The sequence below is a fragment of the Salvia splendens genome, chromosome 21, assembly GCF_004379255.2.
Source record: "Salvia splendens isolate huo1 chromosome 21, SspV2, whole genome shotgun sequence".
Lineage (NCBI taxonomy): Eukaryota > Viridiplantae > Streptophyta > Magnoliopsida > Lamiales > Lamiaceae > Salvia > Salvia splendens.
Window position 1 is genome coordinate 6,600,156 of NC_056052.1, and position 71,724 is coordinate 6,671,879.

A 71,724-nucleotide genomic window follows, 5' to 3' on the forward strand; every position below is an offset into this window, starting at 1 on the left:
TTTTTCATGAAAAGGAAACAATTTTAATGACAGATGATTGAATAAACTTTTGCAAGTTGCAACACTACAAAACTAATAAATTTTGTTAGGATAATAATGTAAAAGACAAGCCCTCAGCATCTAGTTAAATTTAATGTACATTAATAAATACACACACCGGTGGATTTAGAGGAGGCTAATCCCAGAGTCGAGCTATAAAATACAATAAGGCTATCCACTAAGCGGCGCGCCACCGTCCCGCGTTCTGTCTCTCCGCAACGGAACGCTCGCGCGACGCGTTGCGGCACACCGGCCCGTCCCGCGCCTGTCACGATCACGTCCCGCGACCCGTCCCTGCGAGACAAGAGACGGGTTGTCTCGCCACGTGCCATGGCGACGTGGCTCGCCCCTGCGCCATGCGTGACGCCCACTCGCCGGCCCGCGAGTGGGCGTCGTCACGCGCTGACGCAATAAATCTTTTTTTAAAAAAATCAAATTTAAAAAAAATTAAAAAAATTGTAAACGGTAATATATTGGCCGGCGAGTGGGCGTCGTCACGCGCTGATGCAATAGATCTTTTTTTTTAAATCGAATTTTAAAAAAAAAATTGTAAACGGTAATATATATCCTTTTTTTTCTTTTTTAATTAAATTTTGTACTCTATAAATACGCATAATTCATCTTCATTTCACACACAACTACACATCTATTCTTCCTAAATCATCTCAATTTCCTCTCCAATTTTCATCTAACATCTCATCACAAAATGTCTGGTGACGGCAACTCCGGCGGGTGGGATCTCAACGCGTTCGGTGATTGGGAGACCATGTACAACACACTGGGTGGTTCCGGTTCGTCGACGCCGGGCACCCAGGGTTCGGCGACGCCGGGGGGTACCAACCACCCAATTTTGACGTGGATGCATATGCCCATCCCTCCACCCCGCGGTATTCGCAGGGATTATCCTAGATTCGGGAGGATTTTCCCGTTGAACCCACGCCTGGAGTAGGCCGAGCAGGGGAGGAGGCCGAGGCGGTGGAAGCTCCAGGGCGGAAGCCCAGGCGGGCGAGGAGGAGGAAGAAGAGGAAGAGGATGAGGATGAGGATCTAGGCCGGCATCCGTACAGCAACAACGAAACGATGGCGGTGTACAATGCCTGGATTTCCGTCTCGTACGATCCCATCGTCGGGAATCAACAACCCCGGAAGTGCTTCTGGGAAAAGGTCGTCGAGGCCTACCACCAGATCAAGTCGAAAGGGTCTCGCAAGCGCACATATAAAATGTTCCGCTCTCACTTTGATAACAGGTCAAAAAATTCTGCGGCATCTACTCGACCGAAGCGGCGCACTACCAAAGCGGCGCCACGGGAGCCGGCATTCTGAGGGCGGCTTTGCGCGTCTACAACCAGGACACCGACAAACAATTCAAATTTGTTGATGTTTGGCAGGTCGTCAAGGACGAGGAACAGTGGGCCGGCGGTGTCCGCTCCAGCTCGGGCTCAACCTCGAAGCGCACGAAGCACACGGCGAGTGGCCAATACTCGTCTGGTGACACCGGTGAGGGCAGCGACGCACAAGAGGCTGCCTCGCATGAGTTTGCGGGTACGGCCGGCGATGATGGAGGATCCAACCGTGGGCGCCGTCGGACGCAAGGGACAAAGGCGGCAAAAGCGGCTAGAGCGAGGAAGGGCCAAGGCGAATCAAGTCAGGCGGCCTCGGGATCGGGCTCGGGGGGAGGCTCGAACTCCCTTATGGCCATGTACATGACTGCCACAATGGCGGACACTTCCCGCTTCTCGTCCGCCCAATACCAAGCCTGGTGGAACAGAATTGTGTATATGGCAGCACAACTTGGCCTTCAGCCTCCTATTGCACCTCCACCGCCTTCGGGGGATGATTCGCCGGCTGAGTAGTTTTTTATTTTCTTTAAATCTGTATTTTAAATTATGCAACGTTTAATTTTTTAGGATTTTAATTGTGTGTTTTTTATTTTTTTAAATTTTAAGTTGTAATTTTTTTTATGTTGTGTGTTTTTTAATGAAGTGTGTTTGTTTTAATTGAATTGGATTGGAAATAAAAATAAAAAATAAAATTGAATGAATAGTAATTTAAGGGACGGTTTAAGGGACGGAGGGTTGCAGGTTCCGTCCCTTAGTTAAGGGATGGAGTAAAAAGTACAATGGGGCCCTCAAATAGTAGTTTAAGGGACGGTTAAGGGACGGTATAGAGACAACGTAGTGGATGGCCTAACTGTTTTTTCTAATCTAAAAGTATATTTATTTGTAATATATGTCGTATAAGATTCTATAGTGTAGAGAAACTATTATTCATACATTAATCTTTCTTACGTTACTTTCTATCGATTTTAATTACTCCCACCTTCCCGATTTATCATTTTTGAGTGTCATACTTTAGGAGTCCCGGTTGGAATATTCCATAAATATTAATAGGCCACACATCTACTAACCTTTTTTCTACTCACATTTTATTATAAAACTAATATACTCCCTCTGTCCACCACTAGGAGTCTCATTTCTTGGCGGCACAGGTTTTGAGAAATGTTAAGAAAAGTGGGTGAAAAAAGTTAGTGAAATAGAGGTCTCACTTGTATATATTAGTTCTAAATGGAAATGTGAGTAGAATAAGTTTGTGTAAGGTGAGACCCTATCACCATTTATGGTAAAAGTGAATCGGGACTCCTATTACTGGACGGACTAAAATGGAAAAACGGGACTCCTATTCGCGGACTGGGGGAGTATAAAAGAAGTACCAACATTCCACTATCTTTTTTCACCAACTTTTTTTACATGTCTTAAAACTCGTGTCGAACTCAAATGAAACTCCTAAAGTACGACAAAGGAAGTATTTATTATTATATTCGTTCCATAAGAATATACACTTTTAGTTGGGCATGGATTTTAATACGCAATTGGTAAAATAAGAGAGAAGTATTTTGGTTTGTTTGAGATTCGTACTCTCGTCTCTCGACCTTACAAAGGTGAGGAATACCACTGAGCTATTGTGTCGTGGTATAAATAAATCGAAAGTAAGAGAGAATTAGAAAAAAAAATAATTTAAGTATTGTTAGTAAAGAATGAGTCTCAACTCATTAGAGAAATTTTTTTTCCAAATTTAGAAAGTACATATTCTTGTGTGACAAACTAAAAAGGAAATAGTACATATTCTTGTGGGATGGAGGCAAAAAAAAGGAAACGACTCAACTACCTTGCAACGGAGGGAGTACTTTTTAGGGATGGGAAGAATAATTAGGTTGGTTCTATAAGATATGTAAGCTTAGTGGTTGTGAATATGTAAGGTGTTTCATATCGTATCACTATATGTATGGTGTCAGGATGACTATTGGTATACATGAGTTTCCAAAAATGCCCTTCACGGGCTAGGTGCGTTTCATTTTACAATTTTCATTTGCGAATAACTTAAATACCATGATTAGTCATGCTAAAGTATTTTGCTAAGCGTCTGTGATGTGAGATCACAAAATGCTAAATTTTTAATAGAAATGGTGGGTTGATAAGCTTGGATTTTGCAGTGTTGAATTCACTGATTTTTGTATACATTGAGCCGTTAAAAGGGCCTCTATAATTTGATATTTTGATAATTTTCTAGAGAGGTCCGCTAGGACGACGCCAGAATCTGGAACGGGCTAGCGAGTCACCGAGTTGCAACCCAGTGACTCGCGGCGGACGAGTTCGACTTGTTTTCAGATTTCTACCTATAAAAGGGCCCCAAACACAACTCCAAACAAACACTTTCAAGCCCAAGCATCATATCTTCATCCCTGAGTAAGAGGAATGCGTCTCGGAAGGCTGGTCACCGAGTTGAAGATGTTCACCCGTCCAACTCTTCTCCGTGACCTTCATTCTTCTTGTAAACACATGAAAAACAAAATAGTTAATAGGTTTAGTTAATTGAATCAAGACAAAGATTTGTACGTGAATCCAAAAGCTCAACTTTTCTCCATATTTTATCAAAACCCAATTTGTCTTTCGCTTGTTTACTACATTGCAAAAGATCTTTACCAATTTGCTTATATTACATAAATGAACAAAAGATCAATGCAACAAAATTATTTTTTCTCATAAAAGGTTCAAAGTGAACATGAAGTTTTTACATATATTCCCTCTGTCCAAAAAAATAGACAAGTTTTACCATTTTGAGTCATCCACCAAAATTAGACTAAATCTGAAAATGGAAAACCATGCACATCATTCTAAATTTGGACCCCATAGTCAACTAACACTACTTCCGCCACATTTTCCCTCCCTCTCTCTTACTTTACCAATTGCGCATTAAAACTCGTGTTATTTACAACTTTGTCTATTTTTTTATGGACGGTGGGTGTATAAACACTCGAAATATACTTTTTAGTATACTAACTCCAACAATCTCCAACTTTATACCTAAAACATGCTTTCAAGTATATAGAGCTGCAAAAATCTGTCACTTATACTCAAAGCATGTTTTCGCATATACACAACTGCTAAAGTCTCACAATTATACATAAAGGATGTCTTGGTCCTTAATGCATGACTCAACTTATTTTTTAACAAAAGTGTACCCGCAAGTGTACGGGGCTAATGTAGCAAATAGTAAGCAAAGAGTATCGTATCCACAGAGACAATGAGTGTCAACCTAAGTACCACGAACCAACCTCAACTACTATTTAGATGAATCAGTGGGTTTTGTTTTTCTAAATCTACTTAAAAGCAAAGTAAAAAAAATTAAAAACAACTAGAGAATTAAAAGCAAATAAAAGAGAACGAATGTAGATCAAGGATGAGGAAGGTAGAATTCCACGGGATCAATAACAACTATCCTATGCTCAACTAATTTCCAAATTATGCCAACAAGGGTCTCATCTTAAGGGTTATTAAGCTATCACTAAGGTAAAACTATATCTTCTCCCGAAGCATACAATTTGTAGGTTGCTACCAATAACCGAAGTGTCCTTCCTAGAACTAAGGCAACAACTCCTAAAAGCTCCTAAGATACTTAGCTTTATTCAAAGGCTCAAATCTCCCGATTATATTGGCAAAGACGTCAACTTCTCTTCTTTTAAATTAAACTACTCATCTCCCGAGTATTATAGTAAAATCCACATGCATTTATAAGGTGATCAGTCAAATAAATGTATAAGCACAAGAGAAGTCAAAATAACCACATGAGCCAAGGCATAGAAAAGGGAAATCAATTAAACATAAGAATCATTGTATCTCTCCCGTAGAACTGTACGGAGGATTTAGATACTCATGTTCACAAAAGTCAAAGAAATATTCAAAAACATTGTTTGAACAAAGCAAAACTAAAGGTAGAAACTCTTAGAATTGGATTGGGCGGATTGGAGGCCTCGTCTTCAATCTTGCGATGAATACTCGTCATCTGCTCGTTCTTCTCTTCTTCCTAGGTTAAAAACCGGTATTTTTGGGGTAGGAGCCGTGTAAGTTGTGTTGGGAGGCGTTTTCTAGGCATATATCTACCTATGGTTGACTTTGGGCGCGAAATAAGTTGTCCGACTGCCTACGGTGTTTTTCCTGTGCGATACTGGCGGGTCGCCAGGTTCGTTTGCACGCGAACCTGGCTGGTGGCCTTCTATGTCACTGCTCCACGCAGTCTCTATAAAACGACCATAACTTCTTCTACCGAACTCCGTTTGAGATGTTTAAGATATCCACGTGAAGCTATTTCAAAGATGAATAGAATAGTATGCATTATAGGCTAATCGGACCTCAAAATCTCTAGAAAAACTATCTCGAATCAAAGTTGCTGCATATCCACATATTTTGTACATTTTTCTACACATTCTTCACAAAATGGTCAAAATACCAACATAATAAAGAAGTAGCTATAACCATACCTCAAATTACACAATATATGATCAAAACCAAGTAAAAATACTCTCTAGAACCATGCAAAAACCAAGTGAATCAATGCATCTAACGCTCAATCCTTGCACGTGACGTTCAAACGCGTTGTTGGGTAGACTCTTTGCGAAAGGATTTGTCAAGATGTCTTCTTATGAAAATTTTTGATCACTTGGATCCCTCCCCTAAGCAAAATATCCCTTATATTTATAACATATTCCCTCCGTCCCATAAAAATATGGGCAATGAGTATGACACGAGAATTAAGATAAGATTGGTAAAGTAAGAGGGAGAAGGAGAATGATAGTTAAAGTAGTGTTAGCAGATAGTAGGACCTACGTTACTAAATTGATATAACTTTCCAAAAATGAAATGCATATATTTTTGTGGGACGAACGAAAGTGGAAAGTTCACATATTTTTATGGGACGGAGGGAGTAGTATACTTCATCTCTATCAGTCTGCTGCTCATGGTTCCATTGAGTTTGCCACAACACTTGAATTGTCACAATATGCAGTACTAATGCTCTTGGGAATATCAAAATCATGTTCAAAGGCATTATAAAGATCCGGAGCTAAACAACTTCCTTTGTAGCAAAAGAATCCACATGTTCAACTTACATGGTGGAGTTCGCGATACAATCAACTTACATGGTGGAGTTCGCGATACAATTCTACTGCACAGTCCTTTGTGTCACAGTTCATTCTCCTAATGTAACACACATAGATAAAGGTAGAGTTTCTTTAAGTCCCAGTAAGTTTTGAAATTTGAATCGGTATGTAACGGCCGCCCTTTTTATTTTCAAGGCCTTTAAAAAACAACTTATTAGTATATTAGTCTCGCGCATAGTTTCTTTTACCACACGTTGTGATCGAGCGTTATGTATGAGTACGTTTCAAGTAGTGAATGAAAATAGTTCGGTTAGGGTTCATAGACATTTTCTTATAGTCCGTTTGTGAAGTCCGAATTACAAATGGGAGTACATAGACGTTTTACATCGAGGTCAATACTAGAATAAAAATAGCAACACAACTTCTAACATCACAAGGACCGTGCCATGATGCGCTCACACCGGGCAGCCGCGCATGCTTGTCCCGGGCAGCCCCATTAACGCCCTCCGGATCATGCTCGATAATCATGTCTTGCACTTCCGCTACCTACACGAAAGAATAGAACACATTTTAAATACACTTTTTGACATCAAATCAAGACGAGACGTTTGACGAAATCACATCACATTAAGCACGGTTCCCAAACGATGGCACACGGTTTTCAAACGACAGTCGCACTTATTAGCCGTCATTCTAAGTGACAAGATGTAAGATTCTTGCCTTTTATGGTATAGTGAATTATTGAGGTGACAACTTGCCTCATTTGGTATCCAAGCCTCCTAGCTCAACTGGTTGGGAAGGGAGGCAAGGATATGGCGCCATCCAGGAGGTCCTGAGTTCGAATCCTGGATGGTGCAACTTGGGATTAATTTCCCTGTGGGCCCAAGGCTTGTTGCCTTGGGACTTTGCAAGCATATGGGCCTGGACCAGCCTGAGGGTGGTCTACTTTCAGGCCTGGACCCGCCTGAGGGTGGTCCGCTTACTCTCACGAGACCCGTCTTAGGGTGGTGCAGCAGCTAGTTCGTGGGACCACGAGGGAAAGGGAGAGGCCGGTGCTTGGCCTGGACCCGTCTGAGGGTGGTGCAGCAACTAGTTCGTGGGACCACGAGGGACAGGATGAGGCTAGTTGTTCGAGGGACCACGAGGGGAAGGGAGAGGCTAGTTCGTGGGACCACGAGGGGCTGGAAAAAGCTGGTTCGCTTGCCAATGTATCTCGAACTCCAATGTGTGTGTGTTGGTGTGTGTGTCCGATGTGTGTGTGTAAAAAAAAAAAAAAAACTTGCCTCATTTGGCAAAAATGTCCATAACCTTTGGACAATGCATTTCCTTAATAGATGAAGGTTCTAACCATGTAAATCCATGTATCTTTTTCCCTATAAATACTTCACCACTTCATCCTTTACTTCTTTTGTTCCACCAGAACAACACTTCCATCAAATTGTTTCAAAGTAAGGATTCTAAATGAGTGCGTGAAGAAGGAGAGTCAAGTCTCTACACACTACCTTTCTTTCCTTTTTTCCTCGAGGTAAATTCTTTAATATGTATATTTCATTTCATAAAATCCCAACAATCATTCCACGTAAACATCTCCAACAATTTTGTTATTTAGTCACTCATTCTTCAATAAACCACGTATGATAGATTTTTGTTAGCATGATAAATCTATAGACTTTATCCAACACCATCACATACTTTTTATGCCAAGTACATAGAAATCACATCCTTATCAACCAATAATGCTTAGCAACCAACCTACGGTAGAAACAAAAACATAAATTTTGTTTACTTTAGCTATTTTGTGCAAGAACCATAGTAGGTTTGTGATAGTCAAGGCAAACATAAAGCAAGAACAAAGACTTAGCTTTTAAGGTACAACGATAGGCACTGGGCTGCCAGAACGGTACCGCTGCCGCTGCCACCACTGCTATTGTTGTCACTTCGCAGCCACCGCTGCTGCCGCACACACCGAACCCCTGCCGCCACTGCCCAACAGCCGTCGTGTCAACGTCGGTTGGTCTTGCGCACGCCGGCACCCCGACACCTGGTTTTGACCAAGAAAGAAGAGAGATGTGAGTTGTGTGTGCATTTGTGTTCGTGAATTTATATACATGTGTGTGTGCTGAGCGTGAAGTAGTACGTTGTGAGTGATGAGAAGAGAGAAAAGAACATACCTGGAGTCGACGGAGTTGAGGATGAAAGGGGGCCACTCTTTCTCAAAATTTTGAATATGTGATTAGGGTTCCAATTTTAGTTTTGGGTATTGGGCTCCTCTTTGGGCCACATGTTATTTACTTAGCTGGAATAAATTTGAGGGAAGGAAATAAGAATTTTGGGCTCATAATGAAAATGATATAGGTTTTTTGGTTTGCGGAGTTTGATTTCCAAGGTCGAGCTTGTGTAGAGTTTTATTTGGAAGCTTTGAGGTGAGATTTATATCCAACACATTTAGTGTTGATAAAATTATCAAGTATATATGAAATTATTTTTGTTTGATTAATCGCACTTACTTATTTTTTTTAAATGTTGTCGTGCCATAAATGATTTGTTTTATGATGCCTATCGGTTTTATTGAACATATCGGTAGAAGAGATTGTATTATTCATTATGTCTTCATTGTACATTAGGGCACTATTACATAGGAATTAGGAAGACTATACAAAGTAAACCTAATTTATATTAATTACAATAAATCAAATCTCCTATGATATTGGTAAGATATAATCTCGCATATCTTTCTCCGGATATGGCGTGATCTCTTTCCAACACTCCCCCTCAAGTTAAGTAACGGGGTTTCCGATACTCAACTTGCACAATACTTCCCGAAATGACTTCGAGTTCACGGCCTTTGTCAGGATGTCAGCCAATTGATCTTCGGACTTGACATACGACATTTCAACAATCTTCGCTTCATTGTTGTCCTTTATGAAGTGTCTATCCACCTCCACATGTTTGGTTCGATCATGTTGAATTGAATTTTCCGAAATACTGATAGCTGTCTTGTTATCACAAAATAACTTGCATGTCTGGGATGAATAAAGATCCAATTCCCTCATAAGCATTCTTAACCACAGGATCTCCTTCAGTCCACTCTTAATCCCACGAAACTCAGCCTATGCGCTAGACAATGCCACCACTTCTGTTTCTTACGTCTCCATGTCACAAGATTCTCACCTATAAAGGTGAAGTACCATGCTGTTGACTTTCTATCATTCGGGTTCCCAGCCCAATCAGCATCAGTGAATCCATGTATTTGCAAGTGCCCGTGCTTCTCAAATAGAAGACCATGTTCAGCAGTTCCCTTCAAATACCGAACGATCAGTAGAGCTGCCTCCCAGTGTTCTTCTTGGGGTGCATGCATAAACTAGCATACAACTCCCACAACATAAGAAATATCTGGTCTTGTGTGTGACAGATAAATCAATTTTCCAACCAACCTTTGATATTTTCCCCTGTCAGCATGCTTCGCCTCCTTCTTCATTTGTAGCCCGTGGTTTTGAACCATTGGAGTATCTGCCTGTTTACACTCTAGCATCCTGACTTTAGCCAACAAATCCAACACATACTTCCTCTGATTGATGAATATCCCCTTCTTCGATCTCAATACCTTTATCCCCAAGAAGTACTTAAGAAGTCCCAAATCCTTCATTTCGAACTCGCTGAACAAGTTCTTCCTTAGCTCGGCCATTTATTCCTCATCATCCCCAGTGATGATCATGTTATCCACATATATAATCAAACATGTAATTTTGCCGTTTCTTTTCTTGATAAATAGTGTATGATCCGAGTTGCTCTGCTTATATCCATATTTCTTCATCACTTCTGTGAATCTCCCAAACTATGTCCTTGGAGATTGTTTCAGCCCGTATAATGTCATCTGTAGCCGACATACCTCTCCATCTTGAAACTCATTAGTGAACCCAGGTGGGGGTTCCATGAAGATTGGTTTCAGTAACTCTTCATGTAGGAAGGCATTCGTCACATCGAATTGGTGAAGTGGCCAGTCCTTGTTGGCAGCAATTGAGAACAACACTCTTACAGTGTTAATTTTTGCCACGGGTGAAAAAGTTTTAGCATAATCTACACCAGTCTGGGTGTATCCCTTTGCTACAAGTATGGCCTTGTATCTGTCTATCGTGCCGTCTGGCCTGTGTTTTATTGTGAATACCCATCTACACCTGACAACTTTTACTCCTTCAGACAGCTTGCCTTTCACCAACGTATTGTTTCTCATCAGTGCCTTCATTTCAGTAAACATAGCTTCCCTCTAGTGTTTGTGTTTAATTGCTTCCTCAGCTGACTGTGGAATCTCCTCTACTTGGTAGAGGGCAGCCTCGAATGCCTGTGCCATCTTTGTCAAATTTCCTTATACAAAGTTGGCTACTCCGTACCGACTTTTCTTTCCAACTCTTTCTGGAGAGTATCTCTTTGGCGGGATCCCCCTTGTACTCCGGGGAGGAAGAATATACCTCATAGTGTCACTGTCAATCGTGTTATCTTCTTCGAGTGTCTCTGTACTAAAAGAGTCAGCAGAAACCGTATCGGAACTCAGTTCATGAATTATCTTGGATACCGTCGGAGGAGGATCCTGTGGTTGCGGATGAGATGACTCTGGTGGAGAGACTTGCTCGGCGGCAGTGACAACTGGTTCTGTTAGATCCTCAATCGAAGAGTTTGGAAGTGGCACAACCCAACTTAGGTAGTCCGCAGAATTACGTAGATCACTCTCCCCCTGACTACTAAGGTGGGTGTGGTAGAAAAACTCGGTTTCTAAGAAATTACAGTTCATGGTAGTGGTGATTTTCTTAGTGTGGAGGTTGAAACAGTGGTAGCCCTTTTGGTTTGCTCCATACCCGACGAAAACACTTTTAGTAGCACAAGGGGATAGCTTGGTTCTTTCGTATTTTGGAATATGGATGACACAGTGCATCCAAAGACTTTGGGTTCAAGGTTCAGGTGTTGGGGAATTTTGGATAGTTTTGACAAGATGTCGAGAGGGGTTTTTTTGTTAAGGATTTTTATGGGTAATCGGTTCATGAGGTAGACGGATGTGGCTATAGCTTCTGGCCAGAAATGTTTAGGGACTTTGGATTCGATCATTAGGGCCCGGGTGATCTCTAGGATGGTCCTATTCTTCCTTTCAGCTACCCCAATTTGTTCAGGTGTGTAAGCACAAGATGTTTGGTGAACCATTCTCTTTTCTTGACAAAATTGGGCCATAGAACTATTAACAAATTCCCTCCCATTATCAGATCGAAGAGTTTTGATGGTGGTATGAAATTGGGTTTGGATCATTTTAAAGAACAAGATAAATTTACTCACGACCTCAGACTTGTGTTTCTAGTGCAATCATCAATAAATATCACAAAATATCCAAAACCCACCCACCAACAATTGGTGCAGGACCCCACACATCAGCATAAACTAAGGAAAAAATAGAATTCATACGAGTGTTTGAGAATTTAAAAGACTGTCGGTTGCTCTTATCCAAAACACAAATCTCACAAGACAAATCAGTAGGAATAGGTAGGTTCGGAAAAAGAAGTTTAAAGTAACCAGGAGAAGGATGCCCTAGTCTTCGGTGCCACAACCAAATTTCTTGTTTCGTGGACCCGTGAGCCAGCACCGCACTGCCATGTTGAGCTATCTCGTCCACGTAGTAGAGTCCATGCTTCTCAGTGCCACGCTCAAGAATCCTCCTCGTCCGAATATCCTGTAAAATGTAAAAATTAGGATGCATTAGAATAGTGCAATTCAACTCCTTCATCACATGACTTATAGACATCAACCGCTGAGACAAAGTCAGAACATATAAACAAATTCTGAGTCGGAGAGTAGGTGAGATTTCAATAGTGCCAGACCCCTCAACAGTAATCAGTTCCTCACTTGCAGTTTTAATATAGGATTTAGTAACCTCACTCATGCTACTAAAATCATTTCTATCCGGGGTCATAGTATCAGTTGCCCCACAATAAAAAATCCATCCTTTCGCTGTATCAATCTCTTTATTCACATGAAATGCAGCGGATAATTTTCTAAGGGAGCAAATGGGTTTTTAGACACTTAATCACAAAGACTGGGGCATATTTCACGATTTCCCTTAGTTTGTGGCGTATATCAGATTTCTGGACATGTGGGGGGTCAATATTTAATTTTCGGAAGTCAGGGGGTTTTCTTTTAAGAGGATGGGGTTTGCTTTCTAAATTAGCATAATTCTGGGGTAAAGAACATCGTCGAGCCGGTGGCATGATTCATCGTCGAGCCGCCTCCGTCTTCACCCACCCGTAGGCAGCCTCTACTGATGGGTATGGATCCTCCTTCAAAATGTCTCTACGAATCGAGTCGTACTCTTGGTTCAGTCCGGCAAGGAATTTGATTAAGCGTTTCTCGTTCGAATGGACCCTGTATTGATTGACCCCTTTGTCGCAACAAGTAACCAGCTACTTTTGGTAGCGATCGATGTTGATCCACAGCCCGTGAATCCTCCGGTAATATGTCTCTAAGTCGAGATTTCCCTGTCTGATTGTGATTGCTTTTTCCTCCAGATCGTAGATGAGATATTTGTCCGCCTTAATTTCGAACGTTACAACAAGACTATCCCATAGTGCTTTCGACGTCTGATGGTGGGAGAAATCAACGATAATCTCGTTCTCGATGTTATCGACGATCCAAGAGAACACCACCAAATCGTCCTCTTCCCAGTCGTCGTATCCTTTGCTTCCTGGTTCGGGGGGTTCATTCCTAATATGTGAGTAGGTGCCTCAGCCTCCTATCTTGACTTTCATAAGTCTCGACCATAGTGGGTTGTTCTTTCCACTGAGATTGAATGCCACAGTGACATTTTTGATGTTCTTCAATTTCATCGGCTGTTCCAGATCGGTTTTGGTGTCTTTCTGTATCTGACATGTTTATGATTTTGTAGGATCGGTTTTCTGGTATTGTTCTGGGCTGAAAAAGGTTCGAGAAATGAATTCTTTGGCTATGATGAAGCTTTTTTGAGCCAACATTGTTCCTGCTCTAACGCTATATTGAACAGATCGGTAGAAGAGATTTTATTATTCATTTTGTCTTCATTGTACATTAGGGCACTATTATATAGGAATTAGGAAGACTATACAAGGTAAATCTAATTTATATTAATTACAATAAATCAAATCTCCTATGATATTGGTAAGATATAATCCCGCATATCTTCCTCCGGATATGGCGTGATCTCTTTCCAACAGGTTTAGTGATGCCAAATGAATGAATGAATCGAATTTGGACTCCAATAGGATCAAGATCCTGTCCGAGTTAGTGTACACAAAGGAATGGACTGTGTGTCATCGTAAAGGTTGTCCGGTCAATGTGATTGTGGAAGGTGGCCACCTTCCCGACGCACAATGAACTATCAGATATGGCGGATTACTAGAATAAACTTAGTCTGATTAGACGAACTTTATGAAAATGAACTTATTAAGCTCGGGCCTTTAAGAAAAACCTCTGTGTGTTATTGTGATGACATGATAATGATAACTTTTCTTATTATGTATCTTTGGGCAATGTATCCACTGAGTACCTTGTACTCTGCCATGCATGTATTTCTAAATGTGCAGGTTTAGAAGTGAAAAAATGGTGGCTGAGTGGAGTTGGTGGTAGTCTCATCTCTTTGATATTTCTTTCATCCCCTTTTCTTATTCCCCTCCCCTAGCCATGATTTACCGAGCAATGCTATACTTAGCAAGGCGCATGCGTGACACGGTATAACCCAAAGGACATAGTTCAGATGCATATTAAACTAGAGTGTGCCATTTAGTCTTCTTTACTTTAGTTATGTTCTTTACTGCTGTCAAGTTCTTGGCATGAGTTCGATGATATTTTGCTACAATGCCTACAACGCTTTCGAAACTGATCAAGATGATATCATTCTACCATACCGTTTATATTTTGTATTATTAAAAGACATTGATTTATCTGAAACATGTGATTTTGCATATTTTGTGTTGATTAAAAGACATTGATTTATATGAAACATGCTATTTTGTATCACAATATTTTGGAATATGCTTACAACTTGTCTTTAGTTTAGCATTACTTATTTTATTTCTCAAAATAAATAAAATAAGCTAAACATTCGTCTCATAAAGTTTGTCCTAGTTCGACCTGATGCAAATTTTTAAAAATTGTTTGAATTTGTATTAAATGGAGGTGTTTACTGGAATAAAGGTCCCACATTGAGGAAATGGAAGGGTATATTTAATGTCTATTTTTGGAATGATTCCGATTGAGACAAACTTTGTGAGAGAGACGAAAATTGTAAAATAGAACAAACTTCGTAGGACGGAAGGAGTATATTTTAACTACAGTATTTAATACTCCCTCCGTCCCTGAAATTTTGTTATATTTTTTCATTTTCGTCCGTCCCACAAAATTTGTCGCATTTTACTTTTTACCATTTTTTGTAGTAGACCCTATATTCCACTAACTTATTGTCGCTTACATTTTATCATATAAAACTAATACTTTAAAAATAAGACTTACACTCTATTAGCTTTTTCAACCCACTTTCCATTACATTTTTTAAAATCTGTGCCCGATTAAACTGTGACAAAATTTGAGGGACGAAGGAAGTAGTATTATTTTTCTTTCCTAAAACAAGTGAAAAAATAGAAATAAGCTCATTAAATGCGCCAAAAATTATCGAAATCGAAAATATCTAAAACCCTAACCCTCAAAACACTCAACCGCCATTCATATTTCAATACTCTCTCACTCCTCTCCGATCTCTGAGTCCTCGATAAACCCTAACAAAAACCCTAGGGTTTAATCTCCGTCCCCCTCTTCACCACAACCCAAATTTCTACAGAAACAGTAGGAGAAAATGGGCAGCCTTCTTCTAATTAGGAGATCGTCTCAATCTTCGTTGAGGACGCTCGCTCTCACCGCCGCCAGCCGTTTCATTTCCGTCCATCCGCAACCAGCTACGTCGAATGCGGTTTCTGATGCACGGATTCACACCTCTACAGCTGGTTCGAGGCTTCCTACGGCTTATCCATGCGTAGGATTAGGGAGGGGTTTCCATTCGGGGCAACCTCTGCGGGCAGGCTTTGCTATGGCGGATTATTCTGATACGGAAAAGGCCTCGAGCGGGCCCACGGATGAAGGGCTCGAGATCGCCAAGCTTGATATTTCTCCGCAGATTGTATCGGCTTTGAAGAATAGGGGAATCGAGAAGCTTTTCCCGATTCAGGTATCTGTTTAGAATGCAAACATCGTTAAATGTTTTGAATATTGTGTGTTAGTGTTTAATTACTTAATAGCTTGTTGAAGCTGATTAGGGATTGACGCTGTTATATAAAATTAGGTGAATTATTTATCATTTCAAGAGCTAACAATTATGTGACTTGAATCGAGTTCTAATTGAAGTTCTAAATGAAACAATGAATTGAATGTTGAGCTGATAAATTGGCTGTATGATTATGATGCTATCAATGCGCTGAAGGGAATATGAGGACATTCGGGAATTGTGTTATCACCTATTGAAATTATTTGCGTTTTTTGTTTCTATATTCCCCCTTTTTGATAATTTTATTCTTCTAACTTTAGAGGGCAGTGTTGGAGCCTGCCATGATGGGTCGTGATATGATAGGGCGGGCACGAACTGGAACAGGGAAGACCCTGGCTTTTGGGATTCCCATCATGGATAAAATTATTAAGTTCAACAAGAAGCATGGGTACATATATAACTTACTTCTTAAGTAATCAATTGGGGTTGTTTTATTAGGCTAATAATTTTCTTCTTGCTTTTATTGTTCAGACAGGGCAGGAATCCGTTGGCCCTTGTCATGGCTCCAACAAGAGAACTTGCTCGACAGGTAGACAGAGAATTTGCAGAGTCTGCCACAGAGTTAGACACACTTTGTGTCTATGGGGGTGTTCCGATATCCCGCCAGATGAGCACTCTTGACCGTGGTGTTGATGTGGTGGTTGGAACTCCTGGCCGCATCATTGATTTGATTAAGCGTGGTTCCTTGAACCTGTCAGAAGTGCAGTTTGTTGTCCTTGATGAAGCAGATCAGATGCTTAATGTTGGATTCGCAGAAGATGTTGAGATGATCCTGAGCTTCATAAAGCAGAAACATCAGACAATGATGTTTTCAGCTACAATGCCAAATTGGATACTGAAACTTACCCAGAAGTTTCTGAAAAGCCCTGTTACTGTTGACCTTGTAAGAGTCCAGATTCTGTGTTTATTGACTTTTAATCTTTTATGCGATGTTATTTATTTAGCTGTTTCTTTGCAACAAGTATCGTTGTGAGTTGCTCATCTAATATGAAATCTGTTGTCAACTATGTTCTACAGGTTGGAGAATCTGATCAGAAATTAGCTGATGGGATTTCCTTATATTCCATTGTTTCAGATATGCGGCAGAAACCAGCTATACTCGGACCTCTGATAACTGTATGAATCTTCCATTTTAAGTCTTCTTTACATGTTTATTGTACACCAGTCTTGATACTAGATTAATTCGTCATATGTAACATTATCTTATCATAATGTTCAATGCTCTGAGCTAAGCAGTACAACCATTTTTTTATCAGGAACATGCAAAAGGTGGTAAATGTATTGTGTTTACTCAGACGAAGCGTGATGCTGATAGATTGGCATATGCCATGCAAAGAAACTTTAAATGTGAACCTTTGCATGGGGATATAACACAGAACCAGAGGGAAAGAACTCTGTCTGCTTTCCGTGAGGGAAGGATCAATATTTTAGTGGCCACCGATGTAGCTGCCCGTGGACTTGATGTGCCAAATGTGGATCTTGTATGTTCTTAAATTATCTTGATTTGTGCTAAGTGGATTATTATTTCTTGAGTAAGTTCAACCAGTGTTGTCAAAATGTCGCTCGGGTCGCTCGGGTCGCCTGGGTCGAGACCATCACCGCCCCAACATGGGTGGGTTGATCGAGATACAGGGTCGCCGCTGGGTCGGCTGGGTCGCTTGGGTCGAGTGGGTCGCCTGGGTTGCCCTAAACACATGCCATCTCTGATTTTCTCAAATCTCTCACATGTTTTCTGACTCTCTCAATCACAATTCTCTATATATATGCATGCACCACATCAAACTTTTCAAACCTACTTTCTACACTTTAGAATTCGGCCTCTTCACTCCTAAACAAATAAACAATTCAAAGATCTTTTGCTGCCACCCTTCATATATTCCTTTGTTTTGATTTTCAGACAATGGTTTTAATTATTTATTGTGTTATGACTTATGAATTGTTTTGATATTTTGATCATTTCTATTTTCCATTTTATCTCTATTCACATGAATTGCGTCTACATTTATATTATTTGATATATTATAAACATTAGAGCAGTATATTTATTTTATTTAATATTAAAAGGCAAAAAAAATAACCTAGCTTTGTGGGTCTCTCGACCCCATCGACTCGTTGACCCGCGACCCGAATTTTCACCTCATCGACCCGGTGCGCCCCGCGACCCTAACAACACTGAGTTCAACTCATACACTCAATTCTAAGTCTAAACTCAATAATCATTAAATTTATCATAATAACTATTGTTTTTTATATAACTAGGATCTGTGCATACTTCTATTATATTTTCTTGACATTATCTGACGTGCTTTGTTCTGCTTAGGTGGTGCATTATGAACTTCCTAACTCTTCTGAGATTTTTGTTCATCGGTCTGGACGAACTGGCCGTGCTGGGAAGAAAGGTAGTGCGATTCTTATTTATTCAGACCACCAGTATAGGGAAATTAAATCTATTGAGCGTGAAGTTGGATGTCGTTTTATAGAGGTAAGCTCTCAATCGATGTTTTTCTTAAGCGTTTCCATAATGTTCATGTGTGTGCACTGATATTTTTGCCATTTTGCCTTCCTAGTTTGTTCTTATAAATGCTATATATTGTGTATGTATCATACAACCATGTCTATTTGAAAGAACTGTAAATCAGTTTAAGTATGTGACTGCCGGCTGCATATTCTGTCAAGTTTTCATGCTCTTCAAATATTTTAGCTAAATCTATTGAAACTTTCCTGATTTTATAGCTCCCGAAGATAGCTGTTGGAGATGATGCTTTGAGCATGTATAGTGCCATGGATCAGGGTGGTCGTTCTGGTTTTGGTGGAGGCAGCAGGGGAAATGGTCGATTTGGGGATTCAGGTTTTGGCCGTTCTGGTGGTTTTGGAGATTCAAGGGGTGGTCGATCTGGTGGATATTTTTCTGGTTCTTCTGGTGGATATGAGGGTTCAGGAGGCGGTCGTTTTGGTTCGGGTGGTGGATTTGGGGGACAGGGTTCAGGAAAATCCAGTGGTTTTGGTTCTAGCCGGTCAGGTGGTTTTGGGGACTTCAGGAGCTCTGGCCGCTCGGATGGTTTTGGTGGCCTCGGTGGTCCAGTTAGAAACAATGATTCGCGTCGCTCGGGTGGTTTTGGTTTTGGTTCTGATCGATCCAGTGGATCTGGAAAGAGTTCTGGGCGCTTTGGTGGTGGTTATAGCAATGATGATGAATTCTAAAGTTATCAAAGGTAATTCCCCTTTACTTATGTGGTGCTCCGTGATGAGTTATAGGTAATATTTGGCTCTGCAACATACAAATTTTCCCTGAACGCTTTCATATGCCAAAAGATTGTTTCACTCTCACATATATGTTGCACTTATATGAATATCCTAAGGCTACATCCTTGATGTTTCACATAAGGTTTTCACTATTGACTACTTGGCATTTGTCAGTTCGCATGCAGCAATCATCTTGTATCAAATCTACACAAGATCAGGAGGTTCAATTACTTGTGCATACTTATATATTGTGTTGTAAGTGAGTTGAGTCGAGCTGAATACTCAACCGATTTGAAATGCTATCTCGACTATCTAAAGTTACTTATGCCTTTTGCATTGCTACTGATAATTTTTGTCTACTCTACCCAACTCTCGGTTTTGACAGCATTATCGTAGCAACAAAGGCAAGGATGGCAAAAGAATACCTTCCGGGAGCCAAGCTTGTTTGTCGTCTAGGATCCTTCACCTTTCGGAGGAAGATGCAGGGATTATCTTTGTCGTGCTGCTGCTGCTTAAGGACTTGTAATATGCCATAAGTTACACATCTGTCTTGTTAGTTGCTAGTGTTCATAGTTGCTGATGTCAAAGCTTTAGATCGACAATTTTGCTATGGAGGAATGGCTTATTGAATATCTTCCGACATAATAATGGTCAGAATTATCTGTATAAATCGGCAATAGGACTCATGCTGCCTCAACTCACAAACATTTCTGCAATTCTATATTTAATAGGAGTATTTACTGTCATGATCTTTTCTCAATAATGATGCAGAGATCAATCTTGCAGTGCCCTTTTTCCCCCTAAGATGCAGTTGTTGTCTCTTTGGAAATATGCAAGTCACACATTTGTGTCTAATTGCTTTTGCTTAGTAAAAGAAGTGGATTAATTTTAAGAGATTGGTTTAAAATTACAAAAATGGACTATTTTCTTAACCATAATATTCAAATTTTGGGAAGAAGCAAACAAAAATTGAAAATTCCAAAACATATGCAATAGTGAGAAGATGAAGTATAATAAACATGGGCCCCACATGCATCCTAGGTGGAGATATGAAGAAGAGTTGGCATCAAGAAGACCACCACAACCTTATCCCTCCATCACAAAATCTCATCCAAAAAATCAACACTCCACCACTCACACATCACACACTCAACTCATCAAAATCTTTCTCAACCTATCAATAGTCAAGAAGAGGAGGTTGTGTGTCTTTGATCAGAAAGAAAGAAAAAAAAGTAAATAGCAAATGGCATCAACTGCATGCTTCTTGCACCACCATGCAGCTCTCTCCACCTCAGCAAGAACCACTTCTAACCGCTACTCTCCCTCTCTGAAGCCAGCCCAGCAGCTGCTCTGCAGAGCCCAGAAGCAGGCTGAGAATCAAGAATCCGACTCCGGCGCCGCCGTCTCGAGGAGGTTGGCCCTCACCGTCCTCATTGGGGCTGCTGCTGTTGCCACCAAGGTCTCACCTGCTGAGGCTGTTTATGGAGAAGCTGGTATCACTTTTGTTCTATCTACATTAGTACTATTCCTTTTTGTTTCGTATCAATTTGGTAATGATTCTGTCTCATCTATATATTCTTGAATAACCCTCCCCTTATAAGGCCTTTTAAGAGAGGGAGTGGTTCATTTCTACACAGTATCAGAACAGATCTAAGTCGATATAGGTCTCATTCTTGTCCCACATCAAACTTGGTAATGATCACGTTAAGGGAGTGTGTGACTCATTTCTACCGTTTTTGTCATATAATTAAAGTTTGTCCAAAACTTGTGTGATCAATAATATGTGACCTTTGGCCTCGGACATTAATCAGACTTTGTAGTGGTACGAGAGATCTTTCGAGTTGTGTTCAGAAAATTTCGAGTTTGATATTGAAAAGTTATCGTAGTTATGAATAAAACGAAGAAATGATGGAAATTTGGTGCAGCGAACGTGTTTGGCAAGGTGAAGTCAAACACAGATTTCAAACCCTACACCGGAAATGGATTCAAGGTGTTAGTCCCTGCAAAGTGGAACCCTAGCAGCGAGATCGAGTTCCCGGGCACAGTCCTCCGATACGAGGACAACTTCGACATCAGCAGCAATCTCACCGTCACCGTCAACCCGACTGACAAGAAAACCATCACCGACTACGGCTCCCCTGAGGATTTCCTATCTCAAGTAAATATCTTGACCCGACCACCTTCATTCGTTCCCGGCCAGCAACCCTAGTTTCTTTCACACAAATGTAAATTTCTTGCAGGTTGACTACTTGTTGGGGAAGCAGGCCTACTTTGGCAAAACTGACTCTGAGGTAATCACAACTTTCTAATTAATGTAATGTATTCCTAAAAATTAAAATGTTGATGATGAATTCACTTGGGGATTTGTAGGGTGGATTCGACTCTGGGGCTGTGGCGACCGCCAACTTGCTGGAGACTGCGACTCCGGTGGTGGATGGAACCAAATACTACTTCTTGTCTGTGCTGACTAGGACTGCTGACGGAGACGAGGGGGGGAAGCACCAGCTGATCACGGCCACTGTCAAGGGCGGGAAGCTCTACATCTGCAAGGCTCAAGCTGGGGACAAGAGATGGTTCAAGGGTGCAAAGAAGTTTGTGGAGAGTGCAGCAACTTCTTTCAGTGTTGCTTGATTGATTCTATATTTTGTATCTAATGCCACACTTGATAAACTGTATGATAGTTTGATCTCCATCAAGTATTTTGATTAAGGTTTCTTGCAATGGAATTTTTCAATCATGATCAAACAGAAATGCAGAAAAATCAAGTCTTGATTTGATAAATGACAAACTGAATTCTTGAAATTAATACTGGTTGAGAACACTGAAAATCTCAAGCAGAAAACTGCTGGATGTTTCAAGTCACAAATCAAGAATTCTAGGAAGTGAATAAAATCCTAGCACAGTTATTTATTGGGACACATTTGATGACTGTGTAATACTCTCACATCTTCTACTGCAAAAAAAAAGGAAAAAGACTCAAAAATCAAGGGCATGATCCGCTCTTCGGCTTGTCTACTTGTCAACGACCTCGATGAGGGTGGTCTCATAGTCACTAGGGGCCTCAAAGCCGTGCAAGTTCATGACAGTAGCAGCTACGTTAGCCAGTCCGCCATTGGGCATGTCAGTGCGGAATCTGACACCGGGTGCAAGCCCAGGGCCACCAATTGCAACAGGAACCTATAGCAGAATTAGGCAATTATGTATGTATTAGGAAATGGCGTACTCAAAAACAAGGATAAGTAATACTTACAGGTTCGAGTGTGTGAGAAGTAAGGATTTGAATGTTGCCATTCTTGTCGAGTAGAGGTTCGCCTTTCTTGTTTCTCTTCACCATATCCTCGGCATTGCCATGGTCAGCAGTAACGACGTAGATTCCACCAACTTGCTCAATCGCATCAAGAATCATCTAAACAAAATTAACAGATCAGAAAATTATCCCAGCTGATGCATGATGTGGTAAAAAACGGTTATGAGCTGGTCGATTGTAGGCGTAATTATGCTGAACATTGATCAGCTTTGTAATTATTTTGGACTTGTTTTGGTTCATATGACAAATTTCATGTGCTGGAAACTCAGATTAACAGCATACGAATCAGTATTTACCTTGACGGCTTGATCAGCAGCCTTACAAGCCACGATTGTTGCATTGATATCACCAGTGTGACCCACCATATCGCTGTTAGGTAGGTTGACACGTACCTTTTAGAGAAGGAAAATGAAAATCATCAAAAACTAAGATTCTTATACAAAGATATGCTCTTGTGCTGAGGAGGGGATGGCAAGAACGAGGTTTTGTTGGATTACCTGGTCCCATTTGCGGCTAAGAATGGCATCTCTCGCCTTCTCACCAATTTCCAAGGCTTTCATCTTGGGCTGGACGTTGAATGTGATACCACTATCACTTGGGATTTCAACGTATTCTTCCAGTTTGTTGTCGAAATATCCTGAGCGGTTTCCGTTCCAGAAGAAGGTGACATGACCAAACTTAACCGTTTCACTGCAGAACAGCATGGAAAACATTTATCCCAGCTAAGCCCAGGCATACAAGTCTTAGAAACGTGAAAGCTTCATTTTTTCACTCAAATTGTGACCAAGTGTTGATATGGAAATAAAAAAGTAACTGATATGTCTGTAAAATAAATTCGCTTGACTTACCTGCAAGCGAAAGTACGGATGCTGTTTTTCACCAAATATTCTCCAGAGGTTCTGTCGATTTCTGGAGGAGAAACAAGGTAATTGTTTGGAAGTTTGAGTTCACCATCATACTGGAGCATTCCAGCGTAGCGGATTTTAGGGAAACGAACTCTGTCAAATTTGTCAAACTTCTCATACTCAAGTGCCGAAGCAAGCATGACCATGCGATCAGCCCGGAAGTTCAGGGTAACAACAGCATCACCATCAACAATAGGCCCAACGGACTTCCCACTATCATCAACAATAACAAAAGGGGGCAAGTATTGATCACTAATGTTAGGGATCTCTCTCAGCTTCTTGACAGCTTCAACTGCATTATTAAACTTATGTGGGGCTTCTCCAAGCACTTGGGCGTCCCATCCTCTCTTGACAACTTCCCAGTCGTTCTGACAGCATTAAGAAAGACATTGGTGCCATCAGGAATACATAATGAGTCATTCAGAGGGAAATCGGCCAATGCGGCACAAATATATTTCAAGTTTAAAAGAAATGATTGATTAATTTCATGTCTTAAACAAATTCCATTACATCCTAGCCAAAAACATTTGACGTTATCACCACTAGATATATTTCCGGGAACAGCATGTAATGGATTGAAGTGTTCACACGATTCATGTACATGATGTCAAAATCATGACACACACAAAGCATGAAATCAACGGACACAAGATAACCCATGTCAGCTAACTTAGCATGGCTAAAATGGAAGACCACCAACACTAAACCTAGAGTCAAGCATTCTCCTTCAGCATGAAAACAAAAACATATCTGTACGTTTTAGAATAAAATAATAATGATGGACTACTTACTTCATATCGGTCCATGGTGACATACATGCGACCTCCACCAGATGCAATCTGGGCATCAATACCCTTCTCACGAAGCTTTACAAGATCATTTTCTAGAGTTTCAACAAAGCCAACACTGGATCCATCCAAACAATCACGTCCATCTGTGAGGATATGAACACGGATTCTTTTAGCACCACGCTCACTGGCACCTTTCAGCAACAACTGCAGTAAATCATATGCATTGCACCATTAGACACCTTGTTTTATATAGATAAAATACATATTTACACAACAAAGACTTGCAAGAAAGAAAAGGCACACAAAGTTAAAAAATAAGGAAGAGTGAAGAGCATATAACCAAAGAATATTTAAAAAATTCATTACTGCTATTGGATTCGTTGTTAATCTGAAAATTATAGAACTAAGATACCTGCAATTGATCGATCCGAGAGTGAACACCGCCATCACTCAATAATCCAATAAGGTGAAGTGTTCCAGTTGCAAAGGATTCCTTGATGTAGTTAAAACCTTCCCCATCATAAATTTTCCCAGTTTCAAGAGCAATATCAACAAGCTTAGCACTACAGCAAGAAACACAAAAATGAAGATTAAGATAATATTAAGTTAAAGAACATAACCCAAAGTGCAAACTTTAAGACCTTTTAGTTTGTATCTATACATCATAATTGTGAGGACAAGAAAAATGGCTTATTCTCTTTTGACAACAGTGCAACAAAAAGAATATAAAACAAAACATAAACAAGATTAGCAAAACAAAGCAGCCAAAGTTGATTCCTAAAATTTGTTACTATAGTTGCCTACAACGCCATCACATGATTCTTGGACTTCACAATATTAACAAGCAAGTATTCAACAGGTTTTTCTACTTATCCATTAGCTCAGGTAGCTTTGAGCTCAAAAAAATTTCCAACATATATATCTCCATACATTTTTAAATGAGGAAAAGAATTATATACAGACTACAAAGGAATCATAAAACAGAAACTGACTGCACAATTCATCACCTATTTTGGAACTCCAATTTCCAAGTTCACATCTCTTGGATTCAAGGTATTAACTTTCAAACAGACAATTAAACAAAATAAAACTCACCCTTGCGCAAAAATCCTGCCAGCACCAAGAGCATTGTGTCCAACCTCACTATTACCCATGTCATCATCTGTGGGCAGCCCTACAGCCTTACCGTGGGCCTTCACCAATCTCCATTTTTCAGGGGCACCCTTCATCAAACACACCCACAAACAACAAAATCTCAATCCAAAATCCTTCCAAAAAATCAAACACCCACACACACACATCCAAACAACAAAATCTCAATCCAAAATACATCAAAATATCAAACACACACACACACATCCTAAAACAGCTACAGATCCATTAGCCCATTGAAAATCGATTGTCAAAAACTCTAAAAACATAAGAAATCAAGGGTAAACAGATAAAGGCGCTACCGTTTTAAGTGAATCCATGGTTGGAGTTTCGGCGATGTGGATGCAGTTGTATTGATTGGCATGGGCCTCGCCCCATCCATCCAAAACCACCATTGCTACGGTCTTCCCCTTGGGAAGTTTGGGGTGGTCGTTCAATTTCCATGAGAATCCAGAGCTACCCATCTCGATTTCTGTTGATATTTCAAATAAAAATCAAATCTTTACCAGCTGAGACAAACAATTTCAGATCTAGAACATAAAAGATTTCGATTTGCATGAATAAAAATAATCACACGCATGCAACCATAAATATTTGAACACCAGATTCAGCAACTTACAATGCTATTGTTGGACAATATTCTCTGAAAAAATTAGGTTTGGGAGAGAAAATTAAGGGGCGTTGTGATCGGAAGTTGTATATAAATACTATAAACGTGGGGTGGGTGGGATTTTTATTTTATTTTATTTTATTTTTTCAATCGAGATCTTTAGGGAATGTGCCATATTTTAAAAATTAATGATCTTGTGCAACAAGAAATAAGTGAAAAGGTAATTTTAATAAATACTCTTCAAAAACTAAGTCCATCTCCAACCATTTACCAAACTCAAATCTATTTTTTTAGTATATGTTATATTAAAAAGTAGTTTTACTCCAACCATTTATACCAAATTTAAAATTTACACTATTTTTTAAGTTTTTGTCTCACAAAATTTTTGCAACAATGCCATATTTAGTATTGTTTCAAAAAAAACACCAAAAATAGGTTTGAGTTTGGTGCATGGTTGGAGAATATTTTTACACCAAAACTCATATTTGTGGTATGATTGGAGATGGTCTAAATCTTGATTATTAGGTATGAATAAAATCTTGATTCGTTTATGATAAGTTAAATGTTATTATCGAATATTTTTTGCCTTCTTTTTTTAAATCAATCATGTTCATTCATTATTTTGAGATTATAGTTTTTAAGAGGATACTTGTAGATTGAATGACTTTATCTTTATGACCCACACTACACCTTATAAATATTTCGCGTAATAAAAAAATATTTATAGTAAAACAATATTCTTTATGTAAGAAGTTCACTAATATAGTCCACTGTTTTCAGGAGTCCATTGTTTTTCAAACATAAAAAACTGTAGCCACTTTTACATTTCCGAGCATAAAAAAGGAGTAATTAATGTAAAAATAAAGTAAGGAATAAATTACAAGTAACAAAATGCTTGGGTATTATTTTAGCCTTTTTGAATTAGTGGCAATTAGAGAATCTTTGACTAATTTTTTTATTTCAATAACTCGCGTGGCTATCTGCTTTCTCGCGTGCTAAATCACACCACCATGGATCATCTGTTCACAAATAAGCTCTTTTTCATGCCTTAATAATTCAACTAATTTAATCTTGCTATGATAATTATTCATATTAAATAGAAATAATGTTGATGGGTTTAGCTGATGAGTACATTTAACAAACATGTTGTAACTGGTGTTACATTTAGAGCACCCACAACTGTGCTCTTGCCAGCGGCACGGTTGTGGGCCTGGGCGGTACTATTCATGCCTGCTCTCTGGCAAGAGCACAACACCCACAATTGTGCTCTTCCGCAAGGACGAGCACAATTAATATAAAATTCAATTACACAAAAACATTTTCATAATACTAAAATTCATTAAAAAAACCACAATAAAAATTACAAATTACAAATAAAATAAAAAGACATAATTAAAATCCTAAAAATTAAAAATTACATAATTAAAATTCCGAGTACGGTGTGCGGACACCGGCGCGAGATGGAGGAGTCTGCGTTTGGGAAGGGACGGGAGGCCTAGGCTCCGGAGTCCACCCGTATCGCCCATCGGAGCCACCTTGGTCGTCGACCGGGTATGGCCGGTAGCCACCCGGAACGCCCGAATCTTGGGTTTGAGGAGGGGCCCAATATTCCGTATCCGGACTAGGAAACGGTTGCGAACCGAACCATTCGGGGGTTCCAACCGTGGGAGCCGCTTGGGTTGTCGTCGTGACCGGACATAGTGGTGTTGTAGGGTGTGAGAGGAAGATGAAAATGGATATGAGAGATTGAAGATGAGAATGGAGATGAGAGATTGATGATGAGAATTGTGTAGTGAAAGTGTGAATTTTTGGGAGTGAAATTGGGGGTATTTATAGATGAAAGTGTGTATTTTTGGGGTAAAAAAAATGAAAAAAAAATTAAAAAAGTGTAAAAAACGGTTATAAACGGATATATTTTTTTTGGGGAAGTGAATTTTTTTTTTATCGGTTTTTTAATTAAAAAACCGATTTTTTAAAAAAAAATAAAAATTTTTAAACTCAACGGCTATGCCGTTGACGAATGGGAGGGCGACACGTGTGCGTCCGCTGGCACGGACGTGCTCGATACATCGAGCAGCGCCGTGCCAGCGGCGGCAGTCCTTCGCCTTGCCAACGGCGCGGACGGCGGTGGCGACTTTCGCCACCGCTGCGGATGCTCTTAGCATGCTCACAAAAAAAAACTAAATTAACATTTTTGTCAGAGTGACATGATTATGTTAGAAAATGAAAGGATATTAGCTTGGAACTAAAAAATGATACTCCTTAGCTTCGACCCAGATTGATATTGACTTGGAGCACAAGAATACTTAGAGCACAAGTCGTTCAAGTTCCTAGATATACCAAGAAATGACACCAATTCTTGACAAATTGTAGTGTTCGAGTTCCTTTCTTCAATTTTGTAAAGCCTTCTATTGAGGCTGGAAATGTGCCCAAATTAATTCTTTCCAATCTGTTGGTTTTTAAAACTGCCTCGTAATCCAGATCAAGAAATGGGGTCAAATTTCATTCTATACCCCTCCTAAATTCATTTCCCCCAATCACGCAAAAGTAATGAGGGCATTTTGGGCATTCAGTTGAGAAAATCTTGAGCATTAGTTTAGATAAATTAAAAATCTGGAGTTATTTCTTCCTTCCTAAACAGCCGAAATCAATTACATTTTATGATAACACAATTTTTTAAGGAAATACAATATACCTTGCATCGCTTAGGGTAAGACATAAATTTTTTTTAATATAAGTTTAATGTAAATGATTGGACTGTGTACTGTGGGTTTAATACAAAAACAGTCTCTGGACTGTGGGTTTCTCTCGTCAATAGTCCCTGGACTTTAAAAATATCTCCAGTAGTTCATGGACTAAGGATTTATTTCAAAATTGATCCTTTTGCATTGTTTTCTTCCGAAAATGCCCTTTTGGGCTGCTGGACAATTTCGACTATTCACATTTTAACTATTTCAATATGATATTATTTCAATAATGTACTAAATATGATATTATTTCAGAATTATCTTTTTCTTCCATTTGTCATCCTTCACTTTGTTTTTTTTATTTCAATATTAGATTGAATTTTATAAAATTAAATATAAAATTTAGATTTTTAAACATCAATAAATTATTTTAATTAAAACTATTAATTTATGTATTCTTTCTCGTCTCACAGCTATATATATATAGAAATAAAACTATGCAGCCAACTCACACAAAACTCTTCTACGAACATTCAACACCCAAGATCCACCCTGGACTATCCCTTGATCAATTTTAGCCCTAGGATTTCTTATCTGAGTTAGATCCCTACTCCAAGTTAAAGAGACATTGAAGTTAAGGCCATTACCGGATTAAGTTTGCTAGCAAAACCAAACACGGATTGAAATAAACACATAGACAAGAACCAAAATACTGAAATCAATCAAAACACAATCATGGATTCATATGTACAAGCTTCCCAAACTAACTAGGAGTAATCCCTAAAATCTAGCCACTCATAGTGGGCAACAATACAAGAAAACAAATAGATGCTACCATATGGGCAAGCTTAGGGAAGAATTAGCCTCAAGCTTCTTCTTCTTCTTCCTCCAAAAAATGGACTCCAAGCATCTTTCTCTCTCTAAAAATCGTCTCTAGCCTTCAAAAGATGCTTTGGAATTCATGCCATAGCTATTTAAATAGTTAGGGCTAAAAAACAGGCCCTGTAATATTTGCCCGGTCGGGCAATCTACGACTTAGAGAATGCCCGGACGGGCGTTTTGTCTTACTCTCGACACATGTCGGGCATTTAAATGCCCGATCGCGCGTTTTTCACTGCATTGCGCAGTCTTCGTAAAACAACCGTATCTTCTTCTACCAGGCTCCGATTGAGGCGTGCGAGGTATCCACGCGAAGCTCTTTTGAAGGTGAATGCAATGGTGGACTTGTAGAAGCATTTTAAATTAATCTTGAAGGGCTGATTACTGATCAGATTTCAGACAATTTTCCTTTCTCCACTCTCTCTTAGAGCTTGGTCTTTTGTCCTACAATATATCAAAATGAGTCCATTTTTAAACTTAAAAAGTATGTTAATATAATGCAATAAAGGACTACAATTTGATTCACATCAATAACAAAGGAATTTTTCGTGTTAGGATTATACAGAATATTGTGCAATTAAATTCTCCGATATAAGGGGCATGTGTATTTTTTTTGGCACAAATAAACTTCTATAGAAAGGAGGAAATTATAACTGAAGTCAAGAAGACTCGAACTCGACACATCATACAATAATGCCTAAGCATCTTGCCACCAGGACAAAGGCTCTAGACGATCTAAGGGGCATGTGTAAGACTTATATGGAGTGCTTGTTTGTGTTGCACAAGATTATGTTGGGCGTTAAGAAAAGAAAACAACCTAACTAAACGGGAAATAAAGTGTGTGAATAAGGATTTTCGTACTAATCAAACAAGTCCTAGCAGGAGAGGCTTCATTTTATTGGGCTATAATAGTATTAGGCCAGTTTACAAATAAGCACCTCATTTTCTAGCTTATTGGGCCAAACAATTCTAGGCTTTATAGTGTGCATCTATTATACCCAATCCTACTACGGTTAAGCACTTAGATTTTCTAATCAAATTTCTTAACGTTCACACTATATTTTTTATTAAATATATTAAAATACTCCCTCCGTCTCACGATAATAGTCACATTTTGGATGGCACGAGTTTTAAGAACTGTAAAAACTAGTGAGTTGTAAAAGTTAGTGGGATATGATGTCCACTTTTTTATATTGATTTTATAATAGAATGTGAGTGAAGTGAGTTAATGAAATGTAAGATCTACTTACCATATATGTTAAAAGTGAAATGTGACTCTTATTATGGAACAAATCGAAATGACAAAATGTAATTCTTATTATGGGACGGAGGAAGTAATAAATTAAAATATGAGAAATTGATGGAATACATAAATATTGAGCAAATATCCAAACCTGTGTAGTACTATATTATACAGAGAAATTGTGCATAAATTTACACATATATATTGATGGGAATTGCACAGTTTGATATAATTATCGGATTATTTAGACTAAATCTACTAGTGCAGTTATCACAAGTATCATGCATAAAACTTGAATTAAATCATGTTTTTTACAATGGAGAACTAATTAATCTTGATGATTCTTTAAAGAATCGCATAGCTTGCTGCTTCTCAACTTGATGAACTTCAATACTAGACCGCGAATCTTCTGACTGGTTCTCGAACTATATTTCGATATCATGGTGGACTGATCTTATCAAAATATATATGATTTGAATAAAGAAGAGACAGAAATCCCACAGAGATTAGGAAGAGAGAATCTGTCGCCCAAGAGATAAAGGGACGAAATTTTTGTGTTCTCACTTGATTATGTCTCATATTCTCCTATTTATATTAAGTTGCATATTGGGTCCGGTCAGAGATCTATGGAGGTTTGGATGTAGGTCACACCTATTTGGCTTTACTAATTAAATTGAACCACAATTTAATTCAAGTCCAAACAGAATATTATTATCAGACACTACAGTAATAATATTGACTTACCTTCCCAAATCCGAAATTATAAGTAATCCAGATTTCCTCTTTTAATTAATTATTTTCCGTACTTAAAATATAAACGTCTATTAATTATTTAATGTCTGGTATTGACTTAATTAAATAATATCTTATTAACTCCAAGAGTGAATTTAGCAAGATGCTTATTTATTATTTACGGAATAAAATTCCAACTAGCTAGGTTCTGAATAATAAAAGTTTATTTCAAGCTCCTCTTGAGGACATTATTAAACCAGACTCATTGGACGCGATTCAACATAATAACAATCCTAACACCGCTAGATATTAATTACCATCACCCAAAATACCAAGATTCCTAGGTTGCGAAAAATCGCACCATTTGATATATCAAAGCAATGCATAATCAATAACTCAAAGCTAAATATATTGATTAAGAAATACTTCCTTTGTCCCCAAAGAATATGCACTTTGAGTTCGGGACGAGTTTTAATATAAAATTGATAAAGTAAGAGAGATGTAGAGAGAAAAAGTAATTAAAGTATAGTTAGTTGAGAATGAGTCTTATCTTAATAGAGAGAAGACTTTCTAAAATTAGAAAGTACATATTCTTGTGGGACAGACTAAAAAAGAAACAGTGCATATTCTTGTGGGACGGATGAAGTACAATATTAGTTTATCAAGACCTCGTCTTTCAGTAAATAGCAAAAAAACTTGTCTCGTTGTTAGATCCGTTTAGTGCTATACCACACCAATGTCATCTTATTTCGTTAAGGTTTGAAAATATACGGACTTATATTGCAACCGTGAAAAGTCACGGCCTATCTAGTTTGTGAAATACCGTTTTCTTTTGTTTAGAGCTGACCGCGTTACATTAAAGTGAACGACACCCACAATTGGTATACTAAAACAAAGATTTCGACATGTTTTGTTTCTTATACGTTTAAATATGCAAAACTATCATCAAATATAAAAAATATAAAATCATTATAATGAAATAATTAGTTTTATTCCTTAAAAAATAAAATAAAATTTTTTACAATCTAATTATTTGGAGCGTGATATCAAGAATTCATAAAGCATCTATAAGGTAGTGATAAAATGCAAACTCTATATATTGTACAAACTCCAAAGTATGATCTGGACTGTTAAAAAATGTCCAACAGATGACAAAATAATAGCAACAAAAAATGTCAACACAACATCAACCGTTGACACTGTGTTCACATTTTTTGTTGGTGTTATATTGTCATCTATGACATTTTTTAACAGTCTAAATTATAATTTAAAATTTATCCAATAATTAGAGTTTGCATTTAATTACATCCCATCGTCTATAACTCTATATAATAAAAGCACAATTTTGATTTTGTACTACGAGTATGATATTTTCTATATAATTAAATATCTGATACGTTATTTATTAGATTATACAATTATACCAAAACATCCTTTATGTTTTCAGTGGCAGTTTAGTCTATTTTTTGAAAAAGTATAAAAATATCTAAAATATGCAAATTGGAAAATTTAATGACTCTTTGTGATGTGACTTTGCATAATAGTATTTTTATTGATTGCGAGTGTACAAACAGTATCAGCATCCCATCAAGAGCACGGACGTGGTGGATCCGGATCCATTTTTATTACTTTTTTACACACTGTTCTTAGGTAAGAGCACAACACCCACATCTATGCTATTCCGCAAGAACATGCTCAAAGGTCCCACCATTCTATTATTCTATTATAAATTACAAAAAAATTAAAAATTACATAATTAAAATCCTAAAAATTAAAAATTACATAATTAAACTCTTAAAAAATAAAAATTATATAATTAAATCCTACAAATTAGCTGTTTACTTACAAAATTCTAGTTCCTAAATGCTTTTAATTAGCTGTTTAATGATGGGCTAGCTGTGGAATTGTTTATAAAAGATGATATCTGTGGAGCCAGTCTTAGCTGTATTTACATGATACTAATACATTTATTAACCAACACTTCTCTCTCTCCAAATGCATTTTTACATTTATATTTTATATAAATAAATTATTCAATTACAGACAATTACTAGTATTTTTTTTTAAAATTTCATATGAACCTATTTTTTCTCTGCCAAAGTCATGACCACAACAAATCAAAATTCATGAATAATTGAGGAACATTCACATGCAATTTCATTTGCATAATCTGTATTCATTCATGAAGACAAGCATGCATAATTGAGCAAATCTATGCTTTTTCAAAAATAAAATTATACTGTATCTTATTTTTTTTTTAAAATAAGATCACTTAGAAGAAAGATAAATCCAATATAAAGAAATACAAACCGAATAAGCCAATAACATTACAAATTTTTACAGTAGCAAAAAATAACTTTTATTCAAAACAAATCTATTTTCTCAAAAAATAAAAATTAAATTAAAATTTTTCAAAGAAATAAAACACCAAAAACAAAAGCAACACTCAGCACCACAATCCCGCCACCGCGCGCAACCGTCAAACCGCCGCCATTCGAATCCTCATCCGCCGGCACGTCATTCTCCCCAGCCGGCCCCGGCGACTCCGCAGCCTGCGCCTTCGCAGTCGGATCCGCCTTAAACAGCTCCGTAGGCAGCAAAACCTTATCAATTTTGAAAATCGCGAGCGGATCTTCATCAATCACCGTCCCCTTAATCGTCGCCGTCACCACCCCCGTCTTCAGCCTCACCTCGTCGCCGTCGTTCGCCACCGTGAAATCGAACTTCTTCGCCCCCTCCGTCGCCAGCGTCCGCATCAATCCGTTGCTCACCCGCAACATCCCCAGCGAATTGTACTCCGGCACGCCATGGTACAGCAGCAGCGAATTTTTCCCGGCGCCGGTTAGGTTTTTGTACGCCGGCGAGAACGACTTGATCGCCGCGTCGGAGGGGCAGAACACGGTGAGGCCGGCCTCGACGGACTCCGTGAAGACGTCGGCAACGCCGGCGCCGGCGCCGGCGACGAGATCGGAGAAGGATTTGCAGCCTTGCTTGGCGAGGAGAGAGAGGAGGTTTAGATCGGTGGGGGCGGAGACGGGGGCTTCGGCCTCCGGCGAGGTGAGGACGTTGCTGATTTGGATGACGGAGATGTTGTAGGGCAATTCGTGGATGGATTTGACGAATGTGGCCATGGGAGGGTCAACATCGGAGTCAACAGGGGTGAATCCGACCTTTCCGCCTTTGAAATCGGTGATGTTGACGTAGCCGGAGGTGCCGGCGGCCTCGCCGGAGGCTTGGAAGAGGGTGGAGGTGGTGGTGGAGCCCTTGGTGATTTGGTGGAGCTTTTTGGAGCCGAAGTAGTCGGCGAAGACGTGGAGGGAGAGGATGTTTTTGAGGGTGGGGAGGGGGTATTGGTGGGAGAGGAGGGAGGACATGGCGGCGTTGTCCACGGCGCACACGGTGATCGTGACGCGGCGGTTGATCTCGTCGGCGAGGCGGGTGACGGAGAGGTAGTGGTTGAAGGTGGAGAGGGAGGGGTGGGACCCGAGGATGCGGGTGATGTTGTGTGCCTTGCTCGTCGCTGCGACGGCGGCGACGGCGAGGAGGAGGATCAATAATTTGATCGGCTTCATGGTAGTATAGTTTTTTTTTGAAGGGACAACTTTTGAAGAATTGTATATATACACACACCATGCATTTTCATTCCTTGTAATTTAAATATTTTTCAAAAAGTTTAGATATTGACTATAGCATGTTTGTTGGAGGGTCATCGTGCAAGAAGGGAAGAAAATCGAACCAATTGATATGATATCATTATATTGTGGTTCCAAGTTGTGTAGTAGTAGTATAATATTTCTTGGTGGAAAAGTGGTTATAATGCTTTTTTTATTATGATTATATGTTTTAGATTTTGTCTTTTTGGATGCTCGGAGTGAAGAAATATGTTACTAATACCAATATGAGATATAGCTTAATTATTTTTATTTCATTTGTTATTTTTACTCAAATTCTTTAAGGTGAAGTTTGGAGGTGGTTAACTTTTTCTTATTCCGGTTACGAATTGAATCAGCTATTGGGTTAGTCATTCTTCAATTTCACTACATATATGTTGTCTAGTTCAGTTGAATTTGATCCACAACCACTGACCCATGATAGGATGATATGAGATATTATTATAATTATTTTTTTCCCCAAAGTATTCTTCCTTAGGACAACTTATAGTTATTTATAGAAGGATATGAGATATTGTTATACAATTATTTTTCGTTTCCTAAAGTATTCTTCCTTAGGACAGCTAGATGACTAATCACTCGTCCCAACAATCAGTGTATTAGGCGATAAAGGACTGACCAAATTGTTTGCTCGACGAGAAACTAACCAAGTGGATTACTCCATTCATATGGAAAGGAATCAAACCTTTGATCTCATACATAAGGGACGAGGTGTTGAAATATCACGCCAACCATTATATAGTACTTACAAATATCGGCAAATTGACATGTTATTATAATAATTAAAATGGATAAAAATAGAATAATTACTCAACATTTCCACCAGAACTATTATGATCCAACCAGAGATTAAGATAGTATTTTAATTGTTAATTATTTACATTAAATAGTGGTTATTGTTAGGAAACAATGACCTTTTTGTAGTTTAGTTGAAGAAAAGTGTCGGCGGAAACACAAGTTTGCACATTTAACATTTTTTTAGTACATTTTTGTTGGATAATAGTATATGATTATGAAGAAGACAGTGTGATCAATCACACAATTTGGATACAGCTCAATGTGGTGGTTTATTGGTTAAAATCATCCATCTTAGTTGTCAACGATGTATAGTGTTGATTACACTATTTATTAAATTTAATTCTACAACTATTGGAGAGAGAGAGAGGGGCTCAATCATGGTCAGATTGTGTGCACATTTTTAGTGGCATTCCATTATGGATTATACTTTTATGTGTATAATAAATTGTCGGCCTTTTATGTGTCCAAAATTGAACAGGGCATGTTTGAGGATAATAATATTATTAGAATATGTGACTTCTATCAGTTTTGATATAATAATTGAACATGGCAAAATAGAATGCACTATATCTCTTTTAGTTTATTATTTCTTATTTTATTTTGTCATGTACTTTGTTCTCAGTCTTATCCTACTCAACCTTTAAAATGTGTATTCATTAATCTTCATGCTAAAAAGAAATAGTACTGCAATACTAATGGAACAGAGAGAATACTACTCTATTCGTCCCATTATATATGACACTTTTCTTTTTCGCATGTGTTTTGGGAAAATGTACCCCCTCCATCCCATAAAAGTATGTACACTTTCTATTTTAGTCCGTCCCACAAAGATATGCACTTCTTAATTTTAGAAACTTTTTTCCCTCTATTGGAATGTGACTCATTCTCAACTAACAATACTTTTATTATTTTTTCTTTCTACGTATCTCCTATTTTATCAATTGTGCATTAAAATTCGTGTCCAATCAAAAATATATATTCTTATAGGACTAAGAGAGTAATAAATAATTAAATAATTTCTCATGCATTATTCTTTCTATTACTTTACTTTCTCTTCATTTAAACTATTTATAATGATATTTCTCGAACACATGAAAAAAATGTGCCCCATACGATGAGACAGTGGACTATATAACAATATTATTCAATTTATGATTTTGGTTTAGATTTTAAACTGTTTCCACTTTTACACAATATAACCATCTCCTTACTTTGAAAATAGAACTATTTCCATTTTTATTCATTTCTTAATATTAAATTTTTTTTGTTTTAGAAATTTTTTTCTTTAGTGAGATCTTATTCTTACTAAAAAAATACTTCAATCACTTGTTCTCTATATTTTTCTTACTCTACGTATTAAAACTCATGTCGTTTTAAAATTAGTTTGTATTTTAAAAAGATGAAGGTAGTAAAATTGTAAAAATATGTGCACTGAGTTTGCTTGTTCTTAAAATATAAATATGGGAAGAGTAAAAGGATATAATTATAAGATAAACAGACACGAGTTTGAATGTGTATTATGATAATTAATTACGTGACTTGATATACAAATTACTCCCTCCATTCCGCGCTAGTTGAGTCATTTTATTTTCTGCACTCGTTTTAGAAAAATAAATAATTAAAGTGGAGAAAAGGTAAAGTAAGATAGATAATAATGTAAATAAAACTCTTATTTACTTTATTTTGTCACTTACTTTAATTTCTCTTCATTTTAACTATTTATTATCATTTTTCTAAAATGAGTGCAGAAAATGAAATGACTCAACTGCCGCTAGGGTGATCGATTTCCACGTTGTGGAAATTCTGCATAATCGAATTAAAAGTGAACTGTTTCAATATTATTCCCTAACGTTTGGATTTATGATGCCACAAACTTTTTAATAAAAATATCCTCAGATGACCCTAACGTTTAATATAATCACGGATGCAGTTTTTTAGTCACTTTTCGGACGAAAATGCCCAAATCACTTGAAGAGCATTTTTGCCAATCCTTAAATTCATTGCCATATGAATTTTCACATTTCTATTAGAAACTTCTTATGTGATTTTCTAATAAGTTCTGGTACTTCAACGTGATTAAAGTTTTGTCATTATTTGCACAAAAGAAAAACTTCTCATATACCTCTATTTCTAGTTAGTGGTAACAATATACTGTACTAGCTATATCATGTAGGGAATTCATTGAGAAACAACAAAAATTATGGAAAAGTGAAGTTATTTATGCAAATAAAATTTGAATCAATAATACACAAAATTAAAAATATTTCACATTTAATCAAATGATACAACAATTATTTTGTTGAAATCACTGATGTTTAAATATTATTTCATTATATATCATCGAACTAATTTGTTACTCTAAGCCTAACTTTAAGATGATTTTTATGATTGATATTTTAATGGGAATTTTAATTTAACTAAAATTGAAAATTTTCAACATCATATACATTTAATCTTTAGATATAAAATTGTATAGTTTCTTGCCATTCATGATAAAATTGAAACATGAGTAATATTTTAAAAATATTCAAGCAAATAAAATCGGGCGACTTGATAGAACAAAAATAAACTCAGACTCAAAACAAAAGCAAAAACAAGAAATGAAAACAACTCAAATACAACTAAAAGCACCAATGAGGCAATGAATGTTTATCATAAGGTAAGTTTAATTTTATCATTAGTTGTCGATTTTGCCTAATTTTCGGTAGATATGCTAATCAATATTGTTATAGCAGTGTCTTATTTCGTTTACATTAGTATTGTTCGTATACATTAGTATTTGCATCACAACTATTTATAATATACATTACACTAAATCTCGTTTTGCATTACAGTTTTTCCTTTATAATAGTACTTACTATATAAAGGTGACCATACGAGAATGTAATAGCGATTAAAAATGAAATTAATGTTCAATATTTTCATCACATCACAGATATTTAGGCTGACTATGCAGCATCAAGATTCAATGATTGAAGGGGACCAAAATTTTAATTTGTTATTCATTTTATGTTTGTTATAAATTTATGTGCTTTTTTGTCATTTTTTAAAAGCATTAAATGAAACAATTAATTAGTATTACTAGTACATTCCAAAAGCATAAATGAAACATAAAATAAAATAGCAAACGAGATGCATATGTATATTTTCGTAGTCTTGTAAATTGTGAGTATTAGAAACCGATTTATTTATTTTCATCGCTGTGTGCAAATTGCAATATTAGACTATAGAATTGTTTGTTGGAGTGTCATGGTGCAAGAATGGAAGAAAATCGAACCAATTGATATGATATCATAATAATATATATGGTGGTTCCAACTCGTGTATTCTATTTATGGAATGTTTTAATGGAAAAGTGATTATAATACACATTTATTACGTTAGCCCTATCTGCAGTGTACTTCAGCATTTGTAACGCCCGACTTTTCCCTATTCCTTTAAGTTGTTTTTGGATTACTGTCGAAATTTTTTTAGCCAATTATCGTTCTGTTTTATTTTGAGAGCCTATGGAATTTATTTTTTAAGAAGCCGAAATATTAAATAAAGATTCTATAGAGATTTTTCTCCTCCGTGATCTGCAAATAAATATCAAATAAATCCAAATTTATCAAATACATATATAAAAAAAATAGAAGAATTCGAAATCCACCCCCTCAGCCCACGTAAAAACCGTTTCTTCCCTCACCCCTAAATCTCTCACATATCTGTAACAACCCTCCCTCTATATTAATCACAACACAATCTCATACATTCAAAATCGGAGGAAAACAATATAGAGAAATCTCCTTGCAATTGCAACTGCTCGATCAAACAAAAGTTGAGAGGAAAACAGAACTGCCGTGATTCCTTTTAAATTTTGCTGCTAGGCAATTTCTTCTCTCCAAAGGTACATCAATTCCCTTACAGTAGCCTCAATTTTGTGCATCTCATAAATTGTAACCAATCTAACCATTTAGTTACTAAAACAAAACCGAATCAAAGAATCGAACTTTAATTTCATGAAAACAACGTAAGAACTTTACTTGCGGGATAGTTCAGATTGGTTTCGGGGCTGCTCGAACAGCGAGCGGACCACGGCAGGGGCGAACTGCAGACGGCGGTGGCGCTGCATCTTCTGACGGTGGCTGACCGCAGCCTGCTGTGACCGAACCCGACACTGACGGCACCGGCGCTGAGCGACGGCGTGGACGCGGCCAGCAGTAGCTCTTCCCGGCGGCGACGGAGCAGCGGCGTCTGACGGAGGCAGGGGCTGGACGATGGTGACGAATCGGCGGCGAAATCGCTGAAATCAGTAGCCATCTCCGGCGAAATCAAGAAGCAGTAGCCAGCTCCGGCGAAATCAAGGGAGAAGCCGACGGGAATCTGAGAGAGTTAGCTTCAATTTTGTCGAGAGAGAAAGAAATTGAGAGATAGAGAGAGATAAATAGAGAGACGTGGGGATGATGGGAGTGTATAGTGGGCCTTTGTTTTTTTAGAAATTGGGCCTCGACACTTAAGTGGGATGTTTTGTTTGGTTTGGGCTCCATTTATTTTGTGTTGGGCTTTAAAATTTAAGTGGAGAAATAAGGTGGACTAAGTAAATAATTATTTTGGGCCAGATTAATTAAATCCTTGGGCCGATAATTTGATCGTGGGGAATTATTATTTAATTCTCGGAATAACTCAAAGTACAAAATAAATATAATTGCGAATGAAAATAGTTGTGATAATTTAATTATACGCTTAAATAAAATTGGGAATTTATTTCGACATCGTGGTGGAAATACGAGGAGCCAACAGAGGAACTTTAGGCGGCCGCCGAAAGATCGAAAACCGAGAAACGAGATAAACGATTTTTAATTAGGGTGCATGCATCTTATTTATTTACTTGATTCATTGTGTTGATTTATGTGCTATTTAAATGCTAAAGGTGATTCCTGGCAAGCGAGACGTGATATCAAGGGAAGGGAAATAATTTCGAATTAAGGACTTAAGCGAACGAGGTGGGCTTTCTTTTTAAATAAGGGCAATGCCCTGAGTATACTTTTTATGTGAAAATGATATGAATATTTGTCATGTCGTGTTTTGTTTTATTCTATGGAACCTATCTGATGTGGCTTTTGCCATCAATGGATAATCGAATTCGGGTCTGTCTAGGGAGTGAGTCCCTATTCAGGCTAGTGTACACCTATGGAGATCGTGAGCCGTCTATTGGGTCGGCCGGTCTAGTGACTTGGGATGTGGCCACATTCCTTGTCATCAATGGATCAGATATGATAGACATCTATGGGAAAATGACTGCAGTCACGAGTTTTACGATGGAAATGATTTTAGTGTCTTGGGCGATTTCTAAAGTTAAAACCCCAAGGTCACTCAATGGTGTCATGATAAATACTTTTTATAAAATGTTTTCGGCATGAGTCCATTGAGTGCATCAAGTACTCAGTCCTGCTTTTCTTTTAAAAATTGCAGGTTGAGCGTGACGGGTGCGGTGGGTGTTGAGCAAGACCGTTGAAGAAATTAAGTGTTTAGAATGTGTCATGTCTTCACACGTGGCATATTCCTTCTCTCAAATGCTTCCGCTAAATATTGTTTCTTTTGAGTTGTTGATTGTTGAAATGATACTCTGATTTTATTCGAGCTATTCCCATTTGTTTCGGGCTATGGTTGAGTTGTGCTGTTTTCCCCTTTCTTCCCCGCTTCTTCAATCCTCCCCTAGTTGCGATCAACCGTGTTTCCTATCCTTAGAAAATGCGGGCGTGACAGCATTGTAGATTAATTAGTCTTGGATTAAATTAGTTGTAACTTGTAAGGGTGAAAGTGAAATGGTAAATCATTACTATTGAGATACAATTTAATTTTAATACTCCGTTATAGAGTAGACCCAAGAAATATTGTCATGATCCAAATTATAAAAAAAATCGATCAAGAAATAAGATTAGTTATGATTTTTAATCACAAGTGGGACGGAGTCATGGAGACAGCATTGGCCAAGCCAGCGCTCCAATGGGAGCTTAGCCGGTGCTGATCTCAATACCTCCACCATGGTCGCCCATGTGTGCTAGGTGGAGAACCTCGTATCCAAAGATATGGTTTACGTTTTTCATACAGAGAGATAGTTTAAAGAGAATTATGCTTATTCGTCACAACCCTACTACTATATAATATGGGACTATAATTCTACAATAATATAATTGTGTAAGTGTGTCGAATATATTTGGGAATACATTGTAGTTTAATTGAATTTGCGTTTTTTGTATTTGTGGAAAAATATTTTCTACAATTTTTCTTGCATTAATATTGAATTTAGATTTAACATACATATTTTCAATATCTCAATATAATGGATAGTGAGTAGGAGGTGTGATCCGATGCTAACTTTTTTAAGCTGCTAACTCTGTTAACTCATTCATACAGTGTATTAAAAATGTCAACACGATGACATTGAAATGTCAACATAAAACTTAGTTGATATTTTAATACACTGTATTGACATTGATATTTAAAATGTCAACACAAAATCATGTTAACATTTAATGTGATCGCGTTGATATTTTTAATACACTAAGTTGATGAATTAACAAGTTAGCAATTTAAGAAAAATTAATATTATAACACAATCCGATGGGTGTATAACTATATCTTAATACATGATTAGAGACTAAATTTTATTATTAGATAAAAAAATAAATTAGTGTGACATTGCCGTTTTGTCTATGTTAAAAAATAAACATTGAGAAATTATAGTACGAGACACCGAAATTTAACTACTTTTCATAGTCTTGTACATTAAACCAATTTGTTTATTTTCGTCGTTGTGTGCAATATTAGACTCAAATTGAGTGTACGTTTCAATTTTCTTTCATAGTTTGGAAGCCATATCTATACAAGGGGAAAAAGCACGTATAAAACTCAAATGAAGCAGAGATTTCCCCACCAAAAACAATTCACATTACAAACCGGCTCACCTCTGAATCACTGAAATTCTCCACCGATTTCCTTTTTTCTTCGTCAACCGCTTTCAATGCTGCTTTCTTGTGAGTCCCTAAATTCTGTTTCTTGAATCAACTCTACGTGAAATTGATCCCAATCTTGATGTTGCTTGTGATAAGATATAAAGAGTTGATTACTTTGAGGAGTTGGATTTGCATTTGCTGTTTGATTAGGGGAAGTTGGTAATTCTGATTCTTTTTTTTAATGTTGTTAATCTTGGTTCCATTTTAGTTGTTTTGGAACCAATGCTGCTTTGTTTGTTGAGGAATTGATGACATCTTTGTATGAGGGATATTGATGGTTTTGTGATGCATGTGTTTTTAAGTCGGATTCATCTTGAAAAACTATTTTGCATACTCATCGATTCTTTTGTACCTGAGTGAATATTTGAAGCCAACAATGTGATTGCTTTGAGGGTCAAGAATCGATTTACAGCTGCTTTGTAGGGGGAGTGTCTTCAGTTAAATTTGCTACTTGCAGTCGAACCGTGTTTCGTTTATGTTTTTTTTGTGCGTTAAGAGAGGTTTTTATGCTGGAAGTTTGATGTGAGTGTTCTTTTTCCTTATTTAGTTATTGTTACTACTATTCTACTCATAAACTTAGTAGTGTCCTTTCGGTGCATTTTACAGAGTACTATCTGAGATTTATCAAAGAACTGACTATAAAGATCTCAACTGTTTCCCTGTGCTTCCGTGTTATCCGTTTATGGGGTGAAGTGGGCTTCTAATGAGAGGGGTAGAGGACGAGCCGCTCCCAAAACGTATGAAAGTGTCCTCTGGAAATATAGGAGGTCTTTCGGACGGCATATCTGTTGGAGAACAAGGTAGTTGCTCATTAGGTGGTTCAATGGCTCTGCAGTTAGCATCTGGAGATGACAAGGTTGTTGGCTCGAATGGATTGATTAGTAAAGTTGAATTTGTTCGCATCATAACTGAGGCATTATATTCTCTTGGCTATTCAAAGATTGGGAAACATTTGGAGGAAGAGTTAGGAATACCTTTACACTCCAATCTCGTAGCTACGTTTATACAGCAAATTCTTGATGGCCAATGGGATGAAAGTTTCACAACATTACATCAAATTGACCTAATAGATGAAAGTATTATTAAAACGGCATCTTTTATGATACTAGAGAGGAAATTTTTTGAACTTTTGGATGGAGAAAAGGAAGTGGATGCATTGAATACTCTTAGGACCCAGATTATACCACTTAATGTGAATCGTGACAGAGCTCATGAACTGTCTTATTTCATGGTTTGTCCGTCCAAGATTTCGCTTGATAAAACTCATAGTCAAGAGTCAGGACTCTGTTCTCGTAAAAAGTTTTTGGGGGAACTGCAAAAGTTACTTCCTCCAACAGTGGTAATCCCGGAATACTGATTGGTGCACCTTGTTGAACAAGCTCTTGACTTTCAAAGGGATTGTTGTAGGTTCCACAACTCAGTTGGGGAAATGTCATTGCTCGTGGACCATTGGTGTGGATTGGACCAGATTCCTTGTCAAACTGTGCAGGTAATATTTTAATCTGCACATATACTTGTGGAAGTAAACAAGTACTTGTTATAACTGTTAAGAATTAAAGCCTTAACTAGCTCCCTTCTCTAATGGCTTAAGCTTCTGTTCTATCAGTCTCAAATTCACTACCACCAATAAATCGGAAAATAATGAAATACAAAAGTTCATGTGCTAGCAGAGTAACGCCCCATTGTCTGAGGGATGTGTTGAAGTTTATGATTTTAAAATGAGGTGGTATTTTAGCACAATTAATGTTTATGCTTCTTTGTATTGTTCTGCTATGGCTCCTCAGTCAACGAATATCATTCCATTAGCAGAAAACAATGGGCTTAAGAAAATAACTGAAACTCTAGGTATCTTTCTACTGGCTCCTGATGTTAAAGGATCTTACGTTCAGTTCTAGTGGTGGATCAATACTTCTTGCTTGAAACTATCAATTGTGGATTTTTCAAAGTGTTTCTCTTATCATCAACTTTACAAAATATATCATCAACTATGAGTAACCGCTAGGATCTCATATAGTTGTCACGCTAAAAGTTCATGTTCTATCATGACTGTTGTATTTGATATCCTCTCTCTCCTTTCAACCCCAGATATTAGAAAAACACAGCGCTGAAGTTTTGTTTCTGAAATTTTCTCACAACGGAAGATACTTGGCATCATCGTCCCGTGATTCCCATGTGATCATATGGGTGGTACTGCTTCTCTTTCTGTCTGAATTCGTTTTTGTTTCTGAAGTTGCTGGTTGAAGTCTTTATGTTAGATGTGGCTTGCACTTGACTTTTTACTGTCATTTTATACCAGGTTAGTTACAAAAGAATCCTCCACCCTCTAATATTTTTACCGTTTAATATCTTTTAGTTGAAAGTTCTTCTCTGACATTGATAAAGTTAAAAGATAGGATTTGACCAAACATATCATTTATTTACAACATACAGACCATATAAAAAAAAGTGATACAAGATGTAAATCAATGTCAATTACTTTTAGTGGAAATGTATGCACTCTCCTGCTGATGAAATTCTACCATATATGGATACAGGATACTTGTTGTACTCCTTCCATTCGTTTGCAAGAGTGCACTCTATGGTGTTCTAATCTGTCACGCATGTTAGGGGTCTAGAGAAGAATATGTTTATCTGGATTGATGTTTCTTATTTAAGTCATACTTGCCATCCTCCTGTTAAATATTTGTCAAACCAAGTCAAGCTATTACTTGAAAAATCTGTTTTTGCTGTTTGTGGAACTAAATTGGTCAAATTCTTATGATCGACTGCTCATATTGGTCAAATGTAGGGGTGGGTCGATACGAGATATCGTATCGAAAACGTTGTATCGTATATCGTATCGAAAATATCGATATGAAAGAATTTCATATCGTTATCGTATCGAAAGTTTCGATATATCAAATTTTGATATATCGAACTTTCGATATGGATAATATCAATATCGTTATCGTATCGATATTTCGATATATCGTACCGATATTCGATATATCGAATTTCAGTACGATATATCGAAATATCGATATCGTATCGAATACCTGTATATCGAAAATGATAATTTCAAATATGTTTCGATATATACGATATATTCGATATAAAACGATATATCGAAAATATCGATATATATCGTATATTCGATATAAAACGATATATCGCGATATAAGGAAATTCATATCGTTATCGTATCGAAAACTTACGATACGGTATCGTTTCGTATGGAAAATTACGATATATCAAAAATCCGATAATTTTTCGATATTTTTCAATACGATATATATCATTTTTTCGATATTTTTCCCCAGCCCTAGTCAAATGCATACTATTTATTCCATGCCTTAATAATATGTATGTTGTGCATGCATTATACATTTTTGTGCACCGATGGTTTTCTTTCTCTCTTTCTTTTTAGGTTAATGTTGACGGTCATGTAATCATGAGGCATAGATTAACTGGCCATGGACAACCTGTATCCTGTGTTTCATGGAGCCCTGAAGATGATCAAATTCTTACATGTGGAGAAGATAAAACAGTTAGGCGGTGGGATATCGATTCTGGTGAATGCCTCTGTGTCTATGGAAAACAAAATCTTGGTTTGGTCTCATGTGAATGGGCTGCAGATGGGAAACATATATTCACTGGTGTTACTGATAAAAGCATCCGCATGTGGGATCTCGAAGGAAAAGAAGTAGATTTTTGTCAAGGGAAGACAGCTTATCATATGGAAAACTTGGGAATCACCACTGATGGGAAGGAGTTAATTATACATTGTAAAGATGATGGAGTTTTTTTTGTTTGGATGGGAAACAGGTTCTGAAAGATCAATGGAAGAGAATCAAAAAATAACTTCATTTGCGCTTTCCGAAGATGGAAAGTTGCTGCTCCTTAGCCTATGGGATGGAGATCTTCATCTATGGAATATAGACGGATGGTTACAAAATATAGGAGAATACATAGGTAACAAACGTTCCAGTCTTGTTGTACGGTCTTGTTTAGGTGGACTAAAGCAAGCTTTTGTTGCCAGCGGAAGCGAGAACTCCCAGGTAAAGAAAATAAATGTATTTACATGATAAGAAACACCCTTTTTGAGTTCAATAATCACATTTGCAGAGAGATTTTCGAGAGAGGCGCGTACTGTATTTTTTTGGTCAGTAAACATATGAAATGAACATGTGATCTCCAGGATAATATTGGAATACTTGTAACAACGTGATGAATGATGCGTTGAAATTTCTGTTTGCAGGTTTACATATGGCACAGGCACTATGTGAGGCCGATTTTTAGTTTGAGTGGTCACACTGGAGCTGTGAACTGTGTTAGCTGGAATCCAGCCAATCATCATATGCTTGCATCAGCGAGCAACGATCGTACCATTCGTATATGGGGACCGAAACAAGTAAACAGCTAGTACACTTGAAAAGGTTTAAACATTTGCTTCTGTGTAAATGCTGCTTGTTTCACTCACTGTTACACAATTCATGAATGCAAACTAGCATTCACTCTAACAACAATGCATATGCTTTTTTGTCTTCTAATTTCTGCTACTCTAGATTAGTTCCATTATACTTAAAGGTACAAATTATGGAAGATCAATCTGTTTGTGTATGAGAGAGTTGTCAAAATTTGAAATTAATGGCAATATTTAAATACTAAGAACTTCTCTGCCCAAATTATTTGAATCCAAGAAGGGATAATATCATGAGCATTTTAACTATGAATGTTTTATTTTTTATATTTTTTAATTCGTGGTCAGCTGTGAAAAATCCGTTGCAGTTACACAATATTTATTTAACTGATAAAACACATCACATAAATATATAGATTAGTCATGTCTTGAAATATATAGTTGAAATAAAAGAATGCAGGGTAGCTAAAGAAATGGATTAATGTGATGGCATTGAGATAGTGAGTTCTAAATTGAGAGGGGAAGATTGTGATAAAGTTGAGGTAGTAAGTTGATTTGGGTGTGATACTTCTTCTACTTCTCCTACCTCCATCATCTTTATATTTGTCCATCCAATTCCACTTTCATCTTCATCTTCATCATCTTCTTCTTCTTCTTCACTCTCTCTCTCATTCATCCTTTCTATGCTTTCTTTTATACCCTGCACCGTCAAATAATCAAACATGTATACATTTATATGCACATCTAACTTCTCCTCTCTCTATGTATACATATATATATCTCTACCTGCAGCAGGTGTTGATGGTAAATTAAATTTTCATTGATTTGGGGTTTTCTCCTTCTTCCTTGAATTCTACAGTTTGGAGATTCTGAAAATTGTCTGCAAAATAGCATTTATTCATATTACCAATATAGTTTCCCCTAATCTTGAAACAAATTGCATGAGTTAAATAGATTTTAACGAAGCAATCAACAATGCATAAGCAACCAAACTAAAAATTGTACTACAAATTAAATTAAGATCAGTGTATAAAATTCATGCTCATCAATGCAAGAACTTCAACAATTACTATCTTTTACTTATAAAAGTTTATAATATTTTTTGTGTGGGAAAACAAGAAAACAAAAACAATTTAAATTACGTTAACTTATAACTAATTCAAACGTACTACATTTTAGTCGAAGATTGAGAACTTTATTGAATTTCTTACTTTATTCCAATGAGGATAAAAAAAATCAATAATATAAGACGAAGAATTACTTACCTTTGAGAAGAGAATAAAGTTATAAATTCGGATTCTTTTAATTGGTAGCTTTTAATAGCTATAAAATTGTTTGAACCCATGGATTCCTTCATGCTCCTGTGCATCTGAAAAAATTAATTTGGAAAACTATTAATTATAAATAGTTATTTAAATTAAGAAATATGTAGTATTATGCATTGCTTCTCTCACTAAGATTTTCATCATATAATGAATGGTTAGTTAGGTAAATGTCCAATGCAACAAATTAAAAGACCAATAATTGTTTGGAACTAAACGATGAGATTTTATTTTAATCATTTAAAAGCAACTAAATAAGACAACAAACTTTTTTGTTCATGAACTAAACCTAACCTAGCTACACCTAGGTATATAGTCGTAAAAGAATGCAAAATTAGATTATTTTATTGAAACTTTGGTAGCTACATCGTTAGTATTCGTTTAATGTACATTGTAGCTATTTTTACTTATATTTCCTCACACATTTCATGCATGATATGTATGGTTCATGATATATGTAATATATGCATGATATGTTGTATGCTTCATGGTATCAAACATTTCATGACATATACTATATGTAGTATATGTATGGCTTAGGCGATGATTGATGCATTTTGGTCGATACTTAGGAGTATACTACTTATTATTGTTAGATTTAACAAATACGACATGTATCTAAATTTATATTGTAATGAAATATTACTGTAATATACCAGTAATATTTACTAATAATTCATACCTATTCCCTAATGCGGAAGTTTAGAGACATTTAATATGAATTTAAGATTTCTAACAAACAAAACCACTCCAAATTTTACGGATTAAAACAACTTTAGTATTATTACCTTATTATTATGCATTTTTTGTACATTGTTGGTTTTTCCCATATTAGTGAAAATCACAGAAATGACAACATTGAGATTGATCTACTATGATTTACTAGTATATTATATTTTTCTTTATAATTAAGGTATATTTTCATGCATAACAACACTTCGAGAAGCCAAGAATGATTTTTATTTTACAAATCTAGCTAGATATAGTTGGTGGAAATTAAATGACAATCCCATAGTTAAAATGTCATGGTTCGAATTCACTAAGTATATTTTAGGTCGGTTGATATTCAATTCAAATCTACAAGTATGGAGTAGTTGGTTTTGAACCAAAACAAAGACAAAATAATTCAAATTGAACTAAACAATTTTAACATATACCTGAAGATGGCTCTTAACATGAGAAATCTTGAGCCCTTTCACAGCCATCATCTGCATAATTCTCTTTGGAGTTGCTTCTGCAAACTCAAAAATATCAACTAAAAAGAAATTGATGAAAATTTCAAACCCTAAATTAAAAGGTTGCACTTTTCCTTCCACACAGATTATTTATCAAAACAAAGTAATTGATACTATTATTACTTCTAAAATAGATTCTTAAAAATGTAAAAATGAATAATTTCGTCTTACGATATCTCCCTCCAAGATTTTCGACAGCTTCCACAAAGCGGTCATGGAGCTCCGGTGACCACCTTAGCCGCGGGGCCAATGATTTCCTATACTTTCTAACCCTAGAGCTGTCCGAGTTTTTCATTTTTCTTAATGCTCGAATTGAAGAAGAATGTTTCTGCAGGGCTTTGTGTGCTGAAAATATAATATATGATGCAGTGGATAATTCAATATATTGATATAAATATTAATGTGGTAAGGAAGAAAAGATGGTCGGAGACTATGGACTTTTGTGCTAAGGTTTGTAGACTTTTGGGGAACTAATAAATTCTTATTCTTTTGCATGACTTTTATCATTTTGTTGTGGATATGGTTTTATTCAATTAGTATGTGTTACATGAGGTTATTTGTGAAATCAATTGTACTAGATTTTTGTTTTTCATGAGATTGGAACTTAGCAAGCAAGACAATACATCCATTGTTGATAATTGGGAGTAAAAGATTGAAATAGTTATCCGTTTTTAAAATAATTAAGGGTTGGGATATGTACGTATTGAGTTTTCATTTTGATTAATGTATATGTATAAAGTTTTCATACGAATAGTAGTCTATTTGATGATAATTGAAGTGGCAAAATTTTCTAGGTAGCAGCAGTATATGAAATTTAATATTACGTCTAACAGAAGGTAAAGACCAAAGAATTTTACTCATTCTAAGACTTTCTATTTTGGCATCTCTATCTTAATTAATTTTTTCATTATTTTGATTAGTTAAGATTATTCCAACAATCATTGTCTTGAAGATGATATATAACATACACACACAAATTTATTGTCAAGTTATATCGTGGATCACAATTCATAGTATATAATAATTAAATCCAAAAAATATTTCTCGTAAAATTGATCTAGAATTATCAACCTTTTTTAAAATTTTGTCTCAATTATTAATTTCCATATGAGGCACATGCGAAAATCCTAGTAGACACAGCCGCCCAAGTAATCATTGAATTAATTAATGCAAAATTTCGAAATTGACAACGTTATTTGACTTTTTTACTTAGAATTTCGTGGCACTGAAATAGGATTATTAGTTCTATTACAATAAACTAAATATCCGTTCAAAATTTCCCTATAACTTTCAAAATATCCGTTCCATGTGTCATTTTACATAGTAATAGTAATATAAGGGAGCGATCAATTGCTAACTTATCATTTAATTGCTAACTTGATAAGAGCTCAGCAACATCAGCCAAGAAGAAGAGACACGACACAGGAGAAGACGTCGACACTATGAATGAGACAATTGATGATGCAATATCAGAGGTTCTACTAAGTGAAGATGACCAAGAAGTCCACAACCACACTCTCAAGCTCCGTCGCGCCCAGGGGCGGACCTCCATATAAATGGGGTAGTTGATGGGATACGAACTAAACAACTAAACAATAATGGCGAGCCCAATAGCAGTGACGGCCCATCAGCCCAAAACCCAAGGAAGAGTATCAGTTCGGCACAACCAAAGAGTTCGGTCACAGCCTATAGCTCGGCAAAAGCTGATCGGCAAAGTTCAGCAGATAGTAACCCAAGGAAGAGTATCAGTTCGGCACAACCAAAGAGTTCGGTCACAGCCTATAGCTCGGTAAAAGCCGACCAATCGAGCTCAACTCTCAGATCGGCAAAAGCTGATCGGCAAAGTTCAGCAGTTCGGTCTCAGTATTCGACCGAACAAGGAGATAGTGGACCCATGCAGGATCTCCACGACCTCCATTACACCCACGATCTATTTAGTGGTATTAAGCAGTTATCAACCCCTCTACCAGGGCTGCAAACCACGATCTTAGTTCGAATGTATAAATAGAACTTAGATCAGATAGACCAGGGTTAAGCTCTCTAGATCCTGAATCTTATAGCAAATCAGTATTGTAATCTGTAAGCGAGACCAAGCAATACAAATTTGCCCTCTCTTCTTCCCGTGGACGTAGATTTACCTCAGTAAATCGAACCACGTAATTTTCCGTGTTGTGATCGTTTATTACTTGCATTTATTCCCATCAAAAATTCGCCACATCATCACTGGCGCCGTCTGTGGGAAACAGAGAACCAAAATTGTGATAAAAGCGAGTTTTTGATCCTTTTCCACCAAAAAAAATGCGTACCAGATCACATAATACCCATACTTCCGTCCGTGATGAAGGTGAGGAAGCTAGTCCAGCCCGTAGGACTGGAAAACAGCCTCGGGAGAAATCTGCCTCCAGTTCTCACGGTGAAAGAACAAATCACTCAAAAAGTCATCGCACCGAGCCTCCTCAGCAGCTCGCCTTGAATGAGGCTGTCAAGTTGTTCTTGGCTGAGAAGCAGGATGAGTTCTTAACATTCCTGCAAAAGAGCCAGAAGCCGGAGAAGAAAACGGCGGATTCTCCCTCCCCCTCCAGACATGAAAGTCACTACCGCAGTAGTGGCGTATCTTCCAGGAGAAAGAATCCTCACCACCGATATGTTCCTTCTCCTCCTTGTTACCGGAATCACAGGAGAACTCCATCTCCACCATACCGTAGAGATGTCGGATTCGCTATGTATGGAGCGCTGAAGACTCCATTTTCGGATGATATCACCAGAACTCCGTTGCCACAGAATTACCGAACTCCGTCAGTGACTTATGACGGGTTAGTGGATCCTCATGATTTCCTGGGACGCTATCAGTATAATATGGAGAACCAAGGTCTCAATGAGGTTCATATGTGTAAGCTGTTTCCCGAGCTGCTCATCGGGAACGCAAGAAGGTGGTTTGATAGCCTCCCTCAAGGCAGCATTAGATCTTACAGAGATCTAATGGATGCTTTTCATAGGAGGTTCTTCCAGAAAGCTGAAACCCGAATCACTTCGGCTCAGCTGCTTTCTATACGTCAAGGTCGCGATGAAAAGATTAGCGACTTCATGACAAGATTCCACAAGGAATGCCTACAAGTAGATGATCTCAATGATCTACTTGTCATTTCGGCCTTCCAAAATGGAATTCTGCCAGGAGCTCTCTACAGAAAGCTCGTTGAATGCAGTCCGCAAACAGCTCAAGAGATGTGGGACATTGCGGACCAGTTTTCTCGGGCTGATGAGGCAGACCGTCGAAAACGGTCTTTAGACAGCTCTTCCCGAGGAGACAAGAGGAAGCCCGATCATAGCGATCAGGGGCATCCTCGCCGAACTCCTTTTGAAAGAATTCAAAGGGCACCGGTACAAGACAGGTTGGGACCACGTCTCAATCTTGAGAAACCCCCCGCACAGTTCGTACCATTGAACAAGTCGAGAGCGGAAATTTTCGAACTGCATTCTGATATGTTCGAAAAACCAAAGCAGATGACGAAATCGGCCACGCGCCGAAGTCAGGATAAATATTGCTCCTTCCATCAAGACCACGGTCACGATACCGAGGAGTGCCGAAATTTGGCAGCAGGTATTGATGTTCTTGTGAAAGCAGGGACGTTAAAAAAATACCAAAGCAAGCCGCCGAAAAAGAATAAGAAACAGAGAAGTGCGAACTGCGCTCCTCAGGATCCTAAAAGGCAACAGGATCCCGAAGACGATGACGAGCCGCAATATGATGGAGTAATCCAGACTATTGACGCGCTCCCAGCCGGGAAGACTAAATCGTCTCTAAAATCAGAGCGCAGAGGCTTCAACCGAGAGGAGCCAACACATAAAAGGCTGAAGAAGGAGGAAGTGATTACATTTTCAGATGCAGATCCCGTCCCGGCCATTTCTCCTCATCAAGACGCTATTGTCATTCAAGCTGGAGTGGCAAACAAACTGATCCACAGAGTGTTTGTGGATACAGGAGCGTCGGTTAGCATTCTTTTTAAAGAATGTTTTGATAAACTGGAAGTGGATCCAGCTCGGCTCAGTCCGGCCCCAATTCCTCTGAAAAGTTTCGCCCAGGAGGACACCCGCCCTGAAGGTATTATCAGCCTTCCGATTACGGTAGGAAGAGCGCCTACTAGCTCCAGTACGGTGATCGAGTTTTTTGTGGTAAAAGCTCGATCCCCGTATAACATTATACTGGGAAGAGACTGGCTCAACACAGTTCGGGCCATTTGCTCTACTTATCACCTCACAATCAAGATCCCCACTAAAGGAGGGATAGCAGTCATCCGAGGTGATCAAAAGAGAGCAAAAGAATGTCTGCAGATTGCGCTTAAAAGTGCCGAACAATCAGATCGGCACCATCAAGCATAGCAATCACAGCAGCCGGAGTCAGAGGCAGGCGAAATGAACGAAGTCACACCGGAGCCGAACTCACGACCAGTTCAGTTATACGAAGACGATCCATCCAGAACGGTCAAGATCGGTTTCGCGGGAACACCTCTACTCCGGGAAAAGACCATCCAGCTCCTCAAAGAGTACAAAGATGTCTTTGCGTGGTCTCCGTTGGACATGACTGGAGTGTCTCCCGAGGTAATTACACATCGGTTAAATATTGATCCTTCAGTCCGGCCTATAAAACAGAAGCAAAGACTCTTTGCGGCAGAAAGAAATCAAGTCATCCATGACGAAGTCCGCCAATTACTGAAAGCGGATGTATTATTTGAAGTAAAATATCCTTCTTGGGTGGCCAATCCTGTGATGATCAAGAAAAAAGAAGGAGGATGGCGGATGTGCATAGATTTTACGGATCTAAATAAGCACTGTCCTAAAGATTGCTACCCCCTTCCCAACATAGATAAAAAAGTAGAAGCTCTGATAGGCTTCGAAATTTTCTGTTTTCTTGATTTGTATAAAGGATACCACCAAGTTTTAATGGATGAGAATGATGCTTCAAAAACGGCTTTCATTACTGACTTCGGTATTTTTGCTTATAAAAAGATGCCATTTGGTTTAAAGAATGCCGGAGCCACATATCAAAGGATGGTAGATAAGCTATTTCGGCACCTGATCGGAAAAGAGGTTGAAGTATATGTTGACGACATAGTTGTTAAAAGCAGAAGCACTTCGGAGTACGAAAACAATCTCAAATCCACTCTCGACGTGCTCAAAAAAGCCAACCTCAAACTCAATCCCCAAAAATGTACCTTTTTGGTAGATTCGGGAAAATTTCTGGGTTATTGGGTTCCAAAGGAAGGACTCAAGGCAAATCCCCTAAAGGTTCAAGTTGTTCAGAACATGGCAATGCCGAAGTCCATACATGATGTGCAAAGGCTAACTGGATGTCTAGCCGCACTGAATAGATTCCTTTCCCAAGCAGCCGAAAAGCAAATGCCGTTCTTCAATGTTTTGAAAAAGGCACCAAAGTTTGAGTGGGGAGCCGAACAGAAAAAGGCTTTTGACGAACTCAAAAGTTATTTAACCGAACTGCCTACTCTCTCTGCTCCAACAGATGCCGAAGTGATATTCTTATATTTAGCAGCATCAGATCAAACCATTAGCGCGGTGCTTGTGCGAGAAGAAGGCCTAAAGCAGCGTCCTATCTACTTTACAAGCCGAGCATTAAGAGGTCCCGAAACAAGGTATCAACCTCTGGAAAAAATTGCTCTGGCATTAGTAAATGCAGCAAGGAGACTGCGGCCATATTTCTATGCTCACAAAGTATGCGTCTTAACCGATCTTCCACTTCGGCAAGTTTTGACTAAGCCAGAAGCATCAGGCAGAATTGCCAAGTGGGCCATAGAGTTGGGAGAACATTCAATAGAATATCTACCTCGGAAAGCCATCAAGGGACAAGCCTTGGCAGATTTTCTTGTAGAGGCAAAGTTCGATCAGGCAATCCCTATTATTGCCGAACAGAAAAATCCTACCAATGACGAACTAACACAGCCCCAGAAACCCGAAGTAGAGCCGCCGGACTGTTGGATTGGATTCGTAGATGGAGCTTCGAACAAGACAGGAAGTGGAGCTGGTATTCTACTTATCGCTCCCGACGGACACGAAGTAACTTATTCACTTCAGTTCTTATTCCCAACCACTAATAACGAAGCCGAATACGAAGCCCTTCTTGCCGGACTTCAGTTAGCGCAACATCTACTTGTCAAATCTCTCAAAATTCATTGTGATTCACAAGTCATAGTGAATCACATGCTGGGTACAAGTGAAGCCCGTGGTGAAAGGATGAAAAAATACTTGGACAAAGCGCAAAGTATTAGCCGAAATTTCTCTTATTTTCGGATAATCCACATTCCCAGAGCGGGAAATAGCCGAGCAGATACTTTAAGTAAGTTGGCCTCACATCCGAGCTCAAAGGTGGAGGAATTACCGCACAGAAGCATTGATGAAGCTGAAGTACACTCAGTAACCAGTTCACCAAACTGGATGACGCCAATATTAAAGTATCTAGATCAAGGACAACTGCCCGAGGATAAGAGAGAAGCAAGGAAAATCACATGCCGAGCACTTCGGTATGAACTTCATGAAGGAGTCCTATATAGAAAGTCCTACCTTCAACCGTTATTGCGATGTGTAGGACCAGAAGAGACGGATTACATCCTTAGAGAAGTTCATGAAGGATCTTGCGGTAGCCACATCGGAGCTAGAGCATTAGCTAAAAAAGTTCTGAGATGGGGATATTATTGGCCAACTTTGGTACAAGAAGCAGTACAGCTAGTTAAGAAATGTACGAAATGCCAAATCCATGCAAATATCCCAAGGACGCCGCAGACTGATCTATGTGCTATGCAAAGCCCTTGGCCTTTTATGCAATGGGGCATAGACATAGTAGGACCACTACCACAAGCTCCCCGGAAAATGAAATTCTTGATCGTTGCCGTGGATTACTTTACAAAGTGGGTTGAGGCTGAACCATTAGCTACGATAACAAGCTCAAAGGCATTAGATTTTGTCTGGAAGAACATAGTTTGCCGATTTGGCATACCCCATATCCTCATTTCAGATAATGGGACTCAGTTTACTGACAAAACATTCAAGAATTGGTGCCAAGAGTTGAATATTCAACAGCGGTTCACTTCGGTCTCTCACCCACAAGCAAACGGACAAACGGAAGTAACAAACCGTACTTTGGTGAAAGGATTAAAAACTCGGTTAGAACAAGCCAAAGGACAATGGGTAGAAAATCTTCCTCAAGTCCTATGGTCTTACCGAACTACACCAAAAACCTCCAACGGTGAAACTCCGTACAGTCTAGTGTACGGCACTGAAGCCGTAATTCCGGTTGAGATCGGCATACCCAGCCCCCGAACCCTTCATTTCTCAACAGAACTGAATGACGACGGACTGAGAGCCGAACTAGATCTTGCCGAAGAAAGAAGAGAATTGGCCTTCATAAAAGAAGCCAAGTACAAGGAGCAAGTAGCCCGGTATTATAACCAAAGGGTGAAAAAGCTGCAGTTTCAAGTGGGAGATCTCGTATTGAGAAACAATGAAGTAAGCCGAGCAGAAAAGCTGGGCAAACTTGAACCCACATGGGAAGGTCCGTATCGGGTGTCAGAAGTCCTGGGAAAAGGGTCTTATAAATTAACCCACATGTCAGGAGAACAAGTACCCCGAACATGGCATATTTCCAACCTCAAGAAGTTCTATTTGTAAGAGACAAGGTCCGGTCAGTCTTGTGTCTAGTTCGGTCCTAGGGTTATGTGCTTTCATATTTTTATTGTGTCTAGTTCGGTCCTAGGGTTGTTGTTCTTTATACTTGTCGTTTCTTAAAAGATTAAAATCTTTTTCGTCCTTTTTATTTGTCTCTCTATGTGCGTTTTGTCTCTCTATGTGCGTTTTGTCTCTTATAAATGTTACTGAGGTATATTGTTCTTTAAAGGCTGATCCCCTTTTTAGATCAATTATTAAAGACAATTGTGAGTCCAAGCTTCTAAGGAAGATACAAGACTCCACAATTCAGCTTAAGAAACAAGCAATTCGTCTGAAACGAACTGCAATAAGCCGAAAACCACTTCGGTTAACTAGGGAAAGTCCAATCCAAGCGATAAAACTCGCCAAATAAGGACACAAACTAAGTCCGGTCAAAGAAGAGTTTACTTCATAAGACCGAGGACGAGTACAGGGAAAGTCCAATCCAAGCGATAAAACTCGCCAAATAAGGACACTAACTCAGTCCGGTCAAAGAAGAGTTTACTTCATAAGACCGATGACGAGTACAATAAATGAAATAAAAAATCGCTGAACTGTAAATACGCAGTGATAGAAGCGAAATGAAAAAATTTCATTTACTAAGTCTTGTTGGGCATACAATTCCGCTGCCCTACGAGAATGCGTTACACCATTACAAAGGACTACTCTACTGTCTACGGTTGCTAAAGTTGAGCCACCTATCCAAAAAGTCCTCATGATGCTGAGTTCGGGCGTTCCGAGCAGTTGAAGAATCAGTAGGTGGACGAGATGCTCTGTTCGACCTACCGCCTCTTCTCTGAGTCCGGGAAGTTCTAGCACCTCGGCGGCGAAGAGTCTCTTCACGAAGCATTCGCTGATCTTGCTCACTCATATTCACCACTCCTCTACGAACTTCAGGGCGTTCTTGTCTTGACGTTTCCGGTTGCTCCTGAGTCCGTTGCTGACTTGGAGTAGGTTCTTGTCTTGACGTTTCCGGTTGCTCCTGAGTCCGTTGCTGACTTGGAGTACGTTCTTGCCTTGACGTTTCCGGTTGCTCCTGAGTCCGGTGCTGATTTGGAGTAGAAGTTTGAGTAAGTGGATCCGAGGTCTGAGTTGGAGCGTGAGCGTCTGTTAGCGGGAAACGGCTAAGGAATCTCTCGATCGCGGGACGCCGGGAAAGAATGATGTCGTACAGAGAAGCCAAGCGCCGCAATGATTTCACAACTTGTTGGCAAGCCGAGCTCTCCAGCACATTGTTCTTCCGGAGTACATGAAGCTTCTCCCACAGTTCATCAACTTGATTCTGAACTTCGGATATAGTCATTCCCCCGCGCCCGCTGATGAAGTCTTCATATGCAGTCCTCTCAGCGATGACAGTATTCAGCTCGGCCTCTAGATCTCTCCTTATGGACTCTAAGTCCTTATTGTTGGACTCCAGCTCCACTAAACGAGCCAAGAGTTCATCATACTTCATCTGGTCATCTATAGCTTTTTTCTCAGCTTCATTTAAAGCCGAAGAGTATAGCCGCTTCCAGTGAAGTACCTCCAGCTCCTTAGAGTAAAGAATACGAAGCAGCTATGTCAGTTCGACATTTCAGTTTACCGAGCAGGCAGTAAACCACAATAGGAGTACAAGAGATTAAGAAAAACTATAAAGAAGACACGAGTGTAGAAAGGAGAATTTTTTCATTCACAAGAAAAAATTTACACAAGGAGGGCTTCAAGGCCATTTTACAAATAGAAAGAAAGAAACTAAACTAAGAGAAGGGAGACGAAATCATACTTCGCCAGTTTCGTCTCCGGCTTCCCTGTGGGTTTCAGCTTCGTTCTCCTTGTCGACCTCGGTCTCAGCCTCGGCCTCCCTCCTCCCTCCCTCCTGCTCGGCGCCCCCATCGCCGATCTGCTGCACCTCTTGCTCGGCGTGCCCGTCGCCGGTCTGCTGATCCTTCTGCTCGGGGTCCTTGCCGGCCTCATTTTCCTGCTCACCCTCTTTGAAAATTGGAGCGGGTGAAACAGGCCCCAAGGAGGCAAAGATGGCCTCCATGTTCTCGTCACGGTCAGCACGGCAACTACGGACTCGTTCAGCAGAAAGCAGGACCGATGAAGACGCAAGCTCCTCAAGGAGCGGCAGACTCTGGAGGCGCGCTGCAATCTCTCGGCCATACAGCGGCAAAACGACTCCGGGTTCCTGCTCAGCGTTATCGGTCATCAATTTCAGCAGATCGCCGATAAGGGCCGAAAATTGATTGCTCAAAAAGAGTTTCTCCGTGTAAACACGGAGAGCCTCCCCCTGAGCAACCACGGCAGCAGCCTCCCTCTGTTTCGACTGCTCTCTCTGGATGATGAGCTGGTTTTTGGCACGCTGAGCTTCATCCTGAGCCGAGATCCTAGCGGCCCTTGCCCTCTCAAAGTCTGCCCGAGCCTGTTCGGCCTGGTGACGAGCAGCATTCAAATTCCTCTGCATCTCATCATAATCGCTGGACGCTTTAGAGAGTTCAACTGTGACGAGCTTGCAGAGCATATTGTTCCTCTAAAAATGGAAAAAGGAAAAAAGTCAACAGAGGGGCCACAAAAAATATAGGAAAGAAGCAAAACCAGAAAATCAAGAAGGAAATTCACCTCCACAAAGTCCTTTGGCCATAAAAAGGGCTCAGAGATATGTTCCGAAGTGGCCTCAACCGCTCCGGATCCACAACCCCCCAGGACAATGTCTCTCTGTGGCGCTTTTGGGGGTTTCTGAGTCTTCGCCTTCCCCTTTGCCGAAGTCGATTCCGGCTTTTTTGGATCCGAAGACTGACTCGAAGAGGTCTTCTGCCTCTTCGGATTCTTCTCGGCATCAGACGCCGAGCTGGTGGCTCTCTGTTTCTCCGGCTCCTTGGATTCGGAGGATTTGCGACCTAGCCTGCTTAGCATGTTCACTGCCAAAAAGCGAGAAAACAAAGTTAGTTTTCGCCGCTAAAGCAGTAAAGCATAAAAAAGAAATCCTCACCCTCAGTCTCTTCGTCCGAAGACGAGGAATCGAACACGAAGTCACCCTTGACGAGCTCAGATTCCGAATACTGTTTCCTAATCATGGGAATCTTATTGATCTCGCCCTCGAGCTCGTCCAACGGTTCTACCCGAGGATGAGGAATTACGGACTTCGGCCCTCTCCAGGAAAAGTCCGGAGCCGCTGTCCTATTGTAAAAAAAGAAACGATTTTGCCACTTCGGCCATTTGGTTTTACAGAATGCTCTGAAGGGCTGTAAAGGGATCAAGTAAAACCAGGATCCCTTTCTCTTAAACTGAAAGAAATTGAGGATTGCCCTCAGAGACAGATCCTTTTCTAGTCTACGCAGCTCGGCAGCAAAGGCCGATAAGTGCCTCCAAGAATTTGGAGTCACCTGACCTAAAGGAAGTTGAAAAAAATCAAGAAGCTCTACAAAGGCAGGGGGAAGAGAGAAACGAAGCCCGCATTCTAAGCAGGCTTCGTAAACGGTGGCATAACCCTCCGGCGGCGAGTTAGCCCTATGAATGTCGTCGGGAATCACCACTAACCCCCCAGGAAGAAAATATTTTCCGTGTAAGGATATCACAGTATCCTTACTCAAAATGCTGTGAAAATATTCTACCGTCTTCTCCCCGGACCTTTTCCGGCCAGAAGACCCCTCACCCCCCTTCCTACCACTACCTGATTCAGAAACAGATTCAGAAGAAGAAGACATGATTCTTACTCTTTGATGGTCGAAAGTCTGAAGAAATTCTTGAAGAAGCGGAAGAAAATTTTACGAAAAAGAGAGAGAATACAGAAGAAATAATCGCAAAAGTATTCCAATGATGAAGAGAGGAAATATTTATCAGATTCGCAAAGGCATTTCAAATTCGTCGCACCGTTTCAAATCCCTCTTTTTCTGGATTCTCTGGCCGGATTTGCTGTCACATTTAATGCAGACACGTGCAGAGCACGTCCCCTGCCTCCCCCTTACACTTATCCAAAATGCCGAAGTGATTCACTTCGCTTTTCGGGGGGGGTAGTGATGGGATACGAACTAAACAACTAAACAATAATGGCGAGCCCAATAGCAGTGACGGCCCATCAGCCCAAAACCCAAGGAAGAGTATCAGTTCGGCACAACCAAAGAGTTCGGTCACAGCCTATAGCTCGGCAAAAGCTGATCGGCAAAGTTCAGCAGATAGTAACCCAAGGAAGAGTATCAGTTCGGCACAACCAAAGAGTTCGGTCACAGCCTATAGCTCGGTAAAAGCCGACCAATCGAGCTCAACTCTCAGATCGGCAAAAGCTGATCGGCAAAGTTCAGCAGTTCGGTCTCAGTATTCGACCGAACAAGGAGATAGTGGACCCATGCAGGATCTCCACGACCTCCATTACACCCACGATCTATTTAGTGGTATTAAGCAGTTATCAACCCCTCTACCAGGGCTGCAAACCACGATCTTAGTTCGAATGTATAAATAGAACTTAGATCAGATAGACCAGGGTTAAGCTCTCTAGATCCTGAATCTTATAGCAAATCAGTATTGTAATCTTTAAGCGAGACCAAGCAATACAAATTTGCCCTCTCTTCTTCCCGTGGACGTAGATTTACCTCAGTAAATCGAACCACGTAATTTTCCGTGTTGTGATCGTTTATTACTTGCATTTACTCCCAAGCTCCGTCGCGCCCAGGGGCGGACCTCCATATAAATGGGGTAGTCATCTTAATTGATGTAATAGGAATAGAGTCGAGCGGTTATATAAGCTCCATGTCGGGTTTTCTTTGTTGGTTCTTTCCCGATATGCAAAAGAGAGTCGAACCAACCCTAGGGTCCTTAGTTAATATAAATAGGAATCTTGTTATCTTAATTCATTGAGTAATAATAAGAGTCCTTAAATATTTCCCCTGTTTTCCTTAGAGCACAGAAACTTCTCCTTCACAGTTCAATCTTCTTGATCGACGGGAAGAATCCGCGACAGAAGAGAGAATTACCATCCACTGATCATAGGTAAGGAGGGAATCCTTATTATATCTACAACTAATTTAAGACCATAAGATCTTAGAAAACTTGTGGTCTACAATTTACCACGTGTAATTTTCGCTTTTATTAATTAAATTGAAAAGATAAAAAAATTACCAAATTGGGGTTTTGGATGAAAATGTCAATGTAGCGTTTTGAAAATATCAACACAATGCTTTGAGAATGTCAACACAGTGCTTTGAGAATGTTAACACATTGCTTATATTGACATTCTACATGTATTATATTGACATATTTTATATATCATGTTGACATTTGTTGCTGTACGAAAAAATTGAAAATTTTCGATTTGTTTTTCAAATTTTGACATCGGGACATATGCAAATGATCTCGTTAGAATCCTTATGAAATTGTCTTTAATTTGATATATGTTGTGTGAAAAAATAATTTAAATCGAGAAAGTTATATGTGTTTTAAAGTTATGAGATATTTTTCAAAAGTTAGTTACAAAAATTGACCTTAATACCCTTATTGACGTTTTTTATTAATCGTATTGACATTTCGGGGCTAATGATCTAGGCCCTTAATTTAAATATCTAATGATTGCTATAATAATAAATCTAATTAGCATGCAATAATAGATTAAAAAGGTATGTTTGTTTTTGGGTGCAGCCATGTCAATGAAAGACGGTGCCTAATATTGGACCCATTCTATCCAAATTATTCAACCCTGTATTCTAACCCTGCATATTTTTCTTGAAATTCAATTAAAGTTGGATGATAATATAATTAAAAAGTTTAAATTCTTTGGTTTTGCAACACTAACTGACGTGGTCCTTTTCACTCCTTTGGTATATATTGCTCACTAATAGGGATGTCAATGCAGCCCGCAATCCGTGGGCTGACCCGAATAACCCGCCAAATTTATAGGGTTAGGGTTTAAAATTTCTAGCCCGATAAAATTACAACCCGATTAGCCCGCACCCGATTAACCCGCAACCCGTTAGGGTCAGACCCGAAAACCCGATGGGCTGGCCCGAAAATCCGATAAAATTTCTATTGTTCTATTTGTTTGACTCCTAATTGGACAATTTCATTGATTATATTTATAATATAGATAACTAAAAAAATAACATTCAATTTTATATTAAACATATAAATTATATATTAAATTTTTATTAATATAATAATAAATAAATAAATTAGAAACTTCTAATTCATTAATAAATATTTAAATTTGTAAAGCATGTTTTAAAACATGCTTTAAAATATTTAAATTTATATTTTATTTTACACAAATCTCAAATATTAGTATTTGATCATGTTTGTGTTTGAGTTTAAGTATATATCTCAAATTTATCATAATTAAATATTTATATTTTATAAATATAACTAATTTTCGTCATTATTTATTGGATTGATCGCATGTTAATTTTATCGGTAGCAACCCGATTAACCCGCTGGGCCAGCCCGAAACCCGAGCGTTTAGGGTTATGGTTGAACTTTTATAACCCGAAAAAATCTCAACCCGATTAGCCCGCACCCGATTGACCCGCAACCCGAGTAGGGTTGGCCCGAAACCCGGTGAGCCGGCCCGATTGACATCCCTATTCACTAATATTGACCTTAAAATTATATTCTTTACGTATCTTTCTCATGCACGTAACAGCTGTACATAGCTGCAATTCGAATTTTTTGTTGAATTTTATATTTCACATTATTACTAAATATATGTGTTGTTCAATTCAACTTAATCTACTAAATTCTAAAAACTCACCAATTCATGTATTTCCTTACAAATACAATATAAAATACTGAATTACTTAGGTCCACTAGTGCTAGCCACCTTATCACACGTAATTTCAAATAGGATAATTACGTTAAATAGACGAATTTTTATATAAATCTGATTGTGCTACATACATGAAAGTTCTATCTTCAAAGATAAAGAATTTTGTTCATGATTTTTCATATTTTGTTAGGTACAGTGTACTTGATGCATTTCCTACCGTTCACACACATATCCACGATTTACATGTGTGATTATATGTGGTTTGGTGAAATTAATTGAGATCATATTCATTCAACATTAGATTTTCACAAATACATTATTCCTCGTGATTAGTTAGTGTGTGTATTTTTGTATCACACATATGCAAATTAATTATTTCAAATAGGAAATAGAGTATTCAAGAAAAAAGTGATTGACATAATACAAAATAAAATGTTAAATTATTAGTTAATGGAATACTAATATACTAAAGTAATTGAAATGAAAATTTATTGAAGCTGAATATTATAAAAAAATGTAGACACATTTGAAAGAAGGTAACGGAGAAAACACCAAAATACTTAGGCCATCCACAACGCTGTTCCTATACCGTTCCTAAACCGTTCCTTAAACCACTATTTGAGGGCCCCACTGTACTTTTTTACTCCATTCCTTAACTAAGGAACGGAACCTGCAACCCTCGTTCCTTAACCGTTCCTTAACCGTTCCTTAAATTACTATTCATTCAATTTCATTTTTTTTTAATTTCAACTCAATTCAATTAAAAAAACAAACACATTTTATTAAAAAACACACAACATTAAAACAAAGTTACAACTTAAACTTAAAAAAATAAAAAGCACACAATTAAAATCATAAAAAAATAAAAGTACACAATTTTAATAATTTCATCCGCCAAAGTTTGCCCAAATGTGCTCAATTAGATCATGTTGGAGTTGGGTGTGGGCGCTAGAGTCGCGTGTCCTTGCACGAATAGATAACCGTTCTTGTATAGACGGATGCGCTCCACTTCGAGGCGGACTACTTGCGGTTGAGCTTCCGGGGGATTCGGGGTCGAACCAATTTCCCGCCTCGGGTCCTTCGTCTTGGACAATCATGTTGTGCAAGATTATGCACGTATACATGATGTCGACCATGTTCTCCATGAACCACGTACGAGCCGGGGCTTTGATGATGTTGAAGCGCGCTTGGAGAACCCCGAACGCCCTCTCCACATCCTTGCGAGCAGCCTCCTGCTTCTGCGCAAAAAGAGCCTGCTTTGGGTTCGCAGACCCACTGCACGTCTTCACGAAGGTAGGCCACTTCGGGTAGATGCCATCGGCGAGATAGTACCCCATTTTATAAAGCCGATTGTTGGCGACGAAGTTGATGGCCGGCGCTTTACCATCCAAAACTTCGGTCAAGAGGTCGGACTGGTTGAGCACGTTTACGTCGTTGTTCGACCCGGGGACCCCGAAGTACGCGTGCCAGATCCAAAGGCGGTAGTCGGCAACGGCCTCGAGTATAACGGTTGGGTGGGTACCTTTGTGGCCGCTTGTGTAGGACCCCTTCCACGCCACCGGGCAATTCTTCCATTGCCAGTGCATGCAATCGACGCTGCCGAGCATCCCTGGGAATCCGTGCACTGTTTCGTGAAGGTCGAGAAGGAACTGACAATCGGCCGTGCTTGGCCTCCGGAGAAATTCGTCGGTGAAGGCTGCCCGGACGCCTTTGCAGAATTTGAGCAAGCACATTCGCCCAGTGCTATCTCCGATGTGGAGGTATTCGTCGAACATGTCGGCCGTTTGTCCAGTCGCAAGCTGGCGGATTGCTGCAGTACATTTCTGCAGCGTCGTGTGGCTGGGACGTCCGACCGCGTCGAACCCTTCCTGGAAGAACTCTTCCCGGGCTGCCAAAGTATTCGCGATGTGGAGAAATAACGGTTTCCCCATGCGGAAACGGCGACGGAAGTACGTATCTCCCCAAACCGGGTTATCGCAGAAGTAGTCGCGTACTAACCTTGCGGCGGCTTCCTCCCGGTTACGATGGATGTACGTACGGGAGCGACGTTGGGGCGGAGCGGCTTCTTCCGCCTCCCGTCGTCGATCTTCTTCAAGTGATTGTTCCAATATTTGACGCATTTGTTCATAAGGATCCATTAGTTTGATTAAATTTGGGAGAAGGAAAATAGAGTTGATTTGAGATGAAAATTGGGGTGGAAATAGAGAGAAATAGATGTGTGTTTGTGATTGAAATGAGTATGAAATAGGAGTATTTATAGAGTAAATAAATAAATTAAAAAAAAAAAACGGCTATAAAATTAACGGTCTCATTACCGTTAATAAAAAAAAAAATTTTTTTTTTTTTATTAAATTCGAATTTTTTTAAAAAAAAATGAATTATTGCGTCATCGGGACGAAGCCCACTCGCGGGTCAGCGAGTGGGCTTCACGCGTCGAATGGGAGTCCGCCACGTCGCCTCGGCGCGTGGCGGAACGTTTCGTTCCGCGTTCCGGAGGAACGAAACGCGGCACGGCATGGGAACGGTGGCGGCACGGAATGGCGACGGAACGCACGCTGCAACGCGTGCCGCCGCGAAACCGTTCCTCCGGAACGGCATAGGAACGGCGACGGCACCGCGTTGCGGATGCTCTTAATACCAGATCTATCATACCAGATAAGTACCAAAGATATCGAATTTTTAGCATACTGTGCTTTTCGGTATGGTATGATATGATACCTTACTGAAAGCATTCGTTTGGTATAACGTATGCTATGAAATTTCATATACCACGACATACCGAATTTCAGTACGTATATACCGTAATTTAGGGTACACGTGTATATACTAATATCAATACACTCCCTCCGTTTCCTAAAAAAAAGGAACTTTAGAAACAACACGGGTTTTAATGCAAAATTGGTAAAGTAAGAGAGAAGAAGAAAAAAATGGGTAAAATAGGAAAGAGAAAGAGAAAAGTAGTAGAACTAGCTAGTGTTAATGGATTGTGAGTTCCATTTCCTAAAATAGAGAGTTTCTATTTTTATGAAACAGACCAAAAAGAAAAGAATTTTTGTTTTTAGAAAACGGAGGAAGTATACCGTAAAATGGTATATACTATGAATAATGAATATATTTGTATATATGAATGTGATCAAATGCAGACTCTATATATTGTACAAACTCCAAATGATGATCTGGACCATTAGAAAATATCGACAGATGACAAAATAGTAGCAACAAAAAATGTCAACACAGTGTCAACAGTTGATGCTATGTTGATATTGTGTTGACATTTTCTGTTGCTACTATTTTGTCATCTGTTGATATTTTTAACGGTTCATATCATAGTTTGGAGTTTGTACAAAATATATATATATATAAATATAGAGTTGTATTCAAATCCTTTTCCCATAATTTCTCTTTTTTCCTTCTACATCCTATGCGTTGATTTGTGGTAATCCAATGGTCTAAATCATTTGCTGATTATATTAAATTTAATCATTACTTAATTCGAAAAGGACAAAATAGAGAATCACTAATGTAGTTGGTTATGGAAAAGTCCATGATTTCCTCCGTTGAGGATCTCTGCGGTTTTTCAACAAATTTCGTTCAGATTTCGTTCTCTTCCTTATCCATCAATGCACGTTTTATTTAGCTTCTGTAACCCGTCAATAAATTCTAGTTTACAGCTTCCTCGACTTTGAATCAAACGCATACAAAGTTCGATTTTGAAAATATCTTTTTGTTGTCGGCTTTGCATCAACAGTCGACGTCTTTCGATTAATGATGGAAGAAGGTAATCCAACGGTGTCTGCTCATGTTTATTGTTCGGATGTTTTCAATTTTTTTTAAATCAGTCGCATATCCCAAATGGTGTACAACATCAAAATCGTTTTCATGTTTGCGTGCCTCCTTGCGTTTTTATCGAAACATGATTGACGGTTTATGATAATGTGGTGGCTAGGGTTCATTCATTCCCCTAGGGTTGTTAATTCATGGGACCTAGGGGTTTAGTATTGTATGAGGCGTTCCTTTAGTATGTTGATTGTTGCCTTGCTTGGGGATATGTTGTAGCATGGTTTAAACTAGTGTGGCAGTATTCACATGCAGTATGTTGATTTTTGCCTTGATTGGGGATAGGTTGTAGCATGGTTTAAACAAGTTTGGCAGTGTTCGAAATTGTTAGGTCTATGGTTCATTTATTTTCATAAGGTTGACCAATTCTGGGGGCTAGGGGTGTGGTATAGTGTGAGATACAAAACCTGTACGTAGGACCGCGAGTTAGAGCCATCCCTATAGCGTGTGGTTTCATATTGGCTTGTTAGTTGGATTAAAGTGTACATGTAATGTATAAGTATAATTGTATAATGCACTATATGTGATCGGTAATGTACAGTATATGCCATATAATGCTTATTAAGATTAACATGTGTGTTGTTTTGTGGTTATAAACAGTTGGCATTGTGCCTGAATGTTCTGCCGAATTAAAGCCCGTTGTTGGTCAGAAGTTCCAATCATTAGATTTTGCATTCGCGGCGGTAGAAGAGGTTGCGTTGGTGAGTTGAAAGATTCAACTCGGGGAACGTGAACTCGGTCGTCGATCCACATAATGTACACATAATGTACATATTGTATAGTATAATACGTAGTTTATTTTCTGCAATGCATTATTTGTGATATGTAATTAACATTTATACCGGCGCGTTTAATTTAAGTTGTGTCGTGTTTCGATGTTTGGCTAACGTTTCTTGTTTTCCCTAAGGGTTTAACAAGCCTAGGGGCTAGTGTGTAGTACGTTCTAAGGCAAAAAAATGTTGTCCAAATACACGAGCTGCCGTAATTCGTCTAGGGTTGCACATAATGTATATTTTGTATAGTATAATGCGGAGTTTAGTTTCTATAATGCATTAGTTGTGATATGTAATAAACATTTATCCTGACCCGTTTAATTTACGTTGTGCCGTGTGTCGTTGTTTGGCGAACATTTCTTGTTTTCCCTAAGGGTTTAACAAGCCTAGGGGCTAGGGTGTAGTATGTTCTAAGTCTAAAAAATGTTGTCCAAATACACGAGCTGCAGTAATTCATCTGGGGTTGCACATAATGTATATTGTGTATAATATAATGCGTAGTTTAGATTCTATAATGCATTATTTTTAATATGTAATGAACATTTATCCTGACCCGTTTCATTTAAGTTGTGCCGTGTGTCGTTGTTTGGCGAACGTTTCTTGTTTTCCCTAAGGGTTTGACAAGCCTAGGGGCTAGGGTGTAGTATGTTCTAAGTCTAAAAAACGTTGTCCAAATACACGAGTTGGAGTAATTCGTCTGGGGTTGCACATGCATAACGCGTATGTATATTTCAAAACAGATATACATAATGTACATATTGTATAGTATAATGCATAGTTTAGTTTCTGTAATGCATGATTTGTGGTATGTAATGAACATTTATCCTTACCCGTTTAATTTAGGTTGTGCCGTGTTTCGATGCTTTACGCACGTTTCTTGTTTTCCCTAAGGGTTTAACAAGCCTAGGGGCTAGAGTGTAGTATGTTCTAAGTCTAAAAAACGTTGTCCAAATACACGAGCTGCAGTAATTCTTCTGGGGTTGTACATGCATAGCGCGTAGGCATTTTTTAAAACAGATATACATAATGTACATATTATGCAGTGTAATGCATAGTTTTAGTTTCTGTAATACATTATTTGTGATATGTAATGAACGTTTATCCTGCCCCGTTTCATTTAAGTTGTGTCGTGTTTCGATGTTTGGCGCACGTTCTTGTTTTCCCTAAGGGTTTAACAACCCCAGGGGCTAGGGTCTAGTATGTACAACAACAACCACGTGATGCATAAAACAAGATAAATAATGCAATCAAATAACCAAATAATGTACAGAATCACTCAAGTAATGAACATACCAATATTGCATTCATTCTTAGATTCATGTACAACAACAATCTAAAAATGCATAAAACATGATAAATAATGCATAGAAATAGCTACATAATGTACACATATTGCATTCACTCTTAGACTCATGTTCAAGTTGCGCGACAGCTTCCTTCTGCCGTGGAGTTAAACTCTTTATACAAATCAGAAACTCCCGGAATTTTTGGGCAATTCCTATTGGCAGTATATCATCGACCGCCTCGTCGATGTCCAATCTTAGCTGCTTTGATATTGTACAACATACAGAATAATAAGATACAATTAGTTACATAATGTACAAACTGAATAAAATAAAGTGGACAGTTATACTGCATTCACTTATACACTCTTGTACAGAAGCATCAAAATAATGCCTAAAAACTGATACATAATGCATTTTAATACGCAAATAATGTTCAGAATAAATCAACAAATGCACCATGAATATTGCAATCACCCATTGTCCCATGTCCAACAACGGTCACATAAAGGATAAACCATGATTGATAATGCACTAAAATGACTAAATAATGTGCAGATCCGGTCAAGTAATGTACATACAAATATTCCATTCAGTCTTTGACCCATGTACAACAACAGTCACATGATGCATAAAACAGGATAAAATAATGCATTCAAAAAGCCAAATAATGAACAAAATCACTCAAGTAATGAAGATGATAAATAATGCATTGAAATAGCTACCTAATATACAGATTCAGGCTAGTTATGAACATAAAAATATTCCATTCACTCTCTAACCGATGTACACCAGCAGACACTTGATGCATGAAACATGTATATAATGCATAGAAATAGTTAAATAAGTTAATAAGGTATAGATTCATTGAAACAATTCACATATAAATATTGCATTCTCACTTTGAAGGCTTTACAAAAACAGTCACATTATGTATAAAACATGTTAAATAATGCATTCAAACAGACAAATAATGCACTGAGTATATCAAGTAATACACATACAAATATTCCCTTCACTCTTTGACCGTATACAACAACAGTCACATGATGCATGATACAGGATATATAATGCATAAAAATAGTTACATAATGTACAAATCCATTCAAGTAATGACCACACAAATGAAATTGATTCCCCACCCTCTCTCTGCGATTGTTGTGAAACTGACGGACGTCCTCTTTTAGATATTTTGAAATCTGCGCAAGAAACCAAACAAACATAACCCTATAAGATTTCATCAACAAATTCGCGCACTACAACTTTTTGGTGATAATCGGATGAATCGTGGTGTGGGTGGTGTGTTACGTGCGAAAATCGGGGAAAACGCTAGATGAAACTCAGAAACTAAATTACTAAATTAACATTCGACAAACCCTACCTCCTCTTTGACCGCAGACGAATCTTGCACAAAACCAGAAGGGTTGTTTCCAAGAAATCGGGTTGGAGGCGAAGCGGGTAGAGAGGGCGGCTAGGGTTTTGAAAGGGGTTCGAAATTGGGGAGACGAAGCGGGTAGAGAGATTGTGAGTTAATACGTTTGGAGATGAATGGTGTGTAGAATAGAGGGAAGGTAGTGGGTATAGAAATTTCGCACATGCCGTTTCGGGAGTTTTTTAGTATAGAAATTTACT

General features: G+C 38.5%; 5 protein-coding genes, 1 long non-coding RNA gene and 1 pseudogene across 8 annotated transcripts; 4 read left to right on the top strand and 3 right to left on the bottom strand.

Moving 5' to 3' along the window:
• The first annotated feature begins 15,173 nt into the window (after positions 1-15,173).
• LOC121785214 (DEAD-box ATP-dependent RNA helicase 53, mitochondrial-like) lies at positions 15,174-19,782 on the top strand. Of its 2 annotated transcripts, XR_006046939.1 has the most exons (9): positions 15,174-15,697; positions 16,054-16,181; positions 16,265-16,676; positions 16,811-16,909; positions 17,050-17,274; positions 18,114-18,275; positions 18,527-19,005; positions 19,211-19,291; positions 19,422-19,782. XR_006046939.1 is itself a non-coding variant. In XM_042183599.1 (8 exons), exons 1-7 carry the CDS (start codon positions 15,329-15,331, stop codon positions 18,992-18,994), a joined length of 1,863 nt encoding a protein of 620 aa, XP_042039533.1. In that variant the 5' UTR covers positions 15,175-15,328; the 3' UTR covers positions 18,995-19,005; positions 19,422-19,782. The 2 variants fall into 2 exon arrangements, 1 of the variants encoding a protein (XP_042039533.1); XM_042183599.1 differs by lacking the exon at positions 19,211-19,291 and having other exon boundaries at positions 15,175-15,697.
• Positions 19,783-20,156: 374 nt separating this feature from the next.
• LOC121785216 (oxygen-evolving enhancer protein 2-1, chloroplastic-like) lies at positions 20,157-21,781 on the top strand. The gene is made up of 4 exons (XM_042183601.1): positions 20,157-20,529; positions 20,962-21,194; positions 21,277-21,327; positions 21,407-21,781. Exons 1-4 carry the CDS (start codon positions 20,280-20,282, stop codon positions 21,665-21,667), a joined length of 795 nt encoding a protein of 264 aa, XP_042039535.1. The 5' UTR covers positions 20,157-20,279; the 3' UTR covers positions 21,668-21,781.
• Positions 21,782-21,808: 27 nt separating this feature from the next.
• LOC121785215 (2,3-bisphosphoglycerate-independent phosphoglycerate mutase-like) lies at positions 21,809-25,933 on the bottom strand. Its single transcript, XM_042183600.1, has 10 exons — positions 25,811-25,933; positions 25,494-25,663; positions 25,135-25,262; positions 24,452-24,602; positions 24,040-24,243; positions 23,192-23,616; positions 22,841-23,033; positions 22,640-22,735; positions 22,287-22,442; positions 21,809-22,213 (listed from the first exon to the last, which is right to left on the bottom strand). Exons 2-10 carry the CDS (start codon positions 25,653-25,655, stop codon positions 22,049-22,051), a joined length of 1,680 nt encoding a protein of 559 aa, XP_042039534.1. The 5' UTR covers positions 25,656-25,663; positions 25,811-25,933; the 3' UTR covers positions 21,809-22,048.
• Positions 25,934-33,637: 7,704 nt separating this feature from the next.
• On the bottom strand, positions 33,638-35,045 carry LOC121785277 (fasciclin-like arabinogalactan protein 2). The gene has a single exon (XM_042183664.1). It carries the CDS (start codon positions 34,912-34,914, stop codon positions 33,754-33,756), a length of 1,161 nt encoding a protein of 386 aa, XP_042039598.1. The 5' UTR covers positions 34,915-35,045; the 3' UTR covers positions 33,638-33,753.
• A 4,328-nt stretch (positions 35,046-39,373) lies between these two features.
• Positions 39,374-40,457, top strand: LOC121785278. 2 transcript variants are annotated; one of them, XR_006046942.1, is made up of 2 exons: positions 39,374-39,697; positions 39,845-40,457. It is a non-coding gene; the product is annotated as an uncharacterized LOC121785278 (long non-coding RNA). The 2 variants fall into 2 exon arrangements; XR_006046941.1 differs by having other exon boundaries at positions 39,850-40,457.
• Positions 40,458-42,068: 1,611 nt separating this feature from the next.
• Positions 42,069-47,335, top strand: LOC121785276 (annotated as a pseudogene).
• Positions 47,336-47,587: 252 nt separating this feature from the next.
• LOC121784052 (putative Myb family transcription factor At1g14600) lies at positions 47,588-50,106 on the bottom strand. Its single transcript, XM_042182235.1, has 5 exons — positions 49,934-50,106; positions 49,685-49,761; positions 48,471-48,574; positions 47,992-48,085; positions 47,588-47,905 (listed from the first exon to the last, which is right to left on the bottom strand). The coding sequence occupies exons 1-5, from the start codon at positions 50,055-50,057 to the stop codon at positions 47,684-47,686; spliced, it is 621 nt and encodes a 206-aa protein (XP_042038169.1). The 5' UTR covers positions 50,058-50,106; the 3' UTR covers positions 47,588-47,683.
• Between the last annotated feature and the right edge of the window lie 21,618 nt (positions 50,107-71,724).

Coding starts and splice junctions, on each gene's coding strand:
- LOC121785214 (XM_042183599.1), top strand. CDS start 15,329: ATGGGCAGCCTTCTTCTAATTAGGAGATCGTCTCAATCTTCGTTGAGG. Junction 16,182..16,264: donor AAGTTCAACAAGAAGCATGG/GTACATATATAA, acceptor TTTATTGTTCAG/ACAGGGCAGGAATCCGTTGG. Junction 17,275..18,113: donor ATGTGCCAAATGTGGATCTT/GTATGTTCTTAA, acceptor TGTTCTGCTTAG/GTGGTGCATTATGAACTTCC.
- LOC121785216 (XM_042183601.1), top strand. CDS start 20,280: ATGGCATCAACTGCATGCTTCTTGCACCACCATGCAGCTCTCTCCACC. Junction 21,195..21,276: donor CTGAGGATTTCCTATCTCAA/GTAAATATCTTG, acceptor AATTTCTTGCAG/GTTGACTACTTGTTGGGGAA. Junction 21,328..21,406: donor TTGGCAAAACTGACTCTGAG/GTAATCACAACT, acceptor GGGGATTTGTAG/GGTGGATTCGACTCTGGGGC.
- LOC121785215 (XM_042183600.1), bottom strand. CDS start 25,655: ATGGGTAGCTCTGGATTCTCATGGAAATTGAACGACCACCCCAAACTT. Junction 24,603..25,134: donor GGCAGGATTTTTGCGCAAGG/GTGAGTTTTATT, acceptor TTCTTGCTGTAG/TGCTAAGCTTGTTGATATTG. Junction 23,034..23,191: donor ATCCGTACTTTCGCTTGCAG/GTAAGTCAAGCG, acceptor GCTGTTCTGCAG/TGAAACGGTTAAGTTTGGTC.
- LOC121785277 (XM_042183664.1), bottom strand. CDS start 34,914: ATGAAGCCGATCAAATTATTGATCCTCCTCCTCGCCGTCGCCGCCGTC.
- LOC121784052 (XM_042182235.1), bottom strand. CDS start 50,057: ATGAAAAACTCGGACAGCTCTAGGGTTAGAAAGTATAGGAAATCATTG. Junction 49,762..49,933: donor AAATCTTGGAGGGAGATATC/GTAAGACGAAAT, acceptor TTGAGTTTGCAG/AAGCAACTCCAAAGAGAATT. Junction 48,575..49,684: donor ATGTTAAGAGCCATCTTCAG/GTATATGTTAAA, acceptor TAATTTTTTCAG/ATGCACAGGAGCATGAAGGA.